The following is a 72,089-nucleotide window of genomic DNA, read 5'->3' on the forward strand; positions in this document are numbered from 1 at the left end:
GATGTCAACCTTCTTTCACTTAACCTGGATAAGACCAAGTACGTTTTCTTCAGCTCAACCAATCGGCTCTCTTCCTACCATGGACAGCTTCAAGTTGATACAACTGTCATAGAGCAGGTGAAAACCTTTAAATACCTGGGTCTTCATTTCGATGAACGCTTGAGATGGGACACACATATTGATTGTCTCAGAAAAGACCTTAGTGCCATACACAGTATTATATGGAAGATATCTCGATTTGTACCTACTAAACAACTAGCTACCCTGTATCATGCATTTGTGCAATCCAAGCTGCAATACATGGTCTCTATTTGGGGAGCTGCAAGAAAAAATGACATCAAACCACTACAAGCTATGCAGAACCGATGCCTCAAAGCTGTGTACAAACGCCCCAGACTTTTTTCCACATACAATCTATTCCACGAAGCCCCTCCATCCATATTACCAATAGCCGCATTACGCGAACTTCAAAGCGTAATTCAAATCCACAATAAGCTACACAACCCACTTTTCCACCACAACCAACAAATCCAGCAGCTAAATCACCGATTTCCCACAAGGTCAAGAGGAAATCTGATACATAGAAGAGCTAATACAGAAAAAATGAAGAAATCTCCAAACTACTTCAGCAAAATTAAGTATAATGCTCTACCAGCGTACTTGAAAGTCATATCAAACAAAATAAGCTTTAAACGCCAAGTCAAAGCTTACCTAAAAACCAACTTAGCAAGCTACTTAGTATGATGGAGAAATAAAACCAACAAAACTGTGAACTAGGTGACACACAGTCCGTAAAAAGCCCCCTTAACAGAGTGTAATCTCACTGGGGGCCTTGCTTACTCAAGTTCCTCACTCGTATTATATCCGTCACTAATCTCCACAATATCACTATTTTCTGTATTTCCTTCTCTGCCAGCCACCTCCGCCACAAAACCACCCGCCACGAAACCGCCCACCAACCCACCTCAACACCGCCTACCACGAAACCACCGACCACAACGAAAAGTTTACGAAAGAAGAAGAAATAGTGTAAAAAAAGAAAATTGTGTAATCCAAGATCTGTAAACCTTTATTTTTTGAAAAAAAAAAGATGAATAAATGTGAGGAGGTTTTATGCCTTCGGGAGAATGGTTGGAGAACAAGACCAACTCCCGGGGGCTTTTCCCTGCTCAATTAAAATAAAAAAAAAAAAAACAATTATTTGGAATGAATTGAACAAAACCTTGTATGCAACAAAATTGCGTACAATGTAAGATTTGCATAGTCAAAAATTTGAGTTTTTCTTTATTTTTTATTAATTAAACACGAATACGCCAGATGAAAAAAATTCCAGCTTTCACAGTTTGCTTTTGGCCCTTGAAATTAGAATATGAATTAGATATTTGTTCCAGCCTTGTGTAATATCAATATTCATTGAGAATAAAAATTGCCTTGAGTATATTTTTGCAAAACATGGACTTTGGAGTTGAAAAATTAATTTGGAAAAGGCAATTACTGCAAACATCAACGAAGAGAAAGATAAAAATGTGATTGGCTCAGCGTTGCTGGAAAACATCCATATAAGGATCACAAAAATTCTGTGGGTAAGCACAAATTTTTGTGACGGTTTCATGTAAAAATATTGTTTCGATTTTCATTGAAATCTGAATTTATCCAACATAATAGAATTGTGTTAGCACTTAATTGACATTTGAGATCCCTTGGAGGCCCTTGGAGCCGAAGGAATATGTGTTTGGCCATTTTCCATAGATTATTCGAAAATTTGAATTTTTTTCCAAATGTAAAAATATGTAAAGAAAGTTCTCAAAATCTGACAAAAAAATCTAATTGTTTGAAACATGAAGAATCGTTAAGCATTATAAACTCAAAAAATGTTAATTTTTGCACTAATACCCCTTTGGCTCAGAAGGCTACAAAATCTAAGCTGAACAGTCTGACAACAGATGGTTATTTGGAAATGACCATAAATTTTAACCTTAACCCTATCCCGAGGTTGTTATTATGAAATATGAAGGTTTTGTCAAAAAAAAGTAATCTCAGAAGATTCATTAGCGTCTTTCCCAGTTTAAATTTTTTCTAATAGACATGCTACGATCTATAGACTCTAAGAATTTCTGGTCTCTATTATTACTGTTCTACGAAACATTTTCATGAATTAAATATTTTTTAAAGAAAAAATACCGGTTTTATCGGATTTCTTATTTTCAAATACCGGATTTGTAAAAAAAAAACGGTCAATCCAGTGGTTTTCAAAACGTGGTCCCTACCGCCGCCCTGGGGAGCATTAAAAGCTTCTAGGTAGACGGTAAGTTCAACTTTTACATTTGGGTGGCGTTGAGAGGGCTCAGGGGGCGGGGGGTCATACTAATATTATCATTTTCACAAATTACGAAACAACATAGATTTGAAATGACAGCTATTTAGTTCAATGTAGACCGATGAAATGACGTTACAAAATTGAACATCAAGAGACTAGAAAATCTATAATTTCACTGAGGTGCAAAGAATGTTTTTGCATGCTCAATCACTTACAGTTTTTTTTCGATTGTTACCGATTTTTTCTACGTTCCATATCTATTTTAACCTTTTATTGTAGTATTTTTTTGGGTTATCCTCAAATCGATTTTTGAAAGTTAAGTAAGATAATCTGTCAAAAGTATTGTTTGTTCATTATTTCAGTAGAGTAAGAATACATTATTCTTCTAAATTACTACTCGCGTGATTTACATTTGTAATCATCGTTCACTTCGGTTTCTTATAACTAATTTTTGTTTCGTATATATTACAATCTATTCTATATGCCGGTTTTATATAAGTCTAATCTGAAAGTGTGATAATTTTGCTGAGCAAAAATACTTTTGGAATAAATTTGTGTGAAAAGGCGCCATCTGTGATTTAGTCAGAAATTTTTGGAAAGGAAAAATGACAGTTCTGATTTTTTCAAACAGATTTTAGAACCTATTTAACATTTTTTTTTAATTTAGTTTATTTGAAACGGCTCAATCCTGTAGGTTTTGGAGCCACGGGCATTATTTTGTATTATTTAAAAAAATTTGAATTGAAACAAGGAATTAATGCATCAGTTTAAAGTTATTCCAAACCGATTCTAAAGGAAAGTAATACAATCTTACTGGAAGAGGTTTTATGCCATAAAATCATGGGACCTGACAATTTTCCTCACTTATAAAGGTTTCTCGCTTATACAGGTTAGGAAGTATATTTTTTTAAGTTATTTAACCACTTACCGTGAAAATTGCTTACAAAGCTCTTTGCAGCTGAATTTGTATTCTTAGGTCAATTAAAAGTTCTAATTTTTTTTTTCATCGATTTAGACGGTTGTAGATCAGGACTCATTTGCAATTTTCAATAAATTTTCACTGATTCTTCCCATTTTTATGTAATCCTTAAAAAATGTTTATTTTCTTTTCAATTTTTAGAAATGATTTGTTCATAACGTTGAAATTAAAGTTCAAATATAGGTGGCTTAAGGGTTAACCATTTGAAGCTGAATGAAGTTGTGAAGAGCGAAGGAAAACAAAAACACAAACATTTTTTTCTCATCATACCGTTATAGCATCGCATCGCGGTTAGGATAACGGAATTGTGTGTAAAAAGCCGCGATTTGTGGTGTTCAATTTTTTGACCATGAAACGCTTCTTCAGCAGGTCGCTTTGGTCCCTACTTCATATTCTCCCGACCAAAACCGGCAAGAAGGTACTCATCGTTGTCGTCGTTGTTTGTTCACATGGATTTTCATAAGTGGCTTACAACCGTTCTTTTTTTTGGCTAGTCTCCCTATTCGCTGGTGGTTTTTTTTCTCTCTTCTACTTAAACTGATGTCTGATGATATGTAGTGTCGCGGTTTGGCTTTTGTTTGGGAAGTTTACTCGCGTTTTCGGTAAGTCACTGTCAAAAGAAACATTCAAAAAGATGGACTAGGTAGGTGAGTACCTTCATTGTGTAGCCAGGAATGGCGTGAATAAAGAGGTTGGGCATTCAAATCTGTTCACGCTTAATGGTACATTGATGGTAAGTGGCTTTTTGAAAAGTTGTGTCACTTGCTGATGGGCTTTTAATTTGGGTCTGTTACAATTGAATATTATTGAGGCTTGGGGACGATAGCTGTGTTGACATATGAAAATTAAGGTGCTATTTTAACCAAAATCAAAATAAAAAATATATCTGAACTTCGGTTGATATAAAAATTGAAAAACCAGAACTTTTATCAACACAATTTCATCTAAAATATATTTATAGTTAATTTGAACATGTCTTTAGTAGCAAAACAAACTCTGAAACTTTGATGGAAGAAAAAGCTTGATTGCAAAACATAAAGTTCATGAGTAATATGATGCCCTTGGAACCAAAGGGGTATAAGTACAGAAAAGCTTATTTCGAGAAAATACGCTTTTAAATTGATATGTTTGGCCACTTTCCATATATTTTTCAAGAATTTCTATTTTTCTATCAAAAATGTAGTATGTAAAATAAATTCTAGAAATCCTGAAAAATCATCAAAAATAGTTTGAAATGTGAAGAATCGTTTGGCATCATTAAATCAAATCGACCTTTTGTCACTTATAGATACAGCTTTGACTCTGAGAGCCTCAAATGTGATCCCCGTGGCTTGACTTGACATGCGTCAGCCGATGATTTTCGATTCCGTCCATCAAGATCGTTATTGACTGAACCTTTCGTAGTTCGGAACAGATGAAGGGTCACATTTCATTATCTGATGACACTTGGCGGTACCATTTAAGTACCCACTTCTGCTTTCAAAGAGTTGAGAAACGAGCTGACAATTTATTACCTCTAGGTACGGTAATGAAACTGGAAACAAACCTGAAAATAGATGAAAAAAAAAAAAACAATAATTAGTCAAATATGTTTTAGTACAGAAATGTCGAACAATGTTAGTAAAATGTAAAATAATTTTGAAACTCCTAATTTAAGTTTTTTGTTGTCTCCTGAGCCGATATCCACGAGTTCGAGCCCAACAGTAAACATCGAACACAGATGTACAGGATGAGTTTTTAATATAACGATCCGCCAACTGCAACTTTGATAAAGTCGCGAATGCCATAAAAATGGTAAAACGACTATAATCGAATCCAAAAAAAAAAAATTTAAGTTTTTAATGATTTTTCAAATGATTTTGGAAAGAAAATTACGATTTGATTCGTATTTTTTATATTCCAGCCAAATCAGCTAACATCAGGAGGAACTGGCAACACTGCAATTTGTTTGATATCGTGTTTCGATAGTGCTCCGAAAAAAACATTGTTTTCGTCTGCATATTCAGCACCGACCCTGCCGGAAAACCTAACAGTGACCCAGATACCGCCAACAAACCTGCTCAACAAACCCGTAAAAATCCACAAGCACCCAAAGGTACGGAATATACAATATTCGGCACGGCTTGAGATTGAGATCGAGCGCCCACTGACCGCCATATATGCTCTCCCACCTCGCCGTCACCTACCTGCCCGCCTCCCGCCAATAACACCGCAATAGCCACTGCAAAACCAAACGCTGCTCCACCAAAATCCGCATTTTACCACCTGCATCATCCGTGAATTACATCAGCTATCATCGAAAGAACCTGTTAAACCTGTACCATCACTGCAAATAAAGCCTTCATTCGCTTCTGCTGTTATCTTTTACCAATCCGATCGCCCGGTCAGCTGAACACCAACAAAAACAATAGCCTCATCTCGCTCCCGCATACTGCATATATCGATCTGGACTACTCCGTTCACGCATACACAATAGTTATCGTCGACAACCACAAAACAGGTAAACGTCACCTTTATCAAACGTCATCGTCCTTACTGATCAAGGCGCCATCTCCACCTCAAACTGTAAAACACAAACGTCATTAGTTTAACCGATCACAGCGACACCTACATTTCAAATTGCACAACACAAAATTTTCGATCATCATTTTCAATAACGATGTATGTTTGTGAGAAATGTGCGCATGAATGCGAAGGTGATTTTTGGATTTGCCAGGGATTTTGCTCGACCAAAGTGTGTATGAGTTGTTCTGGTATGACACCAGAGCTTCTTTCCATGTTCAAAAAAAACCCGCACTGCACTTGGATGTGTCACGGTTGCAAGAGAATATTGTCTGATGCTAGATTCTCAAATGCAATGGTTTCCATGAAGACAGTTAGCAATGACGTCATCGATTCCCTTAAACTGGCACTGAAAAACGAAATTCGCGAGAGCATTCTGCTAGAAATAAGATCCGAGATCCGAACGAATTTGTCTCCTTTAAAAAACCTCTCAACTCCTGTAAACGTTCGTGCAGATAATCGATTGAATGTACCCCCTATCAGCGCTAAGCGTCGCAGAATTGAAGGAATTCGAAGCAATACACCTGACCGACGTTCCACGCCTTTTTGTGCAGTAGGAACTAATTTGACGGACATTGATATATCCGCCCAACAAAATGTTCCACAAAATTCAAACTTATTCTCATTGTACCTATCAGGAATTGGTCCTAGAGTACCAGAGGAAAGAGTATTGGAAATGATACGGAGCCATCTTGGTGCGAGTGAAATAAGTCTGACGAAACTTGTTCCGAAAGGGAGGAGTCTAGACTCATTACCATTCGTTTCCTTCAAAGTTGAGGCACCATTTGATTTAAAAAATAAGGCACTCTGCACCGAAACTTGGCCAGTCGGTATAAGATTCCGTGAGTTCACTGTTGATCGTAGCACCAAACCGGGGTTTGCGTGGGAGCCGAGACCTTTAACACCAGCAATCACCGTAAATCCCATAACACCCTTCGTGACCCCAGTCCAATCGTAGACCCAGTAACGTACCAAAGCAACCAGATAAAAGAAAATCATCATTTGGCCATTTATTATCAAAATATGAACAGTATCCGCAGCAAAAAGAGACTAGAAGCCGTTTTTTGTCATCACTTGAGCTGGACTATGACGTATTTGCATTTTGTGAAACGAATCTGGATTCATCAATAGGAGACCGAATGATCTTTCCTGACGCATTTTCAGTTTACCGCTGCGACCGCTCGCCTACTAATTCCGATAAAACTTCTGGAGGTGGAGTTCTGATTGCTGTAAATAATCGCTTTACGAGCACTTTGATCAATGAATCGAGTAGTAATGAAGAGGTTACAGTTAAATTAGTTGTCGACAAAATTGAAATTTTTGTATGTTGCGTCTACATACCTCCGGCCTCCGGTTGTGAAAGATATTCTTCCCATACTGCTAGCATAGAAACTTTGTTAAAGACTGTATCACCCGAAAGCAAAGTCATTATAATTGGAGATTTTAATCTGAAGAATACCACTTGGTATCGAGAAAGTGACTCTGAACTATATCTTCTGCCTTCTAACGTTCGTCTACCTGAAGAAACGATTCTTGTTGACGACATGACTGCCTGCGAACTGCGGCATGTTTGCGGAATCGCTAATCAAAACAGTCGATTTCTCGATCTCTTATTTACAAACGATGAAGAAAACTGTCAAGTTGAGGAAATTTCTCCATTGATACAGAACGAGGCGCATCATAAAGCAATGGGGATAAACGTCAGTATAGAAATACTTCAGTACGCAGATGTCCCACCAGCCCAGGAACACAAAGAAAAAATTGACATGAAGCATTATGACAAGGTTGCTGTCTCTCGAGCATTGTTAGAAGTCGATTGGAATACAATTTTTATATCGGAAGACGCTTACAACTTTGAAATCGCTAACTCAACTGTGCGAAATATGCTGGATTTCTTAAGCAGGTTTGGAGTATTCGACAACATTTGCGAAAACGACCGCTCAGTAGACTGCGCTTTGGATTTTAACGTCTTGTCGTTCTACACTGTGGTTTATAGCATATTACGTGACCACTGTAGGAAGCTCAGAGTAAAATCGTCTCGCTCCAAATATCCAGAATGGTTTGACGCTGACACTATCCGACTGCTTAAAGACAAGAGGAAAAAACATAACAGATACCGCAGAAGCAAGACTGATCAGGACAAATCGGCATACCGAATAGCGGCTAACTTGTTTAACAGGTTGCATAGAGCTCAGCGATGTACGTATTTAAATGATCTTCAGAAAAATATCCAAACTGAACCAAAGTGTTTCTGGAAATATGTGAACTCCAAGCGAAAGTCGAACTTGATCCCGAAAAATGTTGCATACAATTCGAAAAAAGCCTTATCGTTAGATGATGCCTCTGAACTTTTTGCTGAATTCTTCCGCAGTGTGTATACTTCGGATTCTCTAAGAACAAGTCAGGAATCTTTTCTGCCAGCCGAAACTTTTCCTGATCTTACAATTTCAATGACAGATGTGCGACGTAAAATTTCAATGCTCGACGAATCCAAAGGATGCGGCCCAGACGGAATCCCGAACTCACTCCTTAAAAAATGCGTGAATGCACTCGAAGAGCCCTTACTGTTTCTTTTTACTGCCTCGATTCATGAAGGACGTTTTCCGAAGTTCTGGAAGATTTCACATATAGTGCCTATACACAAGAGCGGTTCTAGGATCTCCGTCGAAAACTACCGTGGTGTAGCAATCCTTTCAGCTATACCCAAGCTATTCGAAAGCATTGTCTATGACCAGATGTACCCATGGATAGAAACAAAAATTTCCGATGTTCAACATGGCTTCCTTAAAAGGCGGTCAACCGTGATGAATTTAACGGAGTTTGTCTCAAGAGTCTCACAATGGATGATGGAAGGTCTACAAGTCGATGCTCTATACACCGACATGTCCAAAGCTTTCGATGTGATCAACATAGACGCACTTCTGTCGGCGCTGTGCAAAAATGGAATAAGCGGCACTTGCCTACAATGGATTCGCTCATACTTAATCGAAAGAACGCAATACGTTAAGCTGGAGAACGTGAGATCCAGGACTTTCTCGGTAAACAGTGGTGTACCACAAGGGAGTCACTTGGGACCCCTTTTTTTCACCACTGTTATGAACGAGTTTCCTGGAGTGCTGTCTGATGTGTTCGTGCTTGTGTATGCCGATGATTTAAAGATGTTTCTGCCAATTCGTCACCCAAAAGATTGCACGACTCTGCAAAATGCTCTATACAGGTTTACGGAATGCTGCAGCAGATTTGGATTAAAAGTCAACGACTCTAAATGCAATGTGGTTACTTTTTCTCGGAAAATGAGCAACATCATGTACGAATACCGCCTGGGAAATGATTTGATTGTTGCACGGCTAGCTTCAATAAAAGATCTGGGAGTTGAGTTGGACTCAGAGCTAAACTTTTCGAAGCACATAGAAAAAGTGGTAACAAAGGCTAATTCAATGTTCGGAATGGTTAGCAGAATTAGTCAAGAGTTGAGTGATCCTTATACGATTGTGTCAATTTACGTCGGATTGGTTCGGACCGCAATGGAGTACGCGAGTATTGTTTGGCGTCCATACTATAACATTCATATCAACAGACTAGAGAGAGTTCAAAAGAAGTTCCTGAGATACGCCTTGAGAAACCTTGGATGGCAAGCAGAAATGCCGGAGTATCAAGTGTTGTGCATGCTGATAGGATTGGACTCCCTGGAAACCCGCAGAAAATCGATTGACGCACTGTTTTTAAAAGATCTGACCAGTGGAAGATATTATTCACCGTATTTAACATCACAAATATGTTATAACGAAGGCCGCAGTAGTTTGCGTAGCGTAAGGCCATTCCAGTTAGCTAATCGGATTCAAAATTATGCTAGGAATGAGCCTATGTACCGAATCATGACACTTTATAATGCAAACGTTGATATTATTAAATTAAATATGGCCAGAGAACAAATTAAGATTCGAAGTAAGCAGTGTTAATTTATATTAATTGTTCGTGTTGTTCATAATATTAATTATACTCTAGATTAAGATAAAGGGCTGAAGCCTAGGATCTAAATAAATAAATGAATCAGATATCGAAATAGAACTTATAATTATAGTTTAGCCTGGAAATGTTCAAAAAGAAGCCGTTTATCAATCATAAATAGTTTTATATTTTAAATAAAAAATGTAAATATAGAAAAATTCATATTTTTTCTATTGTCTAAAACTTTAAACACAAACAAATCAATTTGGTTAAAAAATACTAAATTTAAAATTTTAATACTTGTCGCTTAACGTTAAAAATCTGAAAGCCGCAGTGGTTCATTTTGAAAAAAAAAAATGGCTCAAGGATTTTTAAACTCAATCCGGTTTCAATTTAACACCTTTCAAATCATAATCTTAACAAAATAAAAATTGTGTTTTCAAGGGTCTCAAGTAACGAAAAAGTTTTCAAAATTTTGATGTAAAAAATGGAGTTTAAAAATTCCCTTCGAATTTTTAGAAATATATTTAAACATTCTTCAATTTATTTTGAAGGATAAATAAGATATTAACATTAAAAATTTTAAGTTTATTTAACAATTTACTAGAAGTTATTTCACTTACAAAGTTTGTTCAAGATCAGAAGGAACAGTCAGAGGTATTATTTTTTTGTCTTGTGATGCATTTATTTTAAAGTGAAAAAATAAAAAGAAAATTGGCCCAGTGGAAATATTATTGAAAAATTGTGTATTTTTAACTTTTAAAACATTCAATCAATAAAATAATAAATTAGTAACTGCTATTAAAACTGCTAATTTCAGGGCTGTAGGAAGAACCAGCTCATAAGAGAGAAGGTTTCACTTGAACAACTCATACTTAAAGAGTATAAAATAAGGTTACCAGAATTTTTTCAGCACGTATCCGAACCGGCCAATTCCGGGCCATTTGGTCTTAAAACCGTGAAAAATCCGGGCATTTGAGTTGAAAATTGCCTATGAAAATCCGGGCAATATCCGGGCAATTTTGGTCATAAAAAGACTTGAAAAAAATATTTTTTTCATTAAAGTTTATCAGCAGATTTTATATCGTATTTTAGGCTTTCAAAAACCTTTCATGATTATTTTTATGAAACTTGCTCATAAAATTTCGTTTTGGACGCATAAATAAAAAAAAATACACAATTTCTGTTTTTCGACACAATTTGTTGGATTATTTGGATTTAAGAATTGGAATGATAACTTCTTCTTCTATTTCTTCTGCTTTGGCTGTGAGGCCAAGGTTAGATCGGTGACGGTGATCATATATCCGGAATGAGAACAGAACCGGACGAAATCTGGGCCTTGACAGTGAAATCCGGGCAACCGGGCCGGACCGGACTTTTCCCAAATTTTATATTGAATATCCGGGTTAATCCAGATAAAACCGGGCAATCTGGCAACCTTAATATAAAATAATGTGTAGGTTTTGTATAATTATTCAGCTTTGAGTTATTTTCCTATAACAGTTAGGTTTTTATTTCAAAATTTAACTTTCGATGTAGAGTCCAAAAAATTTTAATTATTTTTTATAAAGATTGAAATAAAAATAATGTATTTTCAAGGTTTTATTTGGGGGAAAATCATTTTGTATCTACTAAAATTTGCGTAAATAACCTAATTCTTTTCAACCGTAGAATATATAGAAATAAAAATGAGAGATTATGTTTGAGGTCAAATCAGATTCATTTTCTACTCTTGTGAACTCGATTTATATTTAAAATTTTAGATAGAAACTTTGTTTTTGAATAACTAAGCAGTTTTGAATATTTTTTTTAGTCTGTAAAGCCTCAATCGACTAAGACGGTTTATATCTAAAATTTTCCATATTAAAACCAATATAATATATTTACAGCTTAATGGTCGCTTGAAGATAAAGTACAAGTTCTTTGACAAATTAATATTCACTAAAAATTTATTTGAATTTAGAACGCTGTGAATATTTTTTTTTAAATTTAAATATATATTTATCAAAATACGAAATCTACAAAATGAATTCAAATTTCATTTTATATTTGTGGTTTATGCTGGTTTGGTTTTCCAAACTGACTCTGATTAAATATAAAATTTATATTTTGAATCTAGAATGAAATCTATGAAACTGCGATCTCCTTCAATTTGAATCCTTAATGAAATTCTCACATTGATATGTTTATCTTGATTATAAAACTAAACTTCAAGTTGAACATAAATCTGATTTTTTGTATTTTCATTCCGGATATGAACCTGAGTTCTAAATCTGAATTAACAATTTGACCACGATTTTATCTAAGTTCCTGATTAAAATTTCTTTTAATTTTGAACCAACAAGCGAAATTTGTGTTAAAATCTCAACCAGATATCCATTTTTTTTTATTTAAAAAAATCCACTTTTTAAATGAATTTTTTCTTCAGTCATTTATATATACTTGTTTGAAAAAAATCTAAATAAAATTGTGAATTGTGGAGCTGTTTCAGATTTTTCAATTCTAGATCACCATTATGAAGTTTTCTTAAGTTCCAATTCTGCAAGAGAATTAAAAGTTAAAATGTCGTTATAGTAACTGGCATGCAATGCATCTGGCTGAGGTTTCAAATGCAAAACCAAGATTTGAAACAAGTTTTTTCCAATGATGATCAAAACTGATTTTCAATAAAAAAAAAATGAATAAAGAATCCGAAATCTAATCACACACATCGAATTAAAAAGTCGAACCACTCTTCTTGAGGGTCCAGAAAAAGCAAGTGAGATTTTCCACTGTAAATTAAAAAAAATTAATTCTTCATAAAATTTTGATGCTTGAGTAAGGTTATTAAAGAGTAAGAATCTTGACTCAGAACTGATGTCTTTCCAGGTAAAAATTTCTGCTACAGTTTTAAAAAATTTTCTCACTTGCGATAGAAATTTTTAATGAGATTATTAAGAATATTCAATTTTAAATGAGATTTGACTAGTTTCAGAGGTTCTGATTCCATATTTTCAAAATCAAAATTATCTTTCTGTTTTTATATATTTCAGATTTTGAAGTCAGTTTAGAATTCTTAATTTTCGATTCAAATCATTAGAAAAAAGAAATGGAAAGCTTTTTTGAAATCATAGTTCGAATTTGGATTTTCAGTTCATTCAAAATTTGGTTCGTGATTTTCGAAACTCATATGCACTTCCCATATTTAGATGATACTTTTCCGAATATGAGAAAAATCATCCATTGTTTCATATCGAGATAAGAAGTTCTTAAACATAATTTTTATACACAATTCATAACAACACTTCAGCTTCAAATCGACGATCAAGAATTGAAAACTGAAAATCATATGGCTCATTAAAATTCCATATTTGAATTCAGATTCGCAAATGGGGTAAAAATATATAATTAAAATAATGAATAAGACTTGATACCCAAAACATCAGAATCAAAATAAAAGATACATGATTGGGGACTTTTAAACAAATTTTAATTCTTAGTCCTTATTTAAAGAAATTATTTTGAAATCGTATTTAAATGGGAAACAGTGCTTAAATCCGAATTTTGAATTGAGGCTCAGAATTCAGATTCACATTAAATTTTCAACATCCTGATTTAGACTCAGCTCGTAATTAAGTTCATAATCAAGAAAAAATGATCAAGATGATTATAGCGTTAAGTAAATCAAAATGCAAGCGGATACAGACTTTCAAATTTGGATGATGGTTCAATTTCAAAATTCTAGCAATAATTCAGCTGAAAATCACAAATGTAAAGTAGAATTTTAGTTTGTTTTGCAAGTTTTGTTAAGTTAAATATCTTGGTTTAAAAAAACATCTACAGAATTTTTAATTATGGAATTGATTTTTAATGGAAAATATTTTCTTAAAAAGAAACATGTTACCATCCTTAAAAAATTACAAAGAAATATTTTTTTTGTATTGTATCATGTTATTTATATTGGACCTTTTTTCATTAGCCAAATTTCAAACTTTAATTTTGAATGTGAGAATCAGATTTAAACATTGAAGTTTTAATCCGTTTTTTTTATTTAAAAAAAAAGATTAATTTTCATTGATGGTTAAAATATTTGAATTTGCTCAAGAGTTTGAAGGATTTGATTTTAACATACAGTATGGATTTTTTAAAAGAAAAATAAAGGGTTTCGATATTAAGTGAGTGGTTCGGAATCAGAGAGAGATTAGTGCCCAAGTGATAGTTTCGAGTATTTTTTTCAAATCAAGAAAATTTAAATCGTTTGAAATAGTGATAAAGAAATATTTAACCCTCCAAAGCCGTTCGGGTCAATATGACCCGTAGCGCAGATTCAAAGCATCTTAATCATCATTCCAATATAGGGTAAAACTGTACAAAACGCACCAGCTAAGCATAATTGCTATTTATAGCGATACCAATCATTTAAGAACCAAATTGAGAGTTGACAACGATTCAAGGATGAAATCTACGTATTATCGAAAAGAAAAAATATGATAAAACTCGATTTGACTATATTTTTGTAAAAAAACTAAAACAGCCAGAAAACAAACCGCGGGGTAGAACGCCAAAACTAGTGGACAGAACGCACCAAACAGGAAGGGTGGTAAGAAATAGAACAATGATTATACGGAATGTAATTATTGAAACACCAAATGTTTAATAACATGTTCATCGTAGTTTTGTAAACTACCATTTTTTGGCTAAAAATCATTTAGTATTGCTAAACTGATCGAAAATTTCGCGTTTCAAAATACACTTTTTAATATCCTTATATATAAAACACCTTCAAGTAGGCAACGAAATTCAATTTTTTCGATTGATATAGTGATATCGCGGCAAACATGGCGGCCGATATTTTTTTCGAATCGAATATTGGTGCACCGTTTTAACTCGAACAAGGACGAAATTTGTTATAATTATGCAATGTTATCGTTATTTGGGAGTCAGCAAATAAAAGGAAAGGCATTTTGTTTTGATTTTCGGGTTTTGTCAAAAGTTAACAGCATTCAAAATTTGAGCGTAAAACACGTGGTCTTGTGGGCATTCTGCCCCAATTTTCATATGTTTGATTTTGGATAAAATTTGTAGGAAGTTAATAAAATACAACAAAATATTAATAGTCTTCCGAAAAAGCACATGAGTGGTAAAACGATAAGCTGTAGTTTGATCAGATTGCGCAAGCTGTTTTACCATAAAACCTTATATGTAACTTAGCTTAGCTTAGCTTGATTAACTACTCACATCCACCTGAATCATTGAACTCGAAATGCTCTGTTATTTTTTACAAAATGGAATTCATTGAAATGGGTTTTCCTGATTCTGATTGTTATTTGATGATATGAACTTTGTTAATTTTTTTTTTTAAATAAATGCATTTCGAGCACCATGATCACAGGCGTGGCTCAGTAGAAAGAATTCCACATCGCCAATGGTTGCTACTCCGTGATTGACCGAGGCTATCAATTTTGCGCAAAGGTCAAAAGAATGATGCTCGGGATTAGCGACAAAACTTATACTCTCTCTTTAACCATCAATAACGGCGCCGGCCACGTCCTAGTAGTCAATTGATAGGTAGGAAAAATAAAGAAAGGGATGAAAGAATCAAATTTGTGCTTTAGGACCGAGGTCACCTCTGCATCCTAGCAAAAAAATTGTTTTGGGAGTGTGGGATGAAGGATATGATCAGCAAACACTTTTGACAAGTGCGATGTAGTATATTTATTACCTGCTCAAACTGAAAGCCTAATATGTTGTCATTATTTTTAATTTTTTTTTTCATTTTCTAACACGGCTCTTTTTTAAAGTAAAATATCGAATAAAAATTTTTGCTAAGATTTCCTAGAACTATCTCGTATTTCTCATCCATATATACAAGGGCAATTAAAAAAAAATATGTCTTATTGTCAAGAATCAATTTTTCAAACTTTGAACACTAGGAAACTAAAATTTAAAACATTTATTTTTTCAATTATTTTTCAACACATTATTTAACATATTTTATTTCTTGATTGTTTCTGAGCTATCTAATTTATATATTTTTCCATATTTGAGAGCTTTCTAGTCTAATTTATGTTTCAAGTACTGTTATAATTCAAAATAATTAAATTTTTTGCTATGTAAAAGTGTTGGAATTTCATTGGACTTTGATTGAAACTCTATTAACGATTAATCCTGAAATTATGTAATTTACTTTTTTACTAAAACACGTGTCATATAATAGCCAAGTTTTCACTTGTAATAGATTTCAGATATGAAAAATTTTCTAAACACTAGTTCTGTTATGATTATGGTAGCATTGAACTTCTGTCTTGGTAAGAGTAATGTGACAAAATTTCTGTAATTTAATCGGATTACTTATGGAACATTTTGGTGCAAGTCGTTGTTTCTAAAGTCTCTACTACTTCTACTTCTATTTCTCTACTAATTATGAGAAAAAATAACGATTTCTGTACTTCATGTTAATAGTTCTTTGAATTTGATAAGGATCTTTTGAATAGTTCATTTTTTTCAGTATTTTTTAAAAATTCCTAGAATATTTAACGGATTTTCAGCGTTTTTCGTAAGGCTTTTTGATCAAGCTAACTAATACTAAACGACAAAACAATAGCACATTATGTATGAAAACTAATAATGTATTAAGAATAGAAACTAGTCTTAACGATGATTCATGTAGATTTTTGTTTGTAATGACGCACAATATTCATCAGCAAATAACTCTACCGAAATAATTTCCATCCAATCTTATGTTTCAAAATGAATATTTCATTTTCCTTCCTTGGATAAATCTTTGGAATTGGTTCTATATGTTACCATAACTAAATTTTGCCCTGTCTTATTGAATATTTTTAATTCAAGAAGCACGCAGTTGTTTTTTTTTTTTTTATCAAAATTCTACTCAGTTAAAGATTTTACTTGATTCGGTTTAGTGGGATGGAAACGGGGATCCGTTTTTCCTAACTTTTTTAAATATTCGATTTCCAAATTCTTTGACGTGTTAGGACGACTCAAAAACAATACAAAACTGACTTTCATAAAATATAACTGGGAAAATTAATTTATTGATTTATACATTTTGTTTTAATTTTATAGTATATTTTCAAATTCATCTGATAGACGCTTGCTAATGAAACTTTTTTTTAAATCACTTTCATTAGTCAAAAAAAGTTCGATTATAAAAAATCCCACGACATGGCCTCAGATTAAAAACATCCTTTTATCGAGCAAGCGTTATTAAAAAAAATCATCCAATTGGCAATTACACAAGTAAAAATTGCTTTAAGCTTTCAGTGTGAATCTGAATGAGTGTCTTCATGTTATCATGTTGTCACGGCATAATATTTCTAATATTAACATTTCAACTCAATCCTGTGCCCTATCCAACAAGTTTTCTTTTTCTTCTTCAAAGTCATTCGATTTAATTGTCAGGTGAACCACAGAATTGTGAAGGAAAAAAAGATAAGAATGGCATTATTTCGTTTTCTATAACTATGAAAAAATGAATACAAATTTAAAGTATTATTTTACGGAAGAAAAAATACATATTTGCTAATTTAATCGTTAAGACATCGTTATTAAAGTACGCATATTTGAAGCAAAATAGGTTAAATATAAAAATAAACTGAGAGCAATTTGGTGCTGATATAGAACTTACAATTCCAAAACAAACCTGTCTGTGCTCCTCAGTGAGCACGAACATTACAAAATCAATAAATATTTTAGTAAGAACAAATGACATCTAAATCTCTCCCACAACAACCAAATTTTAAAAGCAATCAATGTACAGTCGGATTTAAACTAAATTCTTCATCAGGCAACGTCTGCGCCCATCTGACCACTACTACGTATCGCAGGCCTCTGATGCTGCCCGGGAAACCCCAAACAACACGGGAGACCCGCGACCGCCCGCAGCAACCAAAATAGTGAACCCGCGACGATCTCCATCAACTTGCAGTGACGATAAATTAAAATGTCCTAAATTGTTATAAGTTACTTACTGCACATTTAAACATTCTTTTCTAATTAGGTGGACTTCGAAAATGTGATATAAGAAGGCAAATCAGATTAGATTACAAATCGATAACGAATTCAAAACAAAATCAACTAATCTTTCGTCTTGTTGATAGTTTCGGACATCAGCAGCAATCGATTTTCATCCTTTTCAATAACTCGTTCTTCATCAATATAAAAATTCAAATGGATTTGAAAACATGGAAAAATACTTAGCTCTTGATGACAAAAGTTTAAATCCTTGGACATCTTCTAAGAAACTCCGCCGGGAGGAAGTAATATGATCTTTTGTTTGGCTTATTCCAGAGATTTCCACAGATCCGGATCCTTGTCCAAATGTTCAAAACTGACCAGTTACAGGTTCCTAATGATGCTCACTAAACTTTACACGATCTATCGAGTTTTCCACAATTTATAACAATTACATTCGATAAATTTAAAAAAAAAATCCATAAAACCTTATATGTAACTTATGAAAAACTACAAGTTTCACGCTGATTCCATTAATTCCTGTGTTTCTAAGAACTAAAGTAGATTTTGTGAACTTTTTATCTATTGAATGATGAAAAAGCTTGTTTACTACAATTAAAATGAAGAAAAACATCATTCGAAGCCATAGGTTAGTGTATATTTGAGAAAGAATGACATGGGCCATTTTACCCCGCTGGTGCGTCTTGTACAGTTTTCCCCCTGAGGAACTGCGATTTTTTAGAGACCAAATATATTCTATGAAAATGATAATCAAAGTAACGAAAAAAAACTAAAATTTGAGTTTAGAAAATCGGTTCATTAAGAAATTAGATACAGCGAAGCAAAAAAAAAATGTGATTTCTTTGTTTTGAGTTAAACTTTTTTCTACTGGAAAATCCGGAATAGCGGTCAAAATGTTCATTGGACCCCCACATATTCATACATCGTCGGATAGATGTATTCTTGACAATTCCAGAAATCGAAGAAGCACTCAAATACTGCAAAGTTGTCAGAAATTATAAGCATTTTAAAAATAAAGTTGGTTTTTGGGACTATTTTCATTCTTAATCAACTACAGACAACCTCGTATAAAAAAATCACTTCATTTTAAAATATTAAGAAATTAAAAATAAATTACCTTCACAATGAAACCAATATCATAAAAATCGGTCAGCATTTGCGGCCACGGGAATGACAACAAATTACTAATCAAATTTCTCCGAAACGGATATTATGCGAACAGCTTTGGAAGGTTAAAAAAATATTAGTTTTGCACTAGAGAAGGATTGAGATAAGAAGCTAAATTCGCCAGATTTTCTAACAAACTTAAGAATTCAATAATCAATGAAAGTATTCTTCCTATTTTGTTACTCTACTATGTTTTATTAAATAGTTTCTATTCAATTCGAAAAACTATCGACCTTAAAACTGAATAATCAAACATTATTAACAAATAATTCTTTTTTCATGCATTGCATAGATTGAACTAAAATTGTTTACCTAAACCTCCCTATTAGTTGGGCAGTTCTTCATATGGTTTGCGAAATTCGACATGACCCATTTAGCTGCCATCCTAATAGGCGTAGGCTGAAAGCTGAAGATTTCAGGTTCAATGTACAGTACAGTGCATTAGGTAGTTTTTCAATCATTTTCTGGCATTCTTTTAATTTTTTTAACTTCTTCGTAATGTATAATGTAAATGTACCTCAGTATATCTTTGAATAGGTTTTTTTTTATAAAATGTAAACATTGTTTCCAAATTCAACTCTAAAATTTTCACACTGATCTTTCCTCGGTTGGTATACTTTGTTGCTGACAAGCAATTTATTCTACCAAATGCCCACCATCCAATTCAAGTCTTCATATGTCAAAGCGTAACAACAGTAATCTAAATCGGCAGGCCTACATTCAGCCACAGCGGATCGTAACAAGGAGCTACAATTCGCCGCCACCGGTCACAGAATAACAGCTTCACCCTCGTAGTTCAGAAGCAATTGAAGTTTGAATCCCAACGTGCCTTAGAGCAAAGCTCAGCTCCGAAATCCATATCGATCGGATCGTTAAATGCCAAGTGGGGTGTGGCCATCGGAGGTATTTCTACTTATTTCTGAATCGCAATTAGCAGACCCTCTGGTTGGGTTCTTTGTTAAGATCTTTTGGTTTGGGTGAGGTTGGCCAGCAGCAAAGTTTGAGGAGGTAGCGGGGAAGGGCACCTCCTATGTATACGGATTCCATGTTTAGATGGAGACCTTTTGCTTTTAAATGGTCACGATCCGGAGCGTAAGATTTTTTTTTGCAGGCAAATTTCAGGGGAAGGGAAAACTAATCATGTTTTGGGAACTCGTTAGTTTCAAACTCTAACAACATCAAGAACAGCTGATTGGTTTAGAATTGGGTTCTCTGTGACTTGGGAATAGCAAAATCAAAGATATTCTAGCCAGTATTGTAGTAATCAGTTAATTGGTGCTTGTTTCTATGTCACAAGAAATCTTGAATGGGACAAAGAAACTAAATCGGTTGAAAGATGTAGAAAGATTCCTCAGATCTCTATCAGATTTTTCGCAATCAGCTTAATCGGTTGCTCTGACTCAAATTAATATTGATATAATTGAATTTCTAAAAAATCAGAATTTAGTTAGGCCAAAGAGAGATCACGTGCCCAATTTATCAAGCCGAACTCTCAATAGCAGTAAATTTATTCCTTTCACCGCTTGCATCAATTTTTCGAATGACCAACTAGTGAGTGGAACCGTTTTCAAAAATGCACCAGGACAACGACACACGATTTACAACGAAACCAAAAAAAAATCGTATGCTAGTTCTCCTTAATTAAAGCATTTCGTTGCACCGTTTAACCGATTCCAAATCCGCTTCGAAATCTCAAAAAGCAATGTCCTGCCATGCCGTTTGCTGCTGAATTGCTGATTAATTGATATCTCGATTGGCGAATCTTAACGTTGCACTTACTCCTACCTCTATACGAGTTTAGCTACAATAAATGCGCCAGCAAAACTTACAAGCGAATGCATAAATATTAGACTAGTTCACTTTTCGGCTTTTTTCGCTGATCGCAACGCTACTTACAGGGTTTGATCCTCATTCATTTTCAAGTACTCTGGCCAAATTTGAGCTCATTTGAGTTAGTTTCCAGCGTGCGCTAGAAGTTTGATTGAAAAAAGTCCATTTTTCTGGAAAATTTTCGTAGATGTGTTCCTAGCAAGCTGTTGTTAATATAAAATGATAATTTTATAGTGCTCGGTGATTGGTATGACAAGCATTCGCATGGACCTGTTTTAGATAATTGACTAAATCAAACCGAAAAAAATTAAAAATTCATAAACTACCAACTTTTACAGAAAATTTACTTACAAGTTGAGAGCTTAAAATCAGTAGTAAATAGAAAAAAAAATATTTTCGATATAAACTTTTCATAAAAAGATAGCCTTATTTATAACCTTTAATTTGATGTATAACTCTTAATGATCGCAAGAGTGCTAGCAAAGTTATTCAAATATCTATGCAACAAATTTGATTTGATAAAATATTTTTCATTCAAGTTTGCTCCTCACCAACTTGTGCACAAGAAAGGATATTTTATTCAATCAAGTACCCCATGACGCGGCCAGGAGTTAAAAAAAAGCGCGCGCTTTGATCAAGTTGTAAGCAAGTCCTCTTGATGCCACGTTTTGCAAGTTGCATGATGCTAAAACTTGAATGGAGACAACATTATGATTCAAAGAATGTGATGTGAATGTTCGAATATCTTTGCTTGTACTGTTGCGATAATTAAGTGTTATACATCAAATTAAAGGTTATAAATAAGGCTATCTTTTTATGAAGATTTTATATCGAAAATATTTTTTTTCTATTTACTACTGATTTTAAGCTCTCAACTTGTAAGTAAATTTTCTGTAAAAGTTGGTAGTTTATGAATTTTTAATTTTTTTCGGTTTGATTTAGTCAATTATCTAAAACAGGTCCATACGAATGCTTGTCATGCCAATCACCGAGCACTATAAAATTATCATTTCATATTAACAACAACTTGCTAGAACACATCTACGAAAATTTTCCAGGAAAATTGACTTTTTTCAATAAAACTTCTAGCGCACGCTGGAAACTTACTCAAATGAGCTCAAATTCGGCCAGAGTTCTTAAAAATGAATGAGGATCAAACCCTGTAAGTGGCGTTGTGATCAGCGAAAAAAGCCGAAAAATGAACTAGTCTAATAAATATGTAACGTTTCGTTCAACTGGCGCGCGCATGTGTAATCGGACACTCATGTATGAGAGATCCATTGGAGTGCGGGATTTTGACTCCAATATTTTTTTTTCGAGCTCAGCTTGAATGAGCGGATGAATGAATGGTAATAATTTTATCGTCACTCGATGGGGTCCGAATTGGATTAGGTAGGTGGCAGCAAAGGTTTCGTGTTCGCTTTTCGCTTTTAATGTCGCTTTGCTGATAAGTGCTTTTATGGACGTGAATTGGTTATTTTGATGGTGTAATAAGCTAGATGTAAGAAGATTTCGTTCATTTGGGAAAAAAACTTTTCAAAATTATTTAGTGATTCGTCACTTATAATGTTTAAAGTCAATTCCTTATGAATTACCAACAAATTTAACAGATAAAAAAACATTATTTTATTTATTTTATTTTATCCATGACAGTTAGAAAGTTAAAATTTTCTTTAAAGAGAACTCGCTGTGCTAATAGACTGAGTCGATTTGGGGTCATTTCTGAACTTCTTATACCCTAGGGTTAAAAAACCTTCGTTCTGGTAAAAACTCATCCATGATTTATTCCAAAATTTTAAAGTAACGTTTACATGAGTAAATTTGAACTTTTATGTTTGTATGCGTACGTACATATGTATGTATTTATTTTTAAAATTAACCATAATATAATTTTATTTTAATTTTAGTTCAATTTTACCGTCATTACATGTTTAAAAACAATGTTATTGAGAGGACATCGTGTAAAAACGTAAAATTCACAAAGAATTTATAAGTTATTAAAAAAAATTACCTTACAAATAAATTGCATGTATCAATCACTTAGAACGATTGGCTTTATTAAACTTTAAAAATTGTTTTAAAAGATTTCCAACAATGATCTTAAGCTATAATTTGATCAGATTGACAGATTGTTTAGTCAAAGATACTTATCCTAACAGCTGCCGACCAAATTCGAGATATCTCGTTCTTTCGCTTGTCGCTAGTGTGCTATTCTAAAAAGCTTAAGTCAAATGTCATGAATTTGATTATAAAACTTTATTGCACAAAAGTCAACTCAACAATAAAGATTACTCTAGTATACTAATTTAATAGGATTTACTTCAGTGGTTTCAGAGATAAAGAATGCTGAATTTTGATGTTTTCCTGCTGAGGTTTCTTCACGGTTCGTAATGTGTTAAGAATGTGTTAATGAAACTTGAGATCCATGGACCATTTCATTGTTTTGGAATGTCTAATATCAATTTTGAAAGAAAAACATAATAATGAATTCGAAAAATGTAAAATTAGGCTGAAATCAATTATTTCCATTTCCATTATTAGAAATGAAGAGTGCAGTGTAAAATAATTCCAAAAATTTAAAATTGAAAAAAAATGCCATAAAAAACTGAATATCTGTATTCAGGATTCAGCCAGGATCATTGGGGGCCCAATGATTCAATTTTTTTTAAGCCGTCCCACAGATATTATAAACATAAAAAGTATACTGCCATTAATTCATCATTATGCTTGGTATGTTCAAGAATAATTGTTAAACCATCACGTGCGAACATTGCCGAAGAGTTAATCAACAAATTGAAAATGAAGACTCTGAATTTGAAAAAATGCAAAGATATATGAGATTTAAAATGAATTTCATTTAATGACTGATCGCTTGGTGTGTGCTTAATGATTCCTTCAAAATTAAAAATTTAGATTATAAATTAAAATTAAGATTTAAGACTAAGAATCCCAAAATTAAAAATTATAAAAATTTCATGGATACACATACTTAAGCGTTCAAATTTAAAATTAATCAGAATCAGATTACATACATTTAAAACTATGATTCAGAATTTCAAATTATAACCATGATTTCAATTCAAGATTTAAGAAACAAATTTCAAGTGAAAATCAAATACAAAATCAAAGTTCAATCAGAACCAAAGCAGAAATCGCAGAATTTAGGATTCAAAAATAAATATTTATTTCTATTTCACTAAACACAAATGATATTTTTCATGTATCGTGAAGAAAATTTGATAAGGTTATGCGAATTAAAATTTAAAATTAAGAATTAGAATTTCATAAGATTAAATCATGAAAACAGAAACTTTTATCAAAAAGTTCTTGTGAATGTGACAAAAGTTACATTTGAAAACATAATATCAGAATGGATATCTAATGTTTATGAGAGAAAATAAAATAAAATAACATAGAAAATATTCGTATTTCAAGAATCACTTTATTATATTCGTTATTCAACTATGAGAGTGTTTTTAGGATAAAATAATTTGAGGAAAGTCAATAAGCAAATGATTAGCTGAATTTAAGAAATTGAGGATAATTTTTTAACAAAATTAATCAGAATCAAAAGTACAAAACTTGGATTAAATCAGTTGGAAAAGTTCTAATTCGAATTTCAAATCACAAATTGAAACTGGAATTCAAATCAGGCTAAGTATTGTAGATTGGTCCAATTTTTGGAAAAAAAGGATCAAAACATAATGCTTGAATAGCTGGGATTCAATATTATTTTTATTCAATAAATAAGAGAAATAATGTAGTATTTATTATTGGGTGAACAATCCAGATTATCCTATTATATTCGAACATGCTTAGTTTTTCAAAGAAAATAAGGCTTATTTTTCTACCTGACTTTAACTTATTGTTTTTAAGAAGTTTGAAAAACGATTTGTAAGCTGCTTATGTGTTTCAGTACTAAAAAAAATGATAATTTGACTTGTTTTTCGTCATTTTATTAAAAAAAAATGTATAATTGCACAATTCTGCTTTGATTCGTCCGTGTGTTAGAAAAATGAAAACAAATGCTCAGAATTTTTCAGGTTTTGGAAAGAAAATTGTGCTGATTTGTTCGCCAACGTAAATGCGGCAAAAATTCTTCGAGTCTTAATTAAGAGAGCCCCCTTAAGTTATATCAAAGTGAAAATATTTAAAATATAACTTAACGGGGCCCCTTTGCTTGTTATATTAAAGTTCTAAATCCGATTTTCTAGTTTAAATTATTTTTTCTAGATTTCGAGAACTTAAAGCAGTATGATTAAAATAATATTATAATTTTTCTTCCTCGGGATGCCCCCTTAAGCCGGGTGCCCGGGCAATTTCCCCTCATTGCCTCCTCTTCAATATGACCTTGACAGTACTAGAAACAGTATTTTTTCCAAATGGAAAGCTAAACATTTACTTCAAAATAACCATTTATTAACCTTTCGTTTCATAAAGTAACAAATTTGTAACAATTATTGTATGGAAAAAGTGAAAAAACCGTATTTAATTTTTTTTCTTTTTCTTAATGTTCTCATCATTACCAACTGTTTAAAAAAACTTTAAGGGAAAATAAAAAAATCATGAAATGAAATGTTTAGTGACCTATACCATTTTTGCAAATATTTGACACAACCTTTTTCTTTTAAAGCAAAGTTAAAAGTGTTTCAAAGTATAACAAGATTTTAACCTAAATGGAAGAAAATGCTAACATGCCAAAAGGAGAATCCATAGAAAAACAAATAGTCGTCTCGAAAAATAGCATCGATATTGATCAACTTTATAGAATATGCCTCTAAGATAGTTGACAAATTGGTTGGAACTGCTTCTGACAATACAATAAAAAATATTCATTTTGTAAAATGTTTGCACATGTTTAGAGTCTAAACTTTAGACTGAGTTCATAAAAAAAAAGAAAAATTTTCATCATAATAACGGGAAATTACTTGATCTTTAAAGGTGATTAAAATAAGGGTTAACAAGCAAGTCAGAAATTTCCACTTCAGCCTCCGAAATTTAGTCTTGATATTTAGTCTATATGCCGATCACAAATTGAATCAAATTTTTAATTTTAGGTTTTAAGTTACGACCGGATTCATAAATGTTGTTTGGGCTTTTTGGTCTTTTAAGTATGAACGTATATCAAACAACTTTGTTTTGAAATACCCAACGTTTCAACCCGTTTTGGTGAGCATTTCAAGGAAAACATCATCAATTCCATCGAAAAAGCCCACCAAAACTGGTTGGGAATTTCATAACAAAGTTGTTTGTTAAACTTAAAAGATCTTATTTTCAATTGCTAATTTTGATTTGCAATTCAATCTACCCAATCAAAATTTACATACGAAAATCCTACCTCGTCTTTAAAATGGTTTGATATTAAAAAGTGTACCTAAACAAGTTCTGAGTTTTGAACCCAGCCGTTTTTGTTTACCTCACCAAAAATTTTACGCTGAAATGGAATATTCTTAAAAAAAAAACGAATTTCAGTCTCAATTTTATTCTTTTTTTCTTTTTCTCTTCATCTGCTCAACAAAAAATTCCAAATGCTTTTGATAGTTTATTAACACAAGGCCACAAAATTTACTTTCGAGGTGAAAAGAATTTAAAAACTAATTTCGCCTTATTTGGGTGCCCTGAAATATGCTATTTTTCCATCAGCTTTTGGTTTTGAAATAACTTTTGAAAAAAGGTTGGAATAATTCTGTAATTTTTTGACAAAACTTTAAAACAAAAACAAAACATTTTTAAATGAAGGTTTAATTGAATTATTCACTGAACCAAAGACTTCAAGTTATTTTGAAATCTGCAAAAAACATAAAAAATATAAGTTTTCTATTTGTTTACTTTTCCCCATTAAACGAATTTTTAAAAAAAGTTTTAAGTCAAATTGAATTTAAAATATTCTTTAAAGCAAACATAGAATAGTTTTGCAGGTTTTGAAAACTTTTGCAGCAGTTTTCAGTGAATTCTGAAGATGCTTCATATAACGTTATGAAAACTTACGCGAGAAATATGTTTTTTAAAATTACAGTTCATTGGACATGTTTAATAATAAGCCTCACTACTTGTTTTAAACTTGTATTTTTAATCTTCATATTTTGTTAAACTTTCGAATAAGTCAACTAAATTTTAGAGACAAACTATTTTTTTAAAACTTTTTTTCACAAGTTTGTTTTTGTTTTTCTATTCTGAATTTTTGTGTTCTGATTACATTATCATCTTGGATGCTTATAAATCTTTATTTTTAATAAAAAAAGAAGTTTCTAAAGTTTCAGAAGCGACAAAATATTCTGAGCGTGAAGTTTTTTACTTCAAAACTTGCAATTGATAATTTATAAACGTTTTATTTATTTTTATTGCAATAAATTATGTTTTTAATCAATCATAGTTTTTGAATTATTATTTTATTGAATCACACATTTTCAAATCAGTACTTTGTCAGTTCGATGGAAAACTTTGTGTTATAAATACATAAAGTTATTATTTTGAACTACAAAAAGGAACTTGTTTCCTTTTATTTTGATATCTGGAAAAATTGAATTTTGAAATAAGTTTTATCCCTAACTATGATCACTGACACTCTTGAAACAAAACTGAATATATTCTTCTATTCATCAAATTTAACAAAATTATCATCTATTGAACAAATTCTCCCTAGTTTAAAATGGATTTCATTTTACCAAATTAAGAATTTGAAATTCCACAAATTATATTATTAATTCGCAATTTTTTTTTGTGTTTCGGAAATATTGATTTCAAATTTGAAAACTAGGCTGTTAAGAATTCATTTTAAAGCAAGTTCTTCATTCAGGCTAAGGAACATTATTTTGAATAGCATTTCAATGACTTACCAGAAATTCCGTTGTTTTGAAACTTTTATTCTGATTTGTTTTGAAAATTTTGATTTATTTATCAGTGAAAAATGATGATTTTTCAGTTTGTGTGATAATCCTGAACAAGAAAATTCTCTTTGAACTCAATTTTCTTTTTTGTTGTGTATTTTTGATATTTTAGTTATTCTTTAATAATTTTGAAACAGTGCCTCCCCCTCTCTTCCCAAACTTGTTGACGGGTCCTTTGTATGGACCTGATCTTTACATAAGAATATTTTATTTATAGTGAATGTTTTACTTTTCAACTTGGCTATTACACAGTTTTCGTGGATTTTTTGGAAGGAACTGTCCTAATTTTACTCATGAAAAAATTTAAATTAGAAGGAATACATGCCAAACTCGAGTTTATCTTAAAAATTAAAAATCCTTTTAGATTGAAAATACTTTTTTAATAATGATTTAATAATAATAATCTTTTCTTAGCTTAGCAAATGTATTTGATTATTCGAAATTAAACGTTGCCCCAGTAAAGGATTGCAATCCTTTATTCCGGTTAGAAATTTAAAATTCAGCTTTTCTATGACTTATCCTCGCTGTTATTGTTGGATCACTCGTTTTTTAATTACCTGCAAAAAAAGAAAAAAAAAGAAAAAGGAAGGATTAGTTCAGTTGTGATTAAATATGGTTGTCGAATTTCGTTTTCATAAAAACATAGCTTCAAATATTAAGAAAAGAAGTTATCCATCCATGTATTTTTAAAATTCCTTGAATTATTCAACAGCTATCTAGTATTTTTTATTTATCTTGACTTTCCAATTCCAGCTTGATAGTACGCATTTCTCTGAATTCTTTTAGTTTTGAACAGATTATTTTGAATGGATAAAACGTTGGTGTGTCGTTTCTGTTTCAATATTTGAAGTGAAAACAATTAAAGGTAATCTAATAAATATAATAACAATATATCCTTAAAGATTATCTCCGGTTGGAAAACAAAATTATTAGAACGATGGCAAATTTTCATAACCAGATGGACAATTTTTTCACAAAAATTACTATAATTTTGATGAGTGACGGTCTGGAGAGATCAACTCAAAGGTGTAGAAGGAGTAAAAGCTTTCTGTTTCCAATCGTATCTACGTTACTGTGAAACTAGCGAAAGTTTTTGGCGTCTTCTGATGCCCAATAGTATTGCACCAGACACAGAATAACATTTTGTAGCTGCTTGAGTTATTTTCCTTTATAAGCAAAGGACGCTTTAGAAAACAGGATTGAAAAATGATCTCTTCAGTTTAATTTTTCATTTGACATTTATGACGATTCCAAAATATTCAAAGAAATCCTCCTGGCAATGAAGATGAGCACGGTGGCTGTTTTTCATCATAACTCGTTGAAATACTTTGAGAAGCATTCAATAATGAAATCAACAACCTATTATCCATTGTTCAAGCTCGTGAGATCTGGCTTCTGATGTTGGCACCTTTTCTTCAATAACATAATCAAACCACCCACTTTCCTGAGGCTGTAGGCAAAATGGCATTTTATACCAAAAGAAGCGTTTAGCAATCGTCATCAGAGAACGCAGCTGCTCACGAGCTGAAAAAAAATGCTTCTGGTCATGATGTGTTGCAAAAAAGACATCATTCGTATTTGATTTGCTCATTGTGCTAATCAACAAACGAATTGATCCAAAAGATTGTCAAGGAAGAATTTTGTAAATCTTTTTCATAAAACTGTGTCATTATTACTTCATTATGTTGGTACATAAACATGGTTTTTCACTGTTTCAGTAGCATGGAGAGCTATGTACGTTCAATCCTAAAGGAATGTGCACATGTGGTTTCAATCTGTCTTATAAATCACTGATTCCCGGAGGGGCTGTAATTAAAATCCGACAGCGTCGGAGCATTGCCTCGTCTCCGTATCGTTTGGACGGTTGATCTGATCGCATACAACTTATCGAAGAAGCAAATTCAAATTGACTACCTAAGGGCTTCCAAGTATGATGTGATCGAAATTTTCAAGACTGTTCATGGGTTGCGCAATTTAAGAGTTCGGATTTAAATTATGAAACTTTCAACAATGGTTCATCAATTCGTAGGCAAATTAAATTTATTATGTTAGCCAAGGACAGTGAGGTTTGTCGCTTAAACTTTTGTTGAAGTCTTTTATCAGAACACTGCACTGAGCTGTGTGGGATAAAGAGTTGATCGAAAGGAAAAGCGAAGAAACTCTATACATTAAAAATACTATTTAACTACTCAATTGGATTTTTTTTATAGTACATGAAACATTTGATAGTATTTATTTTGAGGTAATTTGCCATTTTTCCAACTATTAACTTATTTTTTTTATCCTTCGAAATAAGCGCAACACTTACTACTCGCAATATATTATTTTTCTAAACTAATAGCTTAATCCACTCGAGCGTTTTTGAAACAACGAAGGGTAATGAGTTGGAACCATTAGCTTCACTATTAGGCATCGTCCAAACTTGTTTCCCTCCTGCTTTCCATTTTTCTCACCATAATTACTGATTCGTCATCACTTGATACGCGCTATTCACATTAAAACATTACATAAAACTACTAACAAAAATGTACACCTCTCTATCACACTTAAGAGTGGGTTTGCACCTTGTAGACATCCGTGAAGTATAAACGAACAAAAAAAAAACTCACACGCATGCTCCAGTTGTTGTTACACACATTCCAAAATCGACATACTCCTCCAAAATTTAAGGCGCACTTGATACACTTTTCGTGAGTGCCGTGAGCTAGTGGCCGATTAAAAAAGACACAGTCTGACCCATTCATCCCTCGAAAAGCGCAGACCTTTCGGATGCCGACTGGACCAGCTAATGGCTATCCTCCTTTAGTTGCCCCAGTTATAGACCAGCATGATACTAAGTCTGGGGTCCGAGATTGGGTCATGTGGCAAGTACCCCAATTTGTGGCCACCATCGTTCGTGTCTGTGTGTGGGAGCTTGTTGATGTTGTTCAATCAGTCGGGAGACTTTCGGTCTCGTTTGAATCGAGCCGACTTTGTTGTTGCGCTAGGGTTTTAACATGTGTTCCTATTGGTGCTCGAAAGGTCCACTTACGTTTGGTCGATGTTTGCATACGAGCAAAGTGAGATCCAGTGGGATGTTTACCGAGGGTGTTTATTTGTAACCAATAAGTAAATAAAAGTATTTTTTATGTTCAATTTTTTCAGACACAATCACTATCTTCTTAAGGTGAATGTTCTTATAAAAATATTCTAACATTGCGCAAAAATGTAAATAAATAGCAACAATAAAAAATTCCAAACCAAAACCAACAATAAAAAGTCCTGGAGCTCCTCACCATATTTTGATGGTTTAAAGCAAGTAAGCAAAAACGAAAATTAAACCAAGTAAGCAAAAACGAACAAGTAAGCAAAAACGAATTCAATGAAACTGTTGTATTGAAACTTAAATCTTGACCATAAAAAACCTACCTTGTCTTAAGAATGGATTTTTAATAAAAAGTGTGATTCTGAACTTATGTATGTTAAACTGGAAACCAATAATTTGTGCCTCTAAATTCAATCATTCAATTTTAATTTTTCACATAAAAAAGTTGGTAGCTGTGTGAGAGGTGTCACGAGCTACAAAAGTCAACAGATTGAGCTTGAGCTTGAGCTTGCTATCAACTACGGTCCACCTGCGGCCCCATGGCCAATGGCATAATGGTTGCATTCCGTGATTGGTTCGAGATAATCAACATTGCACAATGAACCAAGTGAAAGGTGCTGGGAACAAGCAACACAATCTCACTGTACAGTTTTGAGAATCTCCTACTTTCAAATGAACCAATAACGACGCCGGCCAAGTCCATGTAGTCGATAGGAGGAAGGGAAGTGCAGCACATGTGATGATTTGTTTTGCGGAGACCGGCTGTACGCCATCCCTCCACAAATCTCACGCTGATGTTTTGGGAGTAAGGGTGATGTGGTGTGGGAATCACTTTGGTAAGTGATATGGCCACATGAAACCTATGCTCCTATGCTCCTGTAACTAAGTTTCCTATTGAAACTCCTAGTTTCACCTCCTGAGGCCGATTCAGTACTGATTAAATTAAACGTTAAATTCAAAAAGGATCTGCAAACTTTGAAATTTTTTTTCGTGTTTTCTACATTTAAATCGAGTGCGTTACTACATATGTCCCTATGCTGCATATTGAAACCAAATCCAAAATAAATTCAATTTATTCCAATATTTTTATGAATTGAAATTCTCAAATAAACTGCATGTTGCTTTTCCATGTATCGAAGTAAATCAAAGACCGATTACGAAAAATATTGTGTTGCAAAGAACGTTCAAAAGTGTATATTATCGAAACTCATCTTTTTAAATTGAAGTGGAATTTTAATTGTAATATTTTGCCTCAGACGATCGCGATATTATCAGTTAGATATCAGTTTCTTAGCGTAGATTTCGGCTCGTCTTTGCAGAGAGTTCACCTCAACCTCTCAAACAATATATAAAAAAAATTTAACGATTGTTTGATAATTTCATATTAATTTATTGAACAATGATTGACCAATTTTTCTTGGATCACATAAATATGCTAAATTTATGATACAACTTTCAAAAATTTCAATAATAAACAATACAATTTGGAATTGGTTTGTTCTATGCTTATATCTGTCTAAGTATGGCCTCATAGTAATGATATACATATAATTTTCTATAAAAATATTTTCGATTAACTGTAAGTTCCAATGACAATATGGCTCCACTAACAAAAGGAATTCATTTAATGTATTTTTAACATTTGCAACCTGCTTATTTCTTTTATTATTATTATTGAATGTTTCAAGAAAGAATTCCATATTTTGATATTACACAATTGAAATCCTAATAAGATCATAAATCGTGATGTAGATTTATCTATACCAAAATTTGTGCAACCCGTTCAAATGTGTACACTGCCGTTCCAAGCAAAACTTTCCCATGTTACTTCTGGGTCATTTTCACTTTTTTGCTGGAAACGGTCTCTTTTAGTGTTAACTTTCGATTAAAAACACAAACAAGTATACTTTGTTCTGAACTTATACGGAATTTTCGTCGTGGTTGTCTCTATGTTGATAGTTCTACGCAAGAATGTCACATTACTGAAAATTCTATAAAAATGCCAATTTTATTGAAAATTTTCTTAAGATGAGTTTCAACTGTTGAATATAATGTTATTCACCAAAAAGAACACTAAAATAGAGGATTGGGGAGGAGCGAGGAACTTTGAGTGACTTATTCAGAGAAATTTTCACCAACACTTTTCGGTAGGAACTACTTACAGGATCGATACTCAACTATACATTTTTTTTAAATATGGAGGAACGCATTTCTCAAATAACAGTTCAACTTGATTTTTTGGGAAAAATAGAAATTAGGTATACAAGCTTTTAAAATGATAGAAAAAGTTTAGCCGTGTGATAGTTTTTCGCAGAACTAGCATCGGTATGTGATCTGATTCTATCCAAAAGTGTCACACGAAGCATTTTTGGCTCTTATTCTCCGTTTGTTGTAGGAAAAGTATTTTTTTGGCAGAAAACATTGTAAAATGATAAACTTAAACTGCTAATTACGAAAAAACTGTCGGTGAATTTTTAGTTTGAAAGAAAAATTGAAAATATAGCTGAAATTTCAATCGCGTTTTTTTGCTCGTTCGTTTTTTCACATGGGACAATCTTGCTTGGAAGGGCAGTACAGCGACTTGTAATAAATCTGATTATCACCAAAACCTCCGAAAGCGTCTGATTATGTCTCTTTTCACAACTTTACTACTATACATTTTCATTATTTGTATAGAAAAATAGAAAACTACTTACCAGACGATATCAGCTACTTATACCATAGTGTTACGATACTCTTGCCTTCCGTCCATCAGCTGGCAAGTCCTTCCTTCAACCCAAAGCAGTCCCTGGTGATTCCAACCTTCCAAATTAGGCTCAAGGATAAATGAAATATATTTTAGTACGATATTTGTGGAAGCCGAGCTACAAAAGTCAACAGATTCAGCAAAAACAAAAAACTTAGTATCCAGCACTTCATTACTAATTACTTTGATTTTAAATAAAATCGAGAATGTCACTACAAATTTTAAGCAGATATGAAACATCGTTCAAGAAACAAATTTCAGCCTCAATTTTATTTTTTATGTCCCTGAATACTCAACTTCACATGCAAACTTCACATTTTTATTTATGTATTAAAAAGATAATTTTGTGGGTGCCCTGAATTCAAGTGTACATTTTTTTTAATCAGCTTTAGTTTTCAAAAAAAAAAAACGAAAATTAGTAAAACTCTTTAACAATTCTCGCGTCAGCTTTCATTACGTCGTATGGAACATCTTAAGAATTCACAGAAAACTGTTGTATGAGTTATCAAAAAACCTTTAATATTTGTATTTCATATATAGAATATATTGTCCAGGCTACAAATATTCTAAACGGAAAGAATTTGCGACTAGTTGATGTATGGTTTTGTTTATTTCCGTGATAAAACTGTTTGTTTACATTTTATATTATACGACGTAACGAAAGCTCACGCTAGAATTTCCTGCATTTTTTAAACAAAACTTGAAAACACCACAAATTTTTCCAAAATAAAGATTTTAATTCAATTATCAGATTACAGTCATGCAACTCTTAATTTTAACATCTACGGAAAAAGTTATCGACTTTTTTTTTAAACTTTTTTGCTATATTGTGAAATACGGGAATGTTAACGATTTTAAATGAAGATAAAAATAAATTGAATTTATGATATAATTTGAAGCAGTAATCAAATCAATTGGTATTCTTCAAAAATTTGTTAAATTGAGCTAGTAAAACTGAATTTGACTTCATCATCTTACAAATATTGACTCCTAATTGAATGAAGTAGGTACTATAAATAATTTAAGAATCAGATTTTTTATCGTGTAGATTTGTTTCAATGATTGATTTTAGTTAAGACTAACTCATTTCTAAACTTATAAATTTCAAAACAACAAAACTGGATGTATGAGACAAGATCTGGGAAGATTAGAGTTCTGGACGCCAAAACCTATCAAGTCAACCATTAAAACATAAGCACCCAAATGCCGTTCACTTGAGTTTTCATTTAAATTATATAAATTACAACAAAAATATTTGATCAACCCTTTAACCCTCATCCGCATTAGATTTCATTACCCTAATCAGCACTTGTGGTGTCAATTTGACACCATAAGCTCAAATCGTTATAACTTTTGGCGTGTTAGACCGATTTAAACAAAACTTACATCAAAAGAAACCTTGTAATGTCAGTAAAATATGTTTAGAACATTATATACAGCTAAAGTTACAAGTTTTCTCGTTATTCAGCATGAAAGAAAAAAAATCCGAAAAAACATGCCTCACGAAAACTGCTGTAGTTCATATGTTACACGTCCAAAAAAATATTTGCCTTATGCATATGAAAGCTGAAGTTAATGCCTACATCATGGAGACAAGAAATATTTTTTTAAATTTTTTTTAATGGAATGGTCACAAAAAGTTTAAAAAAGTGGTCTAAAAAACCTACTTTTCATTCGATTGCTAGTAAATACTGTTTGAGCGATGGTAGAGTTTTGAAAAAAATATGACTACAAAATGTATTAAAATTCCAACATTTTGCTGTCTTTAGATTTTTGATGCAACAAAAATTGAATTAACTGGAATTTTTCAAAGTTCACTACTTTGCGCGATTTTTTTACAAATTGAAATTTCATCTGTTTTTGTGGTCCACTGTCAGGTTGTACCCAGATTATCAGTGCTTTTACTTTGTTTGGACCAATCAAGAGTATATTCATTGGAAAGCACATTTAATCTAAATTCTAGTGAGGTGCTACAATTCACGCTGTGAGATTTCACAAAAATATGAAAATTATAAACGTAAAATCATTCCTGAATTTCTAGAACTACAAGCACCGCGTCCAGCAAATCGTGTTTGTTTGCTCTCCGAGTAGGTACGGTGGGTGGTGATTCGGGCAGAGAGCGAAGCCGACAGACGAAATAATGATGCGTGTCGTGACTAGCAAACGAGAACTAAATTGTCAATAGAAAATTTCCAACCGCGAATCGTACGACACGCATCATTATTTCGTCTGTCGGCTTCGCTCTCTGCCCGAATCACCACCCACCGTACCTACTCGGAGAGCAAACAAACACGATTTGCTGGACGCGGTGCTTGTAGTTCTAGAAATTCAGGAATGATTTTACGTTTATAATTTTCATATTTTTGTGAAATCTCACAGCGTGAATTGTAGCACCTCACTAGAATTTAGATTAAATGTGCTTTCCAATGAATATACTCTTGATTGGTCCAAACAAAGTAAAAGCACTGATTATCTGGGTACAACCTGACAGTGGACCACAAAAACAGATGAAATTTCAATTTGTAAAAAAATCGCGCAAAGTAGTGAACTTTGAAAAATTCCAGTTAATTCAATTTTTGTTGCATCAAAAATCTAAAGACAGCAAAATGTTGGAATTTCAATACATTTTGTAGTCATATTTTTTTCAAAACTCTACCATCGCTCAAACAGTATTTACTAGCAATCGAATGAAAAGTAGGTTTTTTAGACCACTTTTTTAAACTTTTTGTGACCATTTCATTAAAAAAAATTTAAAAAATATTTCTTGTCTTAATGATGTAGACATTAACTTCAGCTTTCATATGCATAAGGCAAATATTTTTTTGGACGTGTAACATATGAACTACAGCAGTTTTCGTGAGGCATGTTTTTTCGGATTTTTTTTCTTTCATGCTGAATAACGTGAAAACTTGTAACTTTAGCTGTATATAATGTTCTAAACATATTTTACTGACATTACAAGGTTTCTATTGATATAAGTTTTATATGAAGTTCATAATAATTCAAACGACTTAAATAGATTTTACTTTTGTGGTGTCAAAATGACACCAAAAGTCGGAAAAGGGAGTTTTTTTGTCCAGGCTTCCAGGGTTCGTCCATAAAAAAAGTAAAGATGCAATATTGAAGAACTTTTGAATTCATTTAGGGTCCCCGAAGAAATTTTTGTATTTTGAAGCTTCTGAAAGAAATTACAAGCCTTCAAACTTGCAATGGTGTCAAAATGACACCCTAATGCGGATGAGGGTTAACTGAAAATGAAGAAAGAAAATATAAATTAAGATGGATAATAATTACCAATTATTACCAATTTGCCTTACAATTTTCAAACAAGGTTAATTTTTTAACTAGTCTGAATATTATTTAAGAATTTGAATTTGTTTTCTTATTATTTTTGGTGTTATTATGTTAACGTATTTTTTTGTGCACTGAGTCTTATGTCTAAAATTTTAAAATTTGGTCAAATTCAATATATTAACTTGGATTTCATTTCTGGTGATTTAGAAATATTGATTTAAAATTTCACATCGTTTTGAATACTTTATCAATATTTATTATCGGCAAAAAATAATTTGAAACTTTAATGCTCATTTATTTTGAATCGTACCAGTATTTTTTTTTTCAAATAATTAAGATATTAATTGAAGAAATCAATTTCCTTATTTATTGTTTATTTATGGTATTGCCATTAAAAATCTTTAATGAACAACATATGGTCGCAATCTTAAACCTAATTAAAATTAACTCAATTTAAACTTTGAAAACCCCCTTCATGGACGGGTCTTTTGCACGGGCCTGCATTGAATAACATGAAACAACAATGACAAAATTTAACTTACTTCGAATGGTAAATTTCGAAAAGAAATGTAATCAGTGCCATGAATTTAATTCTTCGAGTAAATATTGCTAATAATTATTTGAGATGAATTTTTAATTATGCCTTTCAACAACCGCAATTTTAGATGAAAGCATCAAATATCGCGAAATGTTAAAAATAACAATGAAAACTAAATTTAAAAATAAAAATATACTGAATCTCAAATTTGGATCTAAATATTTTTTATTTTAAATTCTTTGAGTTTTTACCTTATTTTCAAAAACTTCCGAAGTTCAGGGAAGCACATCGAGCAGATCTGATAATAATAACTGGTTTATCACTTGTTCAACATTTGGCGATAGATATGAGAACACGATGACTTCTCATCCCTTTCCAATGCCGATCAAGATAACTCGCCGAAATTATTTTCCCTCAGTCGGAGAATATTCTCCGACAAAACTGGAAGCGATCCAAAGAACAAACGCACAGAGAGTGCTCCCAAGTAACCATATGCATTAAGCCAAAACCCTGAATCAGCATTAAATCAACATTTCTAATGCAAGTTAGCATGAAATCAACATTTCTAATGCAAGTTGGCATTATATCAACATTCATAATGCTTTTTAGTTTTATATAAGCATTATTAATGCATAGAAGCAATAAAGAAAATTAGCACTAATGATAGCACTATATGCACATATAGAGCTACTCTACAAAGTTAAGAAGCATTAAGAGTGGTGTGACCCGGACAGTACTTGAAGTACGAGTTTTTTTCACCCACCTTATCAGCATCAAGAGTGGTCGAAATGGTAAAGGCGCAAGGAAAGATAAAGGATGCTGCGGGATCCTCGGTTCGAGACTCATCAAATGTAATCCATATGTCAATTATATTCACTTCCTATTTCATAGAAGAATTCCTTCAGCAGGCATAATTCTCCATTCAGCATGTTGATTGATGTTGTAGATAATAATTAATTATTCTTTTGATTTTTGTTCATTTTAATTATTCGAAAAATAATAATTAAGTAAACAAAAGGTGTTCTAAGTATGCATTGTTAATGCTTTTACACGGCTTGCGAAAAATGACGTTTTGAAGGTGCACTAATTCAGCATTTGTAATGCTTATTAAAGGCTATGTTGTGATAGCATTTAATCAGCCCGATATTTCGCCTTTTTAGCATTAAATCTGCATTATATACGCATATAGTGCAAAACAAGCATTAATACAGAGTTATATATGGGAATATAGTGTTGATTAAGGGCTATGTTTTAGTGCTTATGGTTACTTGGGCTTTTTCTAGCTATTCACCTCCGTTCTGTCTGACTCTTCGCGCTCACTCCATGCAAAATAGTGATAAATTTACTCTCCCCCGGGAACCCGAACTTATCCTTAACACGTTCGTCGCCACGCTCATTTTGGTAGTTTTATTAGCCGGGCCCACAGAAATTTTCAGAGAGAGAAAGCAAAGAGGGAGAACTCCCATATTTGAAACGTGTGGCGAAGCGGAGCGGTAAACTCAAGTAAGAGAGCGTCACACGCTTTTTGATGTGACGGGGCCCCCCAGGACATACACTCGTCACCCAAATATGGGTGCCGTGGCGACGAACGTGTTAATGTTATAAGAGACGATAAATTTAAAGCGGAATGCACAACTTATCGAGAGCAAAATTTATGTTGATAAGCGCTAGTATAGTGTTCTTGCGGATGAAAATCTCTCTCACGAATGTTTTGATTGGCAAATTCTATCGGAGGATAAAGATTTTTGGATTCCCGGCCTTTAACTTTTTTTCATTGAAACATTAAATCTAAGCTCTAATTATAGTAAATATAGAAAAACTTAACACTGATGTGATGAAATAACCGGATTACTTCGAAACATGAACATATGGCATCCCTGACTATGTTTTTCGCCAAAAAAAAAATTGTGGTATCTAAAATATCGCAAAAGTTTCTACCAGATATGTTTGAAAAAAAAAAAAAAACAAAATATTCGAACCAGCTGTAAATGTTTGTCATTTAAAAATTTTGTATAATATCAACTTAAGACTGTGATTGTACATTTGATTTTGATTATTGAATCCGTATGTGTTTATTTGAATTAGCTTTAAATTTATTTGTAAGGTCGAAGAAAACGAGGTTTCACTGAGGTTTGAAAGATTAGGGAAAATTTAGAGATTTGTAAATTCCAAAATTCGAAGGCAAATGTGCACAATTCGACAAATCGAAGCTCAATTTTTTTAAATTTGGTGAAATTCAAATTCGGATGACCAAGCATTCCAGATTGCCCAGTTTTACAGGAGCTTGTCCAGATTATCAAAGCAGTTAAATTAGAAACGATTTAGGGAAGAATCTGGAAACCCTGTGGTAAATTCCCGGCAAAAATAAAATAAAACAAGAAAAGCCTGGAAAATCGAATTGGCTATAGATCTATCCGCGATGTTAGCAATATCCAAACCAAAAACTCAAATGATTAAAAAGATTATTCGTACATATATATATCAATAAGAAAACTTTGTTGAGCTTGTTTCATCGATATAAATTTGTAAGCAATTTTTTAATTATAGAAAAAGATTTGAATGCTGTTGATGTGCCTCAATTACAATTTTTTCCACCTGCATTTTGGCTTGATTTGCCCGGGCTTTGAGTTAACATTTTTGACAATAAAAAAATACAGAAATAAAAAAATATGGAAAGGTTATATTAAACTAAGGTTGCCAAAACTTTTTCAGCACGTATCCGGGCTGAACAAATCTGGACACTTTGATACAGTGGTTGTATTTGGATGAGAATGAATTGATCAACCTTCTCTCGCTCAATGCTTCATTTGGAAGCAAAGGTTGCTTTGAGGCAGCGAAAACGACAAAACCGATGATGCATACGCTCTCAACTTGGCCCGCCTTCACGAAGCAATATACCTACATTCGAGGCAGCGAATCCAAAAAACCAAACGAATGGCTCCCATTCATCTCCTGTTACATTCTTGAGGGAACCGAATTCAAAAGGCACAGCAAACCCGAGTCTCCTCGTTTGTGCCTGGATCGAATGTGTGAGGTTTTTCTGCTATTGCTGTTATTGCACAGCAACCGCACGCAGGCAGCTAGTGTTTTCGTTTCTTTTTCCTCCCCCATCCTTGCTCCATACGTTGCGGGCCTATGCAATGCAATAAGTTCGGTTGTTGTCGTTGTTGCCTCAACCTTTGCGGCGAGGTTGAAGATGTTCTCCTCAACGACAGCTATCGGCTTGAGTCCATCAAATTCAATAACGTAAATGAGTATGTGTGCTTCGTCTTCTTCATGCATCATGTAGCAACCGAACGTTGAGAGAGTTCGTTCGGGGCAGCAAACGAATAGTGTCTCTCAGAGCACATCCTCCTCATGGGGGGAGGTTTGAATGAATGTATATGTATCGTCTCCTGTATTGCTATGCGAGACCTCAAAGCGTGTATTTTGAGAGCCTCTGACTGATGAGAAACTTGGTGAGGATTTCAATCACTGCTTTGATATAAACACCTGGCAAAATCCGGGCATTTGATGTCATAATTGACGACCAAAATCCCGACAATATCGGAACAAATTTAGTCAAAACCCAGAAATTACTCCACAAAAATCAAGAAAAAACCGGGAAAATTTTTCAACTACAATATGACATTCACAAAATGAATAAGTTGAATAGAAAATTGTTGATAACGGAAAACTTTTATATACAAAAGTTTTCTTATCTGTGCCCAGAGTACGTATGATTTTTATTTTAATTTAATTGATAGCTTCGTATATTCTTCGTGTAATTAATTGGAATAAAGTTGTTGAACATAAAATCATTGAATATTGGTGAAAAAAGGAAAATATTAATAAGCACATAGCCTTTAAGTATAGCACATAGGAGAAAGCTGTACATGACGCACCAGCGGGGTAAGATGGCCCTTGTCATCATTTCAAATACGCTAAATGATGTCTTCGAATAACGTTTTTCTTCATTTTTATTGCGGCAAAGAAGATTTTCTATTTCTTCGGTATAAATTTCATCAAAACTGCTCTAATTCAAATAATAGAAGCTTTCATCGAATCTGCGTGAAATTTGTAATTTTTCATGATTAACTTATAAGGTTTTACGGTGTACCAGACTGCACAGTAGAATGCCCCAAATGAACCGACATTTGAAAAAGTTATGCGCTGCAGACATTAATTGATCATAGGCCTAGTACAAGGTCTCATGCCGAATTTGGGCCAGATCGGATCAAGGAAAAGAGTTGCTCAACGAGCCTAAAGTTTGTATGAGTCTTTGGGACATTTTGTTCGGGAGGAACACGAAAATCCAGTTTTTCATGAATTATATTGGTCCCTTTCGGCCAATTTCATTTGTAAACAATTTTTCTTAAAGCCTAAACTATGACAAATATTTCATCTGAAAACTGCATTTCAATTCAAGTTAAGACATAAAAGTTATTAAGCTTCAAAAAATAGTTATCTTTTAAAAGGATTAACTATTCATTACTATTAATGAGAGACACTGCTTCGAACTTTTCGACGCAGCATTAACAGTGATGAATATCACCTTGAAAAAAGTTACCCCGTTTTAGAGTTTAATCACTTTTGTATCATAAGTCGAATCGAAATGCAGTCTTTGGATGAAATATTTGTCATAATTTAGGCTTTAAGAAAAACCGTTTTTAAAAGACATTGGTAGAAGAGGATCAAAATTATTAATGAAAAACTAGATTTTCATGTTTCTGCCGAACAAAATGTCTCAAAATCCCATACAAACTTAAGGCTCGTTGAGCGACCCTTCCCGTGATCCGATCTGGCCCAAATTCGGCATGAGACCTTGTACTAGGCCTAGGATCAATTTAAGCCTGCAGCACATAACTTTTTCAAATGTCGGGTTATTTGGGGCACTCTACTGCACAGTCTGCAAAAACTGAAGCTTTTCGTTTTTCCAATCGTATGCACTTTCGGATGAATATAAGCATTTTCCTTATATTTCATTACTTCCCATAAATTTTAACTAAAAAAATTATATCAAAAATGGGGCAAAATGCGCGCAAGACCACGTGTTATACGCTCGAGTTTTGAATGCTGATAACTTTTAAGAAATTCCAACTATCAAAACGAAATGTCATTATTTGTATTTGCTGACTCCCAAATAACGATTAGAATGCATAATTATAACAAATTTCGTCCTAGTTCAAGTTTAAAAGGTGAACCAATATTCGATTCAAAATCCAATATTCGATTCAAATCTGCCGCCATATTTGCCACGATATCAGCCCAGAAATCGAATTTCGTTGCCTACTTGAAGGCGTTTTACTTATAAGGATTTCAAAAAGCCTATTTTAAAAAGCGAAATATTCGATAAGTTTAGCAATAACAAATGAGTTTTTGCCAAAGTAGGCTTAGTTTACAAAAATGAGGTGAACATGTTATAAAATATTTGGCGTTACAATAATTGTATTCCGTGTAATCATTATTCTATTTCTGACCACCCTTTTGGTATGGTGCGCTTTGTCCACTAGTTTAGGCATTCAACACCACAGTGTGTTTTCTAGCTGATTAAGTATTTTACAAAAATATCATCAAAATCTAGTTTTAATCATAATTTTTCCTTCTAGTAAGACGTAAAGCAGATACCTGAATCGTCGTAAACGTTCTTGAATTAGTTATTCAATGATTGTAAGCGCTGTAAATAGCGTTGATGCTTAACTGATGCATTCTATAAAGTTTTCCCCTACATCTGTTGATATATACATGCTTCAGGAAATGTTCAGATTATTCAGGTAATTTCTTTCATGTTAAAAAAAACTTGATTTGAAATTCTTGAAAACCTTCGTATAGTTAACCACCCTAGTGCAAATAGGCCCCATTCAACGGCGTGTTTCACAAGTGTTCAGGGGAAAAACGATCACCCAATCACTCGACCGGTTCGGACACTTTGCGGGAATTCGCGGAATGAATAAAAACGAGCACTGACTTCGACTTTAGATTCGCGGCGGTTTATTTTGGGGCAAGTAGATTTGTTCGCGGCTATGGTTTCGGTTCAACTGTGCTGCTGCTGATGTTTCAATCAGCTGTTTCGGCAGTCACGCACTAACACACCCGCAACGGCAGAACTGTCAAGCCGTGCGATGTTTTTTGATTGCTGGGGGTGTTCAAGCATTCTACAAGATCGATATATTCGCTATCTTTTTCTATCATATGCCGCCCGCCTTGAAATATCATTTCAACCTATCTCGCTTAGTCTAACGGTATTACAAACATAATTCATTTTGTTTTGGTTTCATAGTTCTTAGCTATTCTGTGCCTATAAATTAAACATTTTTTTTTCCAAATAACGAGAGCAAATTTGTCCTAATTGTTGTTCTTAAAACTACACTAGTGTGTGAATATGTGTTGCAGTGCATATATTGTGTGTGAATCTGGTGCTGAAGAATGTTGGGTTGAGTGCAGGAAGCTGCCAATTCGCATCGGATAGATCCCGTTAGCTGCTGGGTCGGAATCAGCTGTTGTGCACTGCGCCTGCAGTCGGAATACGGTTACCAGTGTACTGATTTTCAACTATTTCGGTGATTGATGAAACTAATTTTTTGTTTCGCTGTTTTAGGCTGCGCTGAAGTTTACTGCCGTTGTTTTGTTGCTGCTGGATTGGTTTCTCAAAAACCTTGTAGGGCTGAGTGATCAACTGCGGTGGTGTTCTGCGATGCAACCGACGTGTGATGTAACTCGATGACGTGCGGGAAGAATACCAGAGTGACCTGTTAGGATGAAGAGCGCTTTTTAAACCGTCGAAGTGCAAACATGAAAGGAACTTGCCTGGCGCGGAGGCCACTAGGCCTCCGCTGACTCCTCCGTTGCCTCGAGTCCTTTCTCGCTGGTGATTTTGACGGCTTCCAATCTGGTCCAGTGTGCTTGGTCTTAAGCTGCGATCGACAATGCTGGCCAAGCCTGCCGATTACTGCTATGCCTGGACGAGAAGGTTGATGGTACCTATCAACCTTGCTAGGTGATATGCGCTCTGCATCTTAGGGGGAATAATTCTGCCCGAAAACGTGCACTAAATTGTGCTGGCGCTTAACGCCTCTGTAGGTGAAACCTTATGTTTCATTCTGACACAGCCTTCACGTGAAACGTGCACCTTGTTGTGCTGGCGCTTAACGCCTCTGTTAGTGAAACCTTGTGTTTCATTCTGACGCAAATTTTCTGACACAGTACTCAAACGACATATATCTGACAAAATCACATGCTTCATGCTTTTAAATCGGGCATAATTATTGTATTTAATTAGGTCTTAATTGAATTTTGATTGGCAAACTGTATAGGTACTTTGAAGACTTCAAAATACAAACTCAAAAACTGACAAAATCTAACTCTGTTGTTCTTTCTCCGGTGTGACATCATTGTCACGAATTGGTAAGATGCATATCTTCGAAATGCCTCTTTGGTAACTTCCAGATTGCGTTCGAACAGTTACAACTCTGACATTACCATCTGACCCAGGGTGAATTTCTGACACTCTTCCGATTGCCCACTGTAATGGTGGTAAATTGTCCTCTTTAAGAACTACCATTGTTCCGACCTTGATGTCCGGCTCGAAGGACCAAAATGTTGGGGGAAATTGTTCACCTGAGCACTTTACCGGTTCGGACACTGTCGAAGAAACTCGCGGACAACTTAATTCGAACTTCGGATTGTAAATTAATTACTCGCGACGGACTCTTATGTTGGGGCGGTATATTCACGGCAAAGGTTTCGTTTCTGTTTTGACCATTTCGTTCTGTTATGCAGATCAGACAAGTATTGAATTGACCATCTTTTCCAAATTTGTTGAGCAGTTTTCTCCATTCTGTGAAATACGTTTAAACGATTTTCTGGTATATCTTCCCAGTTCTGTTCTGGGGGTGCAGTGAGCGATTTTTGAACCAAGAAATGACCAGGAGTAAGCACTTCAAAATCGTTTGGATCGTTACTACACGGAGTGAGCGGACGTGAATTTAGAATTGCCTCAATTTGTACAACGACAGTCTGCAGTTCTTCTAGACCCAACGTGCGTGTACCAATAGTGCGCCTCAAGAGTGATTTGAACGACTTCACTGCTGACTCCCAAAGTCCACCAAAATTAGGTGATCGAGCTGGGATAAACTTAAATTCTATCCCCTGGTTTGCTGAGTGCTTTACAACCGATTCTTGGAAACTATTCTCGCTGAATAACTTGGAAAGTTCGTCGAGTTTCCGTTTGGCTCCAACAAAATTTCTGCGGTTATCGCACATAATCAAACTTGGCGTGCTTCTTCGGCCACAAAACCGTTTGAAAGTGGCAAGAAACCCATCTGTTGACAAATCTGACGCGACTTCAAGATGCACAGCTTTCGTAACCAGACACACATAAATGGCTACAAATACCTTCACCGGGCGACATCGCCGTTGGGGGTAAGTGACAAGGAATGGGCCGCAGTAATCTACTCCCACACGTTGAAATACTGGGTTTTGTGTCACTCTTTCCGGGGGTAAATCAGCCATAAGCTGCTCTTGAATTTTGGGTCTAGCACGAAAACAACGTATGCAATTATGGATTACTGACCGAGCCAAACTGCCTGCATGAATTGGCCAAAACTTTTGACGAACTGTTGCGATCAACAGCTGCTGTCCAGCGTGAAACAACTTCTGATGGTAATAAGACATGACTGATCTGGTAAGCGGATGTTTATAGTCCAAGATAAACGGATGTTTTCTAGTTTCTGAGATTGCTGCATTCTCTAATCGACCACCGACACAAATTATTCCATTCATCATGCGTGGATTGAGAGACAGCAACTTTGAACTGACTGAAATCTGACGGTTATTTGACAAATCTGCATATTCTTTCGGAAAACTTTCTTTTTGGGACAATCTGACTAAGCACTGAAGGGCTTCTTCTAACTCTGAGGCTGACAAGTATCCGACTTTTCTGTTACTGTTGTTACATTTTTGCGCATTGAAACGAAATCGCAAAAAGTACGCGGTCAACCGAATTGAATCTACAAGTGAGGCTCTCAATTCAAATATCTCATTGGTTGTCAAAGAATCAGTGACGGCAGTGACAGCTCCTCTCTCTTCGAGCATGGAACTGGGTATTTCTGGGCAAACTTGTGGAGGTTGAGGCCAATGCGATTCCTCCAATCGTAACCAACTGGGACCATGAAACCAAAGAGACTGATACTGTAACTGAGCGGGGGTCATTCCTCGCGATATGATATCCGCTGGGTTTTCTGTGCCTGCGACATGACTCCACACGCCCGACCGTGTAATATGCTGGATTTCGGACACCCGATTTGCCACAAAATTAGTCCATCTTGACGGTGAAGATGCAAGCCAACATTTGACTATCATCGAATCTGTCCAGAAAAACGATTTGAAAGAAGACAGCTCCGTGCCTTTCACGAGCTTCTCAAACAGGTGAGCAAGCAGTAATGCAGACGATAGCTCTAACCTTGGAATTGACTGACGTTTCTTCTTTTTCTGGAGATTCTCTAGAGGGGCAACTCGTGATTTTGAGGTCATCAATTGAACAACAGTTTCTCCCGATTCTGACACAGTTCTGACATAAATACAGGCCCCATAGGCCTTCTCTGACGCATCACAAAATCCATGAATTTGTAATGAACTGACTGTTTTACTGACACCCACCCATCGTGGTACTGACACATTATCTAACCCAATCAAATTTCTTCTGTATTCATCCCAAGCGCTTTTCAAATCTTCGGTAAGTTCGTCATCCCATCCACATTGTAGTTTCCAAAGTTCTTGAACGAAAATTTTTGCCTGAATAATCACAGGACCGACTAATCCCAATGGATCAAATAACTTGGAAACATCTGACAAAATTGACCTTTTCGTAATGGGTGCTGAACTCTTCCAACTTGGGGTACTAAACCGAAAAACATCTGACTCCGGTTCCCATAACAATCCCAAAGTTTTCACCGTCGAGCTTGATGAATCAAGCTCCAAAACCGAACGTTCATCTCGAAGATTTTCAGGGATTTCTAAGAGTATTTCTGAGCTGTTCGAAACGTATTTTCGCAAAGACATACCTGCTGAGTCCATTAATTCTGACATTTCTTTGACTAACTGAACACCTTCTTCGATACTGTCAACTCCAGCAAGCATATCATCGACGTAGAAACAACGACCCAAAATCTTCGACGCTAAGGGATGAGTTTTAGAACCCTGATCGGCTAGGACTTGCAAACACTTTGTTGCCAAGTAAGGCGCTGACGCTGTTCCGTAGGTTACTGTTAACAACTCGTAAGTGCGAAGGGGTTGATCGGTGGAGTCTCGCCAGAGAATTCTCTGCAATTTTTGGTCTGCTTTCTGGATTTGGATCATACGGTACATTTTGGCAATATCTGCCACAATCGCAAACTGACACAATCTGAATCGCAAAACAATATCGATCAGCTCATCTTGTATAACCGGGCCAACCATAAGCGCATCATTCAAAGAGACTCCTGTCGACGACTTACAGGAAGCGTCGAAAACCACCCGTAACTTTGTCGTGGTACTTTCGGGCTTAAGAACTGCGTGATGCGGCAAATAGTAGCAAACTTCATTTAACTGACTTGAGCTGTCGATAACTTCTGACATATGACCAAGACTCTGATACTCATGAATAAATTCAGAATACAACCTTTTCAATTCAGAATCCATTGATAATCGTTTCTCCAAACTCAAAAACCGTTTCGTGGCGATAACTCTGGAATCTCCAATTCGATTCAAGAAACCTTCTTTTTTGGGTAACGTTACAACAAATCTTCCTGACTCATCTCTGACAGTAGTATTCTTAAAAATCTCTTCACAAGCTGACTCTTCAATCGACTGAATGCTGCGAACATGACATGTTTCGAGCTCCCAAAAACGTGTAAGCTGATCTTGTATGTCACCGACTGAACAGACATAAACTTCTGACTGAGAAACTGAATTTTGATTATTGGGCAATCTACCAGACACAATCCATCCGAAAACTGTATTCTGTAATGTGGGTCCGTTCTCTAACGGCTTCATTCTTCCATCTGACAGTAAATCCATATAAAATTCGGCTCCAATTATAACATCAATTGGACCAGACTCATAAAACCCAGGATCTGCTAAACAGGCCGAACTCGGCAGCGTAAGGATCGAAGGATCAAAAGCAGCAGTAGGCAGATCAACTGTTAACCTTGGCAGTACAAAAAATTGCATCCATTCTTTAAACTGCGAAATTCTGGGGGATCTGGAACCAACTTCTGCGGAAACTAACTTCGTTGAAACCATTTGAGAGGAGCCAATGCCTTGCACCGACAAAAACGTTGGAGTTTCATGGAACTTAAGCCGTCGAGAGAATTCACGTGTCATCAAACAATGCTGAGAACACGAATCTAGCAGCGCACGTGCCAGAAGTGTATTTCCAAAACGATCCTTGACACGGATCATCGCCGTGGACAGTAAAATATTACGAGACGGTGTAAACGGAAGTGCTACGTAATTCTGACTTGTGGTGGCTTGTGCGTTGTCTGGATTTGTGTTTGTGTTGTGTGAGTGGGTTTGTGCATGCTGTGTAGTGGTGTGCGCATGCTGTATTGGTCTTGAGTTGTGTGGTTGTTGTTGATTCATTGGCTGCGGTTGCGATTGAAACGGTATCTGTTGCGCCGAACGCGTTTGACTCTGCTGTCGGTATTGTGCCGAAAACTGCGGCTGTGGAACGGAGGATCTAGAATGTAACATACTGTGGTGCTTCTGCTGACAATGATGGCAAGAACCTCGTTCACAATTTCGGTAGAAGTGGCCTGGCATCAAACAATTCCGACACAACTTGTTGCGAATGGCAGCATCCATTCGCTCGGGAACCTTCATCCGTTGAAATTTGCCACACTGGAACGGTGAGTGCCACGGATCTGCACAGAACGGACAACGTGAAACTGATCTGATGGTTGTATTGCAAACTGTTGATTTCGTCTGACGGGCTTCGGATGGTGGATTTCTTGCAGAGGTGATTGATTGGAGAACAGAGCAGTGACCTTGCAAGAACAGAAGCAGCTCTTCGTACGTTGGGACCTCCTTAGACCCGTAATGCGTCTCCCATTGGCGCAATGTTGCAGAATCTAGCCTAGAACACAACATGTAGACTAATATTGTGCTCCAAGACTCCGTTGGCTCTCCGATTTTCTGCAACATCATCAAGTTTTTCTCGAACTCGCTGATGAGGAAGTTCAGACCGTCGTAATTCTCCTTTTTCAGCGGTTCGAGGGCGAAAAGAGCGTCGAGATGAGCCTTCACAATCAGCTTCTTATTTTCATAGCGAACTTGTAAAGTTTTCCAGGCGACGTCGTAGTTTGCCTCTGAAAGCTCAATGTTGTTGATTTCCTTAAGTGCATCACCCTGCAGAGAGGAACGAAGGTATGTAAATTTATCCATAGACGTCAGATGCTCGTTGTCATGAATAAGGCTTCGGAAAGAATCCCGGAATGTAATCCACTCTCTTATTTTTCCACTGAAGGACGGCAAACGTATCTCTGGTAGCTTTACTCTCGAAGTATTTCCTGACGCAGACTGACTCTGACTGTTGCTGGTTGTGTTCACACCCAAGGCATCCTTATCACCTTGGAGTCTAAGGAGGTCACCTCGGATGGCGAAGTATCGGTCATCGAATTGCTGTAGAACCTTGTCGTTTTCCTCTTCACGTTGCTTGGCAATCTCTCCTTTGACTACACTGTCAGCATCTTTCTGCTCTTTTTCATCCGCTTCATCCAGCAAAAGTTCAATTTTGCTCCGTATTTCAAAAAACTCACTGTACACAGTATCAATCACATGCAATCTCGAACTTAATTGACACCGATCACTATCAGTCTGATAGGTTTGGATGAATCTATCCGTACCCTCAAAAATAACATATAACTGCCGTTCACGTTTTAGCAAAGCCTTCAGCGTACTTTTAGACATTGCTACACTTCTTATAATCTGACACTGCACCAAATATGTTACACTGCAATAGTAATTCACTGACCGATAAATCGACTCAACGTTCCACAGTACCGATAAAACTGACAACTGACAACCCTATTGACAGCAGCGAGGGGGAGGCAACCAATAAAAAAAACAGCAAAGTGAAATGATGCGGCAGAAACCGAGACCAAATTACAGCGTACAAGGCTCACACCACATGCAACAAACCAAGACTTACTCACATGCAAAATCTTTATTTATTTTCACTCAGGTAGGCCACATGCATCAAGCCACCAATCGTATACACTTTACCGTTCTCGTAACAAACCAAAAAAAGGCCTTTAGTTCCTCCTGGATCTGCTTCCAAAAACTGCAGTATCTCCCAGCTGATAGATTGCAATTTTCAATTGCACCCAAATCTGCGATGGCGTCGCGGCGTCGTCTCTCAGTTGCTGTAGCGATGGCGAATCCGGCGTCCAAAATGGTGCAGCTATCAGGCAGGAACAATAGCTCGAACAGCTTCACTATTCCGCGGTTCACAGGGCTTCCACAAATGTCCTGAATCTGGCTTCGAAGGACCAAAATGTTCAGGGGAAAAACGATCACCCAATCACTCGACCGGTTCGGACACTTTGCGGGAATTCGCGGAATGAATAAAAACGAGCACTGACTTCGACTTTAGATTCGCGGCGGTTTATTTTGGGGCAAGTAGATTTGTTCGCGGCTATGGTTTCGGTTCAACTGTGCTGCTGCTGATGTTTCAATCAGCTGTTTCGGCAGTCACGCACTAACACACCCGCAACGGCAGAACTGTCAAGCCGTGCGATGTTTTTTGATTGCTGGGGGTGTTCAAGCATTCTACAAGATCGATATATTCGCTATCTTTTTCTATCAACAAGGTCAAATTCACTCAGCCGAACACGCATTCCGCATCTTCCCATGCAATGAAGTGGCCCGAAGGAAGGCGCAGATCAAAGAAATTGGAGAAACCCTAGAGTGGAGCAGTTGGACAGTTTCGGTTCATTACTTGGACCTCAAAGCAAGATTCGTCAAGCTGGTGCGTGAGGAAAAAGGTTGTTTGCTTTACTTCTCTCAGTCTGTTCGTTCAACTTTAGGCAAATCAGGGAAATGTTAGGGGAACATGCGCTATTATGCGCCACCTAAGCGAATCGCTGATTTTCTATGTATTCCACGTACAAATTGTGTTAAAAATGGGTGTAATCGTTGAAGAAAAGCGTTTTCTACGAATTCCTATAATTTTTCATTACTCAAATTGCTACAGCTTCTTCAAAAACATGATTTTTTAAAACCATATTCAAAGCCACAGAACAAAACTGTGTTGCGAATACGCGCCGCTGTGTATTCAATACGCGCCTAGCAGCCGAACACACCCGAGAGCAGCCGAAGACCGAAAACACACCAATACTTACAGACACTTTGACTGAAAAGAAAATCAAAATGGACTAATAGAAATTTAACAAAAATTGAAAAATAGATTTTTTGGGCTAAATTTACGCTCAAAATATGGCTTTAGACTTTTTGTTCATTTTCAATGAAAATTGGCCTTTTTGGAAAATTAATGCTATTTTCAGCCTACTACGATTGGCGCGTTATAAAGAGCGCATTGGCTGTGATAGAACATACCCATGAAAAGCATACCTTAGCGAGTTCTGTATGATTTTTTAGCAAAAAATCATAATTTAGATTCTCCTCTATCGATGTGTCAGAAAATATTGTCTTATTCATTTTTCTCTGCTTGGTGACACCTTATTAAAAGAGTTTTAAAATTTAGATCGAAATGAAAAAAACCTGATTTGTGAAATTATCACGACACAGGGTCATTTTAAGGTAAAATTCATACTTGCCATGACCAATCACAGCATTTAAAACAAATTGGTAATATTTTGCAGGCTTAAAATGTTTCAGATTCTTCAAAACAAGAGTGGCGCGTATTAGCCACATGGGGCGTTATATGAACTTTTCCCCTACATAACATTTGCCGTCTGTCTTTCTGTCTTTCTATGCCCTGCCGAATGTCTCCGCATGGCGATGATGAATGATGGATTGACGCGCGGGCTGCTTGCTTATGTCAAGTGTTTGGAGTGCTCGTCGAAGTCGAACCGATGAGAGGTGCAAAACAACACTGTCTGTCTAACTATGATGGGGGCATAATTTCACAGAAATGCCACAGGGCGTATAAAAGGCTTTCACATTGAACTTGTGAAAATGCCCTAGCTAGCAGGTGACAACTGCCCTGGATATCTTGAGGCCTTTTTTGGGCTGTTGAAAATATGTTTGTTTTTCATTTGTTTTGATGACAGCTCAATCGTTTTGACTGCTGCCAACTTGAATTTTATTGTTGATGTGGAGACTGTTTTTAACCACTTTTCAATTTTTAACATCAGTTGCAGTAGTTTCTTCTTACATTTTTAAAATCAAACCAAGTACCTAGTACAAAAAAAGCCAAATTTCAAAACTAGTAAGATTTCAATAACTTAAGAATAAATAAGATTTTGTATGTTTCTGGAAGGTACAAAAACAACAAATTTTAAAAAAAAATCAGAGGTTTTAAAAACGAACAAATTAAAATGCAGTGTGAACTGATCATTCGAACGCATCTGATTGAAAACTGTGATTAGCATAGGTGCAAAATATTCAAAATATTTTGATCGCAATCGGCTTGGCACGAGCGAGCTCCACTTAATGCCGGCGAATCTGAGAGGCAAAATGTTAAACACTTTGAATCATACGAAATTAGTGATTCAGCTGCCAGGAAAATAAAGAACGGAGTACCAAAATCAAAACACTTCCACTGCATAGAAAATGCAGCTACAATAACCTCCCTCTCTCATTGCAACTGCATTGGGGCGGCGGCATTGATGCAAGAAATCAACAGCACAATGAGCAAATTGCCGTTGTATTGTTTTTGTTTTTGTTGCCTCTTTTTTGTTGTTGCCAGCTCCCTTACCATGCTTCAGCCTTGCCCCTCAGAAACCGCGAGAAGATTGCGTGGGTGGAGTCAATCTCGAAGCAACATACATACTGAGGTACATAGATACATATGTTGGGAATGAGGCAACGCGCGCGCGAGAAATAAAACATTCCTTCGAAAGGCACAAGAGCACAAAGTTCAAACGCCTGAACAGCTGCCCTGAAGGGTCTCTGCAATGCGGATCAACGCCTTTCGGTTCCAAAATAAAATACCAAGCATCGTCGTCGGAAAATCAGAACTAGAAAATGAAAGAATGCCAATGCGACGACGCGACGCCCCCTCAGCTCCAATTGACTTGTTTAGGCTGAGTTGTTGCTTAAAGTGTGCCTTAATTGGCAAACTGTTGTTGTTGAAAAAATAAAACCCATAAAACACCTCAACAGTATGGCACGAGACCTTTTAAAAATTAAAAGGTGAACCGATTTAAGGTCTCTTTATAGCCTTAGGATGTCTGCCGGTGAACGAAAAATGCATCAGCTGGTAAATTGTGGCTATGGTGTGTTTATGCACTAGTTTTCGCACCCTCTGGGCGGCTTCTGAGGTCGTGTGTTAATGTTACAAAATTCTACAATGTACTTAACAACTTTCAAGTTTGGGTTTGCAATTTCTAATTTTTTTTCAACTGAGATTACTTTAACTTACAAGCTGGTTGAGGTAGCCTTACCCAAGGGAATCCAGTTTCTAATTTTTTTTCGTCTGAATTGCAACAAATGCCTCATAATAGCTACTACCGAGGCAAATTCCTTTGTTTGATAATTTCTCAAATTCCCTGTTTCTGAATTTTGATTTATTTCAATATTAAGATTAGAGATTTTTCATGAAATACAAATAAACCTTTTTGTTGAGATATGAAAATTGTATTTTTTCAAACGAGAAGATTTTTGCGATCTAGTGTGAAATTTTCAAACAAAGTTTATCATTTAGGGGAACTGGGGGCAAATAAGACGTCCACGATAAGAAGTATCTTTTATTAGGGGAAAACTGTACAAGACGCACCAGCGGGGTAAGATGGCCCAAGCCATTATTTCTCAAATATACATTAACCTACGGCTTCGAATGATGTTTTTCTTCATTTTTATTGTAGCAAACAAGCATTTTCATCATCCAATAGATGAAAAGTTCACAAAAACTTCTTTAGTTCTTAGAAACAGAAGAATAAATGAAATCAGCGTGGAACGTGTTATTTTTCATGGTCATCATATAAGTTTTTATGATGAAACAGCCTGCGCAATCTGATGAAACTACAGTTTATCGTTTTTCCACTCATGAGCACTTTCGGAAGACTATAAATATTTGGTTGTAGTTTATAAACTTTCTACAAATTTTATCAAAAATCAATCATATGGAAATTGGGGCAGAATGACCTCAAGACCACGTGTTTTAAGCTCAAATTTTGGATGCTATTAACTTTTGAGAAACCCCGAATATCAAAACAAAATGCCATTCTTTTTATTTGCTGACTCTCAAATTACGATAACAATGCATAATTATAACAAATTTCGTCCTCGTTCAAGTTAAGACGGTGCACCAATATTCGACTCGAAAAAATAATCGGCCGCCATGTTTGCCGCGATATCACTATATCAGTCAAAAATTGAACTTCTTTGCCTACTTGAAGGCGTTTTATCTATAAGGTTTTAGAAAATGTATTATGAAAAGCGAAATTTTCGATGAGTGTAGCAATACTAAATGATTTTTAGACAAAGAATGATTAGTTTTCAAAAATACGATGAACATGTAATTAAACATTTGATGTTTCAATAATTATATTCGCTATAATCTTTGTTCCATTTGTTCCATGTTCCACCACCCTTTCAGTATGGTGCGTTCTGTCCACTAGTTTAGGCGCTCTCCCCCGCAGTTTGTTTTCTGGCTGTTTTAGTTTTTTACAAAAATATAGTCAAAACCGTGTTTTTATCATGTTTTTTCTTTTCGATAATACGTAAATCTGATCCATGAATCGTCGTCACCTTTCAATTTGTTTCTTAAATGATTGGTATCGCTCTAAATAGCAATTTTGCTAAATTGGTGCGTCTTGTACAGTTTTACCCTACTCGTAAATGAAGAATGCAATCCAGTAAATTCGACTATAGTTTTAAAAAGAGGACTGTTCTTCATCAGAAATATAAAAACAGGAATACTTATACCAATTCAACTTGCCGCAGCCCGCGGCGTAGAGGATAGCCTTCAAGTCTTCTAAGCCAGTTGGTATGAGATCGAATTCTGATCACGGCATACATAATACACTTTCTGTGGGTTGGTGATTTTAGCATTTGTAAGATGCTAGTCATCATACCCTCGAAAGATGTACGCTCAGAGTTAAGGAAAAGGAATCTCTTCGAGGAAACATCAAGTTTCTTTGAGATCCCGTATGTGTTTGTGTTCGTTTTCAAATTATAAACGTCTTAATCGTTGAATTTGGAAAGGCTTTCTGAAGTATGATTTCCATTTCGTTTGTGCCAAAATGTGTGTATCCAAACGCGCCATTTAACGTTTAATAAGTGTTTATTGATTCAAGTGCCTCCTAAAGTGTTTGCCAGGTAAAACACTTCTATTTTACTTCACAGATGGAAACATGTATTGATACGCGCAGTGCTGTAAGATATACTGAAATTATTTTTATTAATTTATTTTGAAGAGTTGATATAATCTATATTGAATTGAGGAACTTTAAATATATTCGTTTATATTCAGATATCTTTTCCAATTAAACATATAAAATTCTTTCCAATTGTTGTGATTACAACTGCATATAAATTTAAACCAATATGAAACATGCTCAAAGATAAACGGACATGACGCATTTTGCCCTACCTAGACATGTTTATTAAAAATCTTTCAATATAACAGAAAAAAATCGTATAAGGAAATTTTTCGTTGTGTGATGATTGTCAAGACCAATGATCATCATTGGAACAGATGCCAGGTTTTTTTTTTGCTGGTAGATGCCGTAAAGTCTGCTTCATTTAATATTGGAACAAATTCTTTTGCTCATTGTGGCGCTCCTAGTGGACGGATTTGGAAACTTTTTTCACCCACGTGTCGGGAAATTCATTACCTTTCACCATGTATTTATGTCATAACACCAAACGATAGCATTTTGTAAACAACCGCCATGGAAGCCGAACGGAGAAATCAAATTGTGCACAGTTTTCTTACGAGTACGAGTACGAGAATTTCTTCGAAACAGCGATGAATAATTTTTTAAATTTTTTTTATGAAAGAGTAAAGAAAATGCTACATTTGTATGAAAAACAAATTATGAATTCGTTAATAAATGACTGAACTACACGCAATTGTTTGTGTTCCAATATTAAATGAAGCAGACTTTACATCCGTCGAACTTGGTCAGCACTTGGTCGTACAGCTTTCGAGCACGGATTCTGGCCACATTGTTCTGCTTCAGCGTCCGATTTGGCTGTTTGCTGGCTCGGAATGACCTTATTCCTTCCCGGAGACGAATTCGTCGCACCGTACTGTGAGCGGCCTGGAACTTATTGGCCAAATCGCGGTCTGAAAGATTGGGATTCCTCTTGACGGCCTTGATGACTTTCCCACGCAGTTTCCGGTCGACAGTTCCACTCCGACGCTTCGAATGCGGCTTCCGAGCCGTCGTCAATGTTTCCTTGTACTGCTTGATAACACGCCATACGGTATTTCTGGGCATTTTGAGCTGTTTAGCTAGCTTCGATGCCGACAACAATGGATTTTCAAGAAAACTGTGCACAATTTGATCTCTCCGTTCGGCTTCCATGGCGGATGTTTACAAAATGCTATCGTTTGGTGTTATGACATAAATACATGGTGAAAGGTAATGAATTTCCCGACACGTGGGGGAAAAAAGTTTGCAAATCCGTCCACTAGGAGCGCCACAATGAGCAAAAGAATTTGTTCCAATATTAAATGAAGCAGACTTTAATTCCTTACGAGAAAAGTTGAAAAATTTTAAGAAAAGGTCCTAAAAAAAATTGTTTTTTTTTCGTTAAATTTACGTAATATAGAAAACTAAAAAGGTCCACAAATGTTTATAAACTCATAAAAGTGTAAACTAAAATAAGAAATGTTGAAAAATGTTGTTTCGTGAAATACTGATGGTAGCGCATCTTGCCTGCTCTGCGCATTTTGTACCCAGTTCCCCTACCTAATGACACATTCCACCGTGACGTGAAATGGCTTTACCGGACTTTTCTTAACTGTTACATTCTAGGAGTCAACCAATTTACTTGAAAATGATATAAATGAAGCAAACGGTCGAAAATAGAATTTCCTTTGAAATGAATAAATTTGGAAATTAAAGAATTTAAGTTGTTTGTGTTGTGGTCAATTACTTTTGTGACGTGAGTTCATGCTAGAAATGTCCTTTTTGACTTCAGTACATACCACTTTGATTTCATATTATTTCTATGGAAAAAGGATATCGGTGTTTTCGAATAAGTTGTAGGGAAAACAATTACCCACAATTTCATGTAATGAGAGTTTGTCATCCCGACATAAAATTTCAATATCTTTTCCTTACAATTCCTTGCTTTGACTGGCACTTGAAAAGCAACACATTATGGAATTATATCGTTAAAACTATTACTGTTTCTCGCAGTTTTTATTCAAAGATCCACTATTTTTTTTTTAATTTTTATTTCCATTTTTTTGTTTTTTTTATTTGAAAACTACGAACTCATTCAAAAATATACTAAATGATGTTCGATTTTAAAGAATCTGAAGGGTCGAAACAGCTTTCAATGCTTAATCTTTTTTTTTACAACAAATCAAATTTTGTTACTTGAAATCACCCTTTCGCGCTGGGATTCCAACCGAATTCTATAAAATTTAGTGTTTCAGAACCGTCTCATTATTTTCGAAGAAGATCTCATTTTTTTATGTTATAAAACTGTTTATGTTATAAGACTGCTATTATTCAGTTTTTAAAACAATACCTTTGCACAATGAGGAAAAGTGTATGAACCGAGAAGAAAATACAATATCTTTCCTTCACATGAATGAAATCTATGAAAACATACTTTCCTTTAGTGAAAATGCCCGGAAAATCGTTTCGATATAGTCTTAGACGTTGCACAAGCTTACAAACGGAGATATAGTGCTTTTTTTACCCATAATTCCCTTATATTTTGAAAACAATCCAGAAAAACATTGATTTGGACTAGAAATTTTAACTAAAAAAAGACCTTTTTGGTGTGGTTTTTTTTCGAGAAATCAAATGAAGGCTGGGTGAACCTCCGCACGCATCGGAAGAGTTATGACCGTTTTACTCTCACAACTTTTCAACTAATTGAAAAAAAAAAAAACCATGTGCGGACTTGAAAATTTTAAATCAATAGAGACCTATCTTGTGTGTTTTTCCGAGAAGACTAATGGAGGCTGTTTGGGCCACCGCACAAGAGTGTCCATTTCCCGGCCATTTTAGCGTTCCCCGGAATCTAGGAATCTGACCCTTTTCCCGGGAATTCTCAGGATCCCGGGAAAATTTAAAAATGAAGATTTCAACGTGAAGATCTCAACTCTCATTGAGTACGAATTCTTATCAATATGGTATTTTTTGAATCTAAGATGGTACCTTATATTGTAAAACATTTCAAACTTTTTAAATGCCTCCAAAATTCAATAAGCAAACCGAAGACCCAAAACAAAGTACTTTTAACCGACAAACTGGTTTGATTCTAGTTGCAAAAATTTGAAGAATTGAGAAAGATTTCTCACCATCGATAGAAGTTAGTTAGATAGACTTCATGTTATTCATCAAATATCCTAAATTTTCAGATAACTATCCAATTGTTTTACAATATGTGATTTCTTTGCTTGTGATTTTGCTACTGTCAACAGTTTCCGAAACGGAAGTTCTGTATGATAAGTTCTGTAGAATAGAACATTCAGAATCTTTCCTAAGCGTTTCATTATTGGAATGATTTGGTTTTATAGATTTTTTGTCGTTTTTCACTTTTACACGAAGTTTAGGAATGGAAAAACTTTTTTTAATATCAAATTAAATGTAAATATTAATCAGATTTAAGAAAAATAATATTTAAGACTAAGCCAAGATAGAACTATCATTTTCCTAGCTCAATTTAGCACATTTTATTGGCTTCGGGAATTCCCGGGATTTTTTAAGCGTTTCCCGAGATTCGGGAATTTCCGACTTTTTCTAATTCCCGGGAATTTTCTACCGGGATATCCCGGACAGGACACTCTACACCACACGCATCGTAAAATGAAGCTATGGCCTTTTTACCCTCAATTTCCCAACATTTTAAATATACTTCTGAAAAAGCATGTTTGGACTTGATAGTTTTGTTCCAAATAAGACTCATCTTATGTTTTTATGCCGAGAAATCAAAGTCTAAGCCACCGCATGCATTGGAAAATCGAGTTATGGCTGGTTTTACCCTCAATTTCCCTACATGTTATGTGATTTCTTCTATGTAAACAAATGAAGGCTTCAAATAGCCGCCGCACGCATTGGAAAATGGAGCTATGGCTGTTTTTACCCACTATTCTCGTACATTTTTCAATTAATTCAGAAAAAAAAACAAGTTCTGACGAAATTTTGAATCAAATAAGACTAATCGTGTGTGTTTTTTTTCGAGTAATCAAACGAGGGCTATCTGAGCCACCGCATGCATCGAAAAATGGAGTTAAGGCTATTTTACCTTCAAATTCCCAACATTTTTCGATTAACTCTGAAAAAGATGGTTCGGACTTGAAAATTTGAACCAAGTAAGACTTGCCGTGTGTGTTTTTTTTGAGGAATCGAACGCAGGCTATTTCAGTCACCGCACGCATCGCAAACTGGATTAACGACTGATTTTAGCCTCAATTTCCTCACCATTTGCAATTGATTCAGAAAAAAAAACGCGAAGGACAATTTAAAATCCAATGGGTACTATCTGGTATTATTTTTTCCAAGGAGGCTATTTGAGCCATCGTTGCCATCAGAAAATGGAGCAATGGCTGCTATGCCCTTAATTCCCCTACATTTCAAAATATTTCAGAGAAATGCATGGCCACCGCACGCTTCGTAATATGGTGTTATGGCTTAAATATTTGAAAAATGTAGGGGAATTGAAGATTAAAACGGCCATAACTCCATTTTTTCAATGCGTGAGGTGGCTCAAACAGCCTTCATTTGATTCTTCGAGAAAAATCACACAAGATAGGTCTCATTTGATTCAAAAATTTTCAAGTTATAACCTACTGTTTTCATAATATATCGAAAGATATAGGTAAATCGATTTCACTCGAATTCCCGGGAAAAAATCACACTAAATAACACTCATTTGCTCCAAAATCTTCCAGTCCAGACAAGTTTGTCTGAACTTTATGAAACATGTTGGGAATTTGAGGGTAAAACAGCCAAAGCTCCATTTAAAGATGTGTGTGGTGGCTCAAACAGCCTCCATTTAACTCTTCGGAAAAAATTAGATAGGTCTACTTTTAGTCAAATTTCCTAGTCCAAACAGTGTTTTTTTTATTGTTTACAAAATATAGGGGAATCAGGGGTTAAACAGGCACTATATCTCCGTTCGTTAGCTCGTGCAGCATCTTGGAACTATATTTTAACGATTTTCCGGACATTTTCCCTAAAAGAAAGTACCGTCAAACGGGGAATCATGCAAAAGCAGGGTTAGATGCAACATTTGTATACCACAACACTCATTTTATTTTTATTTCAATATGCTGAAATATAGTTATGAATGATAACAAATTGATGATAACATAGTTTTTAACATCATGAAAGAGTTTTTAAAAGTTTCTGATTCTCATAAAAATTCAAAAAATCGAGCAATAAATGTACAATTTTTTACATTTTTGATGAGGTCAAAAACTTTACCCAGTATGACGGATTGGCTTAAATATATCACCTACAAACTTTATGTTGCTTTCATTATCCTTTACCAACACTTTTGGTGTAAAAATATTTTTCGGATAATCACCAATTTTTTTTAAATATATATAATTTTATAATTCACTTACCTGTCTGGGGCAAAATGCAACAAAATGAAAATGAGAACTAAACCTCATAAATCTCGTTTCCATATGCTGGAATATGATTGTTTTGCATTGTGCGTTTGTAAACATTCAAATTTCATCCATCCTAAGATTTATTTTCATAATTTAAGCTAATAGAATATTTGTAGTAATTTTTTACCCCTAAACGTATGCAGCAAATTTTCTCCTTTTCCTATAAAACATTTTTGACAGATAAATGGAAAATTTAATTCGAACAAAACCAAAAATTACTGCAATTGGTGCTTTATGCGTTATGACATCACAAATGTATTTAAAACTATAAATTTTCAAACGTTTTCATTTGATTTTTCATTAATAACAGAGTTTATTGCAACTCACCCTTTTTTATTAGTAGGGTGAAAATTGCATGTTTTTGAAAATTTAACAATAACTGGTGAAACCAATAATTTTTCTGACTACGTCAATTTTGTGTCCCAACAACCTTAAAACTTTTGATGTACACGAGGTATGATTATCTGTATGCATTAAGATTTTAGAACCCATTGAAATTGAAAAGTGTTGCATGTTGCCCCAGTTGACGGTATATTTTCATAGGTTTTGTTAATGTGTGATGGAAGATATTGAATTTCTCTTCGGTTTATACACTTTTCCCCATTTTACACTGGATATAAACATATTATTTTTTCACACAATGCAGCAGTTTTTGTTGGCATCAAAACCTTCTTAAAAACATTCCAAAATTAATCAATCCATATATTTTATTTAGTTATTTTGTAAAAAATGTCAACATTTTTGATTTTCGAAATTATATAAAACATGTTAAAATTTTTTTCTCTTTTATCCTATGGTTTTGTGAGATTTGAATTATCAAAATTATTGACAAATTTAAGATGTTTTGATACGCGAACGGATAAAAATCACTTGTGAGCGGTACAAGCGCGTGAAATGTGTCTAATTATAAATATTTTAGGTGATACTTTCCAGATTGCCCGAACTCAAGTTTTTTGATTACCTCTCCAACACCTTACCAATAGGCTAAATCAGTAAACTAGTCAAGTTGTGGCTCTATAAAGCAATTTTATTTCGCTGCTAGATTCTACGACAGAAAATGCTCATCATACCTCGATCAATGGTGCTCTATATGCCCCAAGTCAACAAATTTGAGTAAAACGTGTTTTAAAATTGATAAAAGTGAAAAAAAACAAAAGTTTTATGATGGTAAAAATTGAGGAACAATGTGTACATCATATTGCAGTGCGTACATTACAGATCAAGGTGATTTGAAGATCATAAGAGCTTATTTCGTGATGCTCAAAAATTATAATATTTTCGTTACTTAAGAACCTAGCTGATTTTTTTTAAATATCTGATGATAAGAAGATTACTGTTTTTGTGAAAAATTAATGCTTTAGTAAGTACGAACCATATCCTCATGAAAATTTATTTAAGAAAATATGTACTTTTGTTGAAAAGAGGAGTGCTTATTATGCCCTGGGTGCTTGTTATGCCCTTATCTCCCCTAAATATATTTATATTTGTGACAAGACCCCCCAGGAAACACAATTTTTATGTGTTCTCAACTTACTGATCTTGAATACGTCTATCCATAGAAGCTTTGAAATTTACCTGCAAAGAGAAGAGAAAAAAAACGATATCATTAGCACAACATGTTTCGCAATTCAATTATTCTGTGACCTGACAGATTAAACCTAGTTTGTGAGCCTATAAAAATCGCCATCAAACACACACACACTAAAAAGCTAGCCGATCGAAGTTCTACCCCAGCAATGTCTCATCAATTTTATGCCCTAATCTGACAAGCTCGTTGATGGACACCAGCCAGATGACATCTCATTAATAATATATTATTGCCCATCACCGTCCGTCAGCATCGTCATCATCATCATCATCTTCATTAACAACAATCACTTGAACAACATCAACAGAAGCTTTGCTATCGTCAAGATTAACTTGTTCGAGCAACGAAGTCGTAGTCAGTGGATTGACAATCAGAAGAGCTTTGCTGTTCTGCTACCTACAACAAAATGTTTGATCCCTAGCTTGTCTGATTGATTCCGATGGTGATGATTCTCTCAGTTGATTTGATGGAGGAGCCACTCGAAGTGATGAATTATTGTACCGGTAATGATCGTTGAGATTGTTGGAAGATAATTTCTTCGAACAAGATTATCAACTTGTTGATCAATTCATGGTAGGTTGAAGATTTATGTTATTTTTTTGGATTGAAAATTGAATTTCACTGGAATATCATATGTGTAAGTGTATTTCAAACTCTAAAACAATATCTTGAGATAGGGGGTGTCCAATTTTCAACTTTTTCAAATTTTAAAACGCCTGTAGACTAAAAAGTTTGCTTTTCGGCCAAAACGAATGACAGAATTTATGCAGATTTTCAAAATGAAAAATGTAAAAATGTATAAAAGGTGTCGTTCGTATCAACCGAAAAGGAAACTTGTTAGAATACAGGCGTTTTGAAATTCAAAAAAAGTTGCAATTCGACACATCCTGTCCTGGAAGTTCAAAAACCTTTTTGATAAGGCTCAACGGAAGAAAATGTTCTTATAAATATTTCCAGAAAACAAAGACTCCCATTATTTTGAGAATTTTAGTAAAAAGTATCAATTCACACAATATTTAACTCTGAATTTATGCCGAAGCACATTCCTTCGAATAAAGACGTGAGTGAAAAAAAGTAAAAAATCTGCTAAGCCAAAATCTGTGCCCCGAAACCAATAAGCATACCCTCATTATTATATCTTACATTATATCTGAAACTGTCCTTATTGCATCACAAAACCTAAACAGCTTTGTATGAGGAAACCTAACTTAGTGAGATGATTGAAATTAAAGCCCATTTGGTCAATAAAGTATACTGTTTAGTTTAATCCTGCCAGAGATTGTCCCCACACAAATTTTTTCTAATCCAATACGATCAGATCCCATACAGCCAATCTCTCATTCCCGTTAAAAGCCTGAATGTGAATCAAGTCATACACTTTCAAACGGCAGTAACAGTAATAACAATCATAATAATACGTTAATCGACTTTCGGATTCCAATCGATTTCGGTTTGGTCAATTTGGTGCATTCAAAGATCGATCAAATTTCATACCCGAGTAGTCTGAGACGCGCGATCTAAAGCTGCAGCTGTAGCAGCATCCAGATCATATAATTATGTGTATGTTTATAGAAATCCGACTTGTCTTCAGCAAATCTCTGCCCCCGCAGCATCGATACAACGAAGAAAAAAGCCACCGAATCGAGCTTCGAAACCCGATTATTGAGCTCTGAATCAAAATTTAAATATTTATTTACCCATTCATGGCATAGTGCAGCGTACAACTTTAACAGGCGGGGGCTTCTTAGTAGTTTTGCTACTGCTCCGACTTTATTTAGTTCACTCTTGTACATTTTTGGCCCATGGTAATGACCATTTCACGAACTTCTGTTGGTCATGTTTGCGACCAAGCCTCTCGAATGTGACAGAACAATGTTGCCTCATTTTGGGAACAGGGCGCTTAAGGATCATATATTATAGCTTTTTTTTGCTGTTAAATCGCCTTTTGAGGAATGTGCAATGAGTTGAAACAAATAATAAGAATGAGTTTCTATATTTCACCCTTTGAAGTGATTATTTTACGCATGTTTAAGGATATCAGAAATAGCTTTGTCATGTTATTTTTTGAATACATTTTATCTTCGAAGATAAGACGATTGTCAATTGCTAATTAGCTGACTTCTTGACAAAAATTTTAGAATTTGGTAAAATTATGGGATAAATCTATGACTTTTTGGCGCAAAATGCATTGAAGTTTAAAGATCAGCTAAAGAGTGAAATTTTTAATACTTTGATGACTTAATCATTTAATGCAATAGTTTGAAATGGAACAAAGATTCTAGTGCTCTTCGAACTAAATATGGTTTTCAGAAATTGGATTCCGAGAATTTCCACACTTGTCTTTTTTTTGCGTCAAACACTCCACAGAATAACTCACATTTACCTAATTTTGCAACCATTATTCTGAGCGTTGAGTTCGTCGTTCTTGAGAGTTTATCAAGAAATAAATTAACTTTCATGCCATGTTCCTGACTCAAAATTTAGGAGTTGCGGATTTTAAATTGTAGCTCTCAGGATGAGTGTCCATTTCCCGACCGTTTTAGCGTTTCCGAGAATCGGGAAATCTGACCATTCTTTTCCCGTGAATTCTTGGGATACCGGAAAAAATTGAAAATGAAGATTTTAACACTGCATACGAATATTTTCATGGCTTTTTTTAGGTAGTTGTATCGTACACCATTTCAAACTTTGGTTATACCTCAAAAACTCAATTAGTAATTATTTAAGACCCAAAAAAATTATTTTAACCGACATACTTGACTGATTCTTGCTGCAAAAAATTGAATAATTGAGAAAATTTTTTCACTATCCCTAGACGTCGGTTAGCTAGACATCAGGATATTCATCAAATCTCGAAAATTTTCAGATGAACTTTCCTTTTGTTTCAAAATTTGTCATTTCTTTGCTGATGATATTGCTTCTGGGGATTTTTTTTTATTATCTGACGGGTTTGCGCCGGGGGTCTTCAGATTTTCCCCAAAATTGAAATTTTGGTTCATTTTTGCGACTTAAAAACACATGTATTTTTTCAGATTTCTAACATTTTTATTTTTTGAGTTAGCTTCGGTTAGATTTTTTTGTAAATAAAAAATAACCATTTTTCAAAGCTACATAACTCTGTTGTTTCTCAACGGAAATTATAAAATAGCACATCAAAATGCATTGAAATTTTATCAGCTTTCCAAATAGAATAGTTGAAAAAAATTAAATAATGACCTTCAACATGAAAAGTTGTAAATAAACTTTAAATGGCGTCTAAAAGTACCGTCTGCACCACCGAATATTTTGCAAAAAATACCATTGTATAGCTCGATTCATGATGCAACTTTCATCTGAAGACACCAAAGTGGGCCATTAACACCTTGAAGAGTTATGAAAGAAATAATGACAATAAATCTCTTTTTTTGCATCGAAAACAAACAATGGTGGAACAACTGCACTCACATATGGAGATAGCAAGCACTTCTAACAACATGGAAACAAAAAAACTTACCAAAGCAGGTAAAAAACACTATGTTTTCGTCATTTTCAGACTGCCCCTACACGCATAACAGTCCCATATGAATTTTCGTCATTTTAGGTCAACATAAGGCTTCAACATAAAAGACTAAAAAAAGAGGTTTTGTTCTAGAAATTTCGAAAAAAAATAACAATTCGTGGCTGTCCTATATGAAATATACCTGAATAACAGTCCCATATGTGAAATACCACGGATTTGGTTACTTTTCAATGTTTCTTTCGGCGAAATAGTCTTTGGTTTATTGCTTTGAATCATTTAAACATTTTTCAACTCACTTGATGTCGAATGATGCACACTAGTTTTCGAAGGCAGGTCTGACTTTCTTAGGAATGACTTCCTGAGCGAAAAACTATTGGATGCAATCAAAAATCGTAAAAATATTCAACTTACAATGTGGAATTCATGATATTTTTTTGCAAAAGTATGTTTCTTTTTATGACAATTGCATTTAGAAGTTCAAAAATGATCAAATTTAAGTCTTAGAAAGTAGCTTGGTGATAAAAATATATTTTGTATGGGACTGTTATGCTAGTAGATTCGAAAAAGGTTTCAAATATGGTCGATTAACAGTCCCATAATGAATAAAAATGGTGCTCTCGACCTAACCAATAACCCAATTTCGAAAATTTCAGGCCTAACGATTTATTATGACAACCTAGAAACGATTTTCGTTTATGCTGAAAAAGCTGATTGTCTCGCTTGCTTATTTTTGTATATGGGACTGTTATGAAAGAAGGGGCGGTAGATTGTTGCAGCTCAACTGACTTCATGTTATATCCAAAAATCTATTAACGTATGCGTTTATACCCAGTTTTGCACCAGGTCACAACTAGTTATGCACATTTTATTGTCATTTTTAGAAGTTTATGCGCTAAGTTTTGCATCCGTAATTCCCCAGATTTGATTTAAAATGGACGGTGGAACACTGAAGATTCTTGTGTGAGCGATCGAGGTAGCAAAACACTGACGACGAATTATGTTCGTTTTAGTATGGTATTTAAACCTTAAAACTGGGCGAATGTAGAAAACGAATACGGTAAAACTATCATATTTTCATCATTTTACAGCCTGGGCTGGCTATACTGAGCTCTTTGATTATTTCTACAACATTTGTGCCACTTTCTCATACTTTTTTGATCAAAGGGAAAGGATTTTGGTGTCCAGTGCTTAGCTCCCGATATAAACACTATGTAAAGCACGTCTATATTTCATTTTTTTAATCACATTTTTATGATCCCAAACACAGGGACTGGACCTTCTACTATTGGCATTGATTAAGCTTCACAATGATCTTTGCTCGAAAAATTAATAAGTTACATAGTATATGACCAGGTTGTAAAGCAACATTCCCATTATTAGTTATATCACTTAAACAATACGATACTCAGAATTTTAGTTAAAATTTAAAGTCAGTTTTGCTGTAAACACACAACAAAGCACGAAAAAGTAGTGTTTTTTACCTGCTTTGGTAAGTTCTTTTGTTTCCATGTTGTTAGAAGTGCTTGCTATCTCCATATGTGAGTGCAGTTGTTCCACCATTGTTTGTTTTCGATGCAAAAAAAGAGATTTATTGTCATTATTTCTTTCATAACTCTTCAAGGTGTTAATGGCCCACTTTGGTGTCTTCAGATGAAAGTTGCATCATGAATCGAGCTATACAATGGTATTTTTTGAAAAATATTCGGTGGTGCAGACGGTACTTTTAGACGCCATTTAAAGTTTATTTACAACTTTTCATGTTGAAGGTCATTATTTAATTTTTTTCAACTATTCTATTTGGAAAGCTGATAAAATTTCAATGCATTTTGATGTGCTATTTTATAATTTCCGTTGAGAAACAACAGAGTTATGTAGCTTTGAAAAATGGTTATTTTTTATTTACGAAAAAATCTAACCGAAGCTAACTCAAAAAATAAAAATGTTAGAAATCTGAAAAAATACATGTGTTTTTAAGTCGCAAAAATGAACCAAAATTTCAATTTTGGAGAAAATCTGAAGACCCCCGGCGCAAATTGTCAGATAATAAAAAAAAATCCCCTTCTGTCAACATTTTGCGGAACGGAAGTTCTGGATGATGACTGTTGCAAAATAGAACATTCAGATTCTTTTCGTAGTGTTCTTTATTGGAATTGTTTGGTTTTAAAGATTCTTTGTCGTTTTTAAAGTAACACTAAGTTTTTGAACGAAAAAAAACATTTTTGTCAAATTCAATGTATTAACCAGTTTTTAGAAAAAAAATTGTACAATTCAGATCGTGTTAGTTATTTATCACTTTTTATTGGATTCAGGAATTCCCTAGATTTTTTATCGTTTCCGGGATCGGGAATTCGGGAATCGGGTCTAAATATTGTAACTTGACTGATTAAAATTCAACCATTTTAAGTTGGTTCTCTTAGTGAAATGCTAATTTTGGAAAGGCTATGGATTTTTGGTATTTTTACATAATCTAATTAAATCAGCAACACTGTCGCTTAAAGTGAGTCCGCCACATTTAAGGTTTTTGTTAAAATGAGAAAAACGGCATTGCAAAAACGGTCCAACGGGAATTTCGCACGTGTATGCTTTTTTAATCAAAGTAATGAACAGAATCTGTCACTGCAACGGTAATTGAAAGTTTTTATCTAAATAAAGTTTATTTTTTTGTTTTCATTCTGTTGAAAAACATTTGGTGGGCCCTTATGGCTATGGGACCGACATTCGATGATTTATTTCATATTGTACCGACTTGCGATCATTTGTGAAATGGGACAAAATAGCTTTGGTTTTATTCGATGTTTAATAGAACAATATACTGAAAACAAAGTACTACTCTCTTGAAACTCTATATAAAATTAAAGTCATTCCAGTGATAAACTGAAAAATGACAGAAACGCAAATAGGACGGACTTGCCATGAGCGGCAGAACAGGTTCAGCTATCATCTGGAAGACTCAAGCTTAACTCTTCATGCATCCAAATGTTTCAAGTAGGGGAGAGTGGGGTATCGTGGGCCATGGGGAAACGTGGGCCACTTTTAATATCTCAGATGTGTGTTGAGATAAAAATCTCCAACCAATTTAATTGTCATCGTCGTGGCTTTGCGTGAGCATGTATTTCTATATGTTGTTGACTTAAATACGCATTATATGCTTCTTTTATTTACCAAGCTAAAAAAAGTTAGAAAAATTTACTTTCATAATTAAAAATACACCCGCTAATTGCATCAATGGGGATTGTAAAGTTCATATCAAAAATATGCTCATACGCTTATGATCTTAGTTTTGTCATGATCTTTCACATGGAAAAGGAATTTTTGATGAAACATCAATAAGTCACACAAACGAAACCAATTTTCAAATCATAGCTTGTGAGGAATCGTGGGCCACAAGCCCAAACAGTCAGAATTTGGGGAAAATAACTTATTAAAAATTAAAAAAAAACCTTATAATTTCTTGAAAATGTAGAAATCCATACCAATTTTTATTTTCATTTTATCTTTTATAATAAAGAAGTTATGGAACAAAAAAAAGGGGGCCCATGATTCCCCACTGTCCCATATAATTTCCATTAAGAGTAGAGACGATATCAAAATTTAAATTTTAGGAATGTAATTATTTAAATTTAATAAAAAAAGAACACTTTTTTTTCTAGAAATAATTTTTATTGTGGTCTCATTCATATGCTGAACAGTCATCCACTGAATTTCGACTTTGAAACTCGAAAGTAAAATAAAAATAAAAAGTTTAATCTTGACATGAGTAAAATGTTATAGAATATTGATGCTCTATTCACGGCTGAGTAAATTTTAAAGTGATTGTCTTTGGATTACTTGAGCATTTGATAAAAGTTCTGTTTTTTCTCAAGAGTATAGAGTGCCCGGATTTATTTGGACTTGCCCGGATATTTGACACAAAGTTTAAAGGTCCGGCTTGGCCCTATTGCCCGGATTTCGTTGAGAAAAGCTCGGATTTATTCCTTTTATTTGTAAATTCTAACAAAAAACTCAAATTGAGTTATTAAAATTAATCATTTTCCGTCCAAGAGGGAATTTTATGGCATGTTTTATCCAAATAATCATGACTGGTGTTTTGAAAGCTTAAAATACGATTTAATATCTGCTATGTTTTTTGATTAAAATTTTTTTTTCAAAAGTTTTTTCTTGATATTCACTGAATAATTTCGTGGTTTTGACAAAATTTGTCCGGATATTGCCCGGGTTTTTGTTTGAAAATTTTGAAATCAAATGACCGGATTTTGCCAGGTTTTCAGTTAAAATTGCCTGGACTTGCTCGACCCGGATACGTTCAAGAAAAATTCGGACAACCTCAGTATAGAGGTAAAAAAACGCTATTTATTAATCCGAGATATTTGGATTTTAATTAGTGTTTTTATATAACAACACAATGCATGAAAGAATAAAGTCATGTCGGTCTTCATTATAATGGCATGGACGTACTAAAATCAAAAAGCAGTTTTTTAGGATAGTGCGGGTTTCAAAATTCTGTACGAAACTGAATCTCGAATAAAATAAATAAAAAGAATTCAAAAGATCGAAAGATCGGACCGAAAGTAAACCGATTAAATCGATTTTTCCAAGGCTAAAGAATCAATCCAGAAAATCGGAAATTTGAGTTCAAAAGATCGATCTCGCAGTGACCAGAAAACCAACTTAATATTTAAGCTTTGCGACGCTAACATGTACCGCAAAACGGGGTAAGATCCCAAGCAACCAAAAGTCACATATTTACTTGAATGAAGGCATTGATAGTTACATATTGACTGACAAAGAGAATCAACTGACCAATTCCCTTCAGTGAACTTAATGTACTCATTAATGAACTTGAAAGTTGCAAAAGTGATCAATATGAACGTTGTATGTGACTTGTTTTACCCAATTCCCATGAGTAAATTATATGTACTCATAAACGAACTTAAAAGCTGCAAAAGTGATTTATACGTACGTTATACAGGACTTAAGTCACATAAAGGGCACAAAAGTGCTCAAAACAGGATTTTGTAAGTCACAAAAAGTGCATTGATGTGCTCTTAAAATCAAATCACCACTTCGAGTTTTAGTTTCAGTTAAAACAACATCTAGGCGTGGGCGTGGCATCATGGCGGCACCATGTACAGAACATAGTAAATAATCAAGAGAAGGTGATAAGAACAGAAGTCAAGGCCCAAGCAACCAGAATTCCCTTAAAAAGGTTCCATAGAAGCTTAATCAGCTCTCGTTTGTGTCTGAAGAGAATGCTAATCAGCCCAAAATTTAAGTTCTTAAAGCTACTTTCAAGTTCGTTTAGGTGGCTGTAGAGAACGCTATTCAGCTTCTAAGAGAATGTCAAGAAACTTCTACGCGCCGAAAAAAAAATCCGAGTGACAGATTGCTCTGACAACCACATGTCAGATTGCTAGGTTGCCGGTCTATCATGGTCTATCTCATTGATTTTGATTATATTGTTTTGATTACAAAAGCTGCTTACACGCCTAGAGAATTGAACCGCTGCTCACTAAGTTGCAATGAAACTCACCAGCCTCTCGACCAATCCATCAATAGCTAATTGCCACTGTAATGATTAGTATTTAAACTTAATGTCATTTGAGATGATTGAGTGGGTTGGTCAATAGAAGGTACCTTATTTCGTTCAAAGGACTTTCAGTACACAATATGAATCAAAACAAAAATTCGCATCATCAAAATTTATTCGAATATCTTATTTAACATT

General features: G+C 34.6%; 1 protein-coding gene across 1 annotated transcript; it reads right to left on the reverse strand.

The window, feature by feature from the left end:
* Positions 1-28,213: 28,213 nt before the first annotated feature.
* On the reverse strand, positions 28,214-50,251 carry LOC129742412 (uncharacterized). Its single transcript, XM_055734311.1, has 2 exons — positions 47,368-50,251; positions 28,214-28,221 (listed from the first exon to the last, which is right to left on the reverse strand). Exons 1-2 carry the CDS (start codon positions 50,249-50,251, stop codon positions 28,214-28,216), a joined length of 2,892 nt encoding a protein of 963 aa, XP_055590286.1.
* Positions 50,252-72,089: the final 21,838 nt, after the last annotated feature.

This window comes from Uranotaenia lowii, chromosome 2 (genome assembly GCF_029784155.1).
Source record: "Uranotaenia lowii strain MFRU-FL chromosome 2, ASM2978415v1, whole genome shotgun sequence".
Taxonomy (NCBI): Eukaryota; Metazoa; Arthropoda; class Insecta; order Diptera; family Culicidae; genus Uranotaenia; species Uranotaenia lowii.

Coding starts and splice junctions, on each gene's coding strand:
- LOC129742412 (XM_055734311.1), bottom strand. CDS start 50,251: ATGTCTAAAAGTACGCTGAAGGCTTTGCTAAAACGTGAACGGCAGTTA.